Source organism: Sorghum bicolor, chromosome 4 (assembly GCF_000003195.3).
Source record: "Sorghum bicolor cultivar BTx623 chromosome 4, Sorghum_bicolor_NCBIv3, whole genome shotgun sequence".
In the NCBI taxonomy this organism is placed as follows: domain Eukaryota; kingdom Viridiplantae; phylum Streptophyta; class Magnoliopsida; order Poales; family Poaceae; genus Sorghum; species Sorghum bicolor.
In genome coordinates, this window is record NC_012873.2 from 62,216,713 (window position 1) to 62,274,523 (window position 57,811).

Consider the following 57,811-nt stretch of genomic DNA (forward strand, 5'->3'; position numbering starts at 1 on the left):
ATTAATACATGGTCCATATATTTCTCTCACAAAGTTTTTTGGTTCCTGTGTCTAAGCTGGCTGTAAGCTTACGGTCTGCTTCTCCTCTTTCTTCTTTCTTCTCTTCTCCACCTCAGCATTTAGATAACTTACAGCCACCTATATCTTAGCTACGGGGTAGTAACAGCTGTAGGCAAGCAGTTTTGCAGCCAAACGGTAGGAATTCTTCTTCTGGGAGAGCAAATGATGGATGATGGCCTTGACCCAGACCCAGCAGTGGCTGATAATGATAGCAGCAGCCGAGCAGGCGAGGACGCAGCACGTGCGCAGCGCAGGCAGGCGCTGCCCCCGCCCGGGCCTGCACGGTGGTTCCGCTGCCCGCAAACGATGCCAGATGCCGTCTCGGGCGGACGGAGGCTTTGCTGTCCTGATGCGGTTTCGCCGAGTTGTAGAGTGAAGTGTGGCCGCTGGCCCTGGCCGTGAGCCCTCCGTAATTGCACCGAACATCCTTCATGAATCTATGGCCTTGTTTAGATACACCTAAAAACCCAAAATTTTACAAGATTTCCCGTCACATCGAATCTTGTGGCACATGCATGAAGTACTAAATATAGATAAAAAGAATAACTAATTGCACAGTTTACCTGTAAATCACGAGACGAATTTTTTAAGTGTAGATATTCTATAATTAGATAATGTTTGTTAAATAAAAACAAAAATACTACCGTTCTAAAATTCAAAAACTTTTTCATAACAAGGCCATGTACCCCGGTGTGGTACTGCTGCTTTGCTCAGGACGTCTCCATTTACTGCCAGTTCATCAATGTGTCCGTGTGCGTCGCCAACAAAAAAGGACTGAGGGCGACCAAACTGTACAGTAGCCACTAGCCAGCGATCTGGTAAAGCACAGAGATTTTTTACTGGACCACATGTGCTGCTGTATAGTATCGAATTGGATTTTTTTTTTTGACAATTAGTATCGAATTGGATGATGCGTGAATTGGTGATGTTAGCAACTACTAGTCCTATGCTCCCACATTCAATGTGCACGTAAGACAGCAGCAACCCGGCACTATTGATGTGTGTCCTATTCTATTCTACCCTTGATCTGGTGTTATCTAACTGTAGCTTATGATTGCTAGGCTTTGCAGTAATGTCCTAATATGGCCGCGTAAAAGAGGGATTCACAGCTGGCCGGTCTTGTTTAGTTCCAAAATATTTTGCAAAATTGATAGTGTAGCTATTTCGTTTGTATTTGACAAATATTGTCCAATCATGGACTAACTAGACTCAAAAGATTCGTCTCGTCAATTTCGACCAAACTGTGCAATTAGTTTTTATTTTTGTCTATATTTAATACTTCATTATATTTAATACTTCATGCATGTGTCTAAAGATTCGATGTGATGGGGAATCTGAAAAATTTTGTAAAATTTTTTGGAACTAAACAAGGCCAGGGGCCCGGGCATGTGAATCGTACCCATCATCCATCCTAGCCTCTCCTAGGTGAAACAACGTATCACTGACACTGATTCGACTCGGCATTATGGGTGATTTGGTCTAAGGGTCTGTTTAGATTGGGGATGAAAATTTTTTGAGTGTCACATCGGATGTGTCGGAAGGATGTCGGGAGGGGTTTTTAGAAACTAATTAAAAAACAAATTACATAGCTCGTCAGGAAACTGCAAGACAAATTTATTAAGCATAATTAATCTGTCATTAGCATATGTGGGTTACTGTAGCACTTAAGGTTAATCATGGAGTAACTAGGCTTAAAAGATTCGTCTCGCGATTCTTAACTAAACTATGTAATTAGTTTATTTTTTTATCTACATTTAATGGTCTATGCATGTGTCCAAAGATTCGATGGGATGGATGAAAAAAATTTTGGTGGGGAACTAAACAGGGCCTAAATTAACGGCGGTGGTTGATGCTACCTGTAGCTAGGCAGGTCCCTCGGCGGGCCGGGGCTCATGTCTACTGATGATTAGTACTGAAAATACGGAGCACTGGTGTCGTCGCTTCATACTACCACGTCAGGGATTGTGGGGTTGGTAAGATCTGGCGATCTTGCCATGTCGTCCCAGGCTCTTCAGGCAAAGTAACCTGATAAAAGTGAAGCAGCACAAGCCGGAACGCATCATCAGTGGGGCTGCTTTGTTTTGACGTTACTGAAATTTAGGCACCAAAATCTGCCAGCTTCCATCATCAGTTGCTACCGTCCAGGCGAACGTGCATTTGTGCGTCTCTACAGTCCAGAGTTTCTGGGCATATACGTAGGCACACTGTTGTAGACTTGCAGTGCATGCATTTTTCCTTTCGGTTGCTACCGTCCAGACGAAGTCGCCAAGCGCGACGAAAATGTGCATGCAGGCAAGTCTGTTTCACAGTACTCATTACAAGTGACAGAGCTGTCCCCGGGCAGCACAACAATTCGTGCGAGGGCGAGGCGAGCATGCATTTGGCAATTGGCACAGGAGGATCAAAAGGGAGCCATCGATTGCTGCTGCTCCTCTCTGACCTCGCTGCCTCCTCTTTAGGGCACCCAGGCAACATAAAGCTCTTGAAAGCGAGGCACAAGCCCTCTTCCTGTTCTTACCGTCTGCTCTCAAGGAGAAAATAATAAAATTGGTGGGAATATTGGAGGTATTGTATTGAGCCTTATGAGTATGGGACTAACATCTCACATGTAGACTTGTTCGCTTGAGCTTATTTGTCGAGTGATTCAACAATGTTTTTTTTCTTAAAATAAATCAATGAACAATACGTTCACTCATTGCTTATCAAACAAACGAACATGATGATAATGTAGTACTGTTCCTATTTACTTCAAAAAAGGATCCCTCCAAAGCCAAAGAGAAAACAGGCGTCTGAATCTTGCGTGTTTGTCCCCCGTTCTTTGGTCATTGTTCAGCCTTATGAAGCACCAACCCCAAGCCAAGCGTTAATTACATTGTACACTGTAGGAGTAGTAGTGCAGGCTGATGGCTTGTTTTTTTTTTTTTGAATGATAGGCTGATGGCTTGTGATCTGCTAGTCTTTCTTTAGCAAAGCCAGGTTGTTAGCACAGACTGATCTTGGGGTTATCCAAGTCGTTCGTGTCTCCGCGGTGGTCCTTTTTTGCTGCCCATGCCCTACCCATCTTAGGTTCGCATTGATTCGCAGGGCCCCCTTCCAGCTCATGCGTCCTTCTCCTTCGGTGTCAAAAGATGAGCACGCACGAGACGAGCGAGAGCCATCCACCGATTCAAAAACTGTAGGCGCACGCTTTCACAGTGAAGAGCAGCGTGCTTGTGCCCTGTCCAAGTGCCCATGCATTGCCCACCCAGTGTGACATGTCCTTGCCGACGACGCATGCGTCCGTTGGTCCGTGGTGGGGGCGACTCTGTCTCTGTCTCACCCCCAAGCCCAAGGCCCCGAGTGAAAAAAGAAACCCGCTCCATCGAGTAGGAACCGAATCTTTCAACGTACTCTCTCACTGTAGGGGGAGGAGACATGCGGTGAAAAGGTTGGTTAAAGATTAAAGAGAGACATTGAGATTGACCGGTTGAGGCCTGAGGGTGTTCGCGTGCCGGACATGGCGTCAACACAACAAACGGCCATGGCGCGTAGGGGTCGCCATGGTTAGTATAGAGCTGCTAAAGCCGGTGCTTATGCTTTGCGTGCGTGACCACCGCCCATGGCTTCTTTGTATTGGCTCATTAGCTGAGAGTCTGGGCCCCCGCAAACAACCTGCAGTTGCAGGCGGAAGGCCCCCTCACCTCACTCGAGCATCCATCCGTTCTAAAAAGAAAGTTGCATAAGGTTAGATTTAACTATGTTTAGTAGAAATAGTAGCAATATTTATATCTTTAAATAAATTAATTATAAAAAGACATTCAACGATTAGACCAGTAATACTTATTATGCACCATAAAATATTAATAGTCTTTTATGGCCTTGTTTAGTTCACAAAAAATTTTGCAAAATTTTTCAGATTCTCCGTCACATCGAATTTTTAGATACATGCATGAAGTATTAAATATAGACGAAAATAAAAACTAATTATACAGTTTGGTTGGAATTGCGGAGACGAATCTTTTGAGCCTAGTTAGTCTATGATTAGACAATATTTGTCACATACAAACAAAAGAGTTACTGTAGCAATTTTGCAAAAAATTTCCAAAGTAAACAAGGCCTATATACATTTGAGCAAAGTTGGTTTGAAATTTAGAGAAGTGAGAATGACATTTCTAGTAGATGAAGAAAGTATGTGTTTCCATAGACATTTGCTAACCGGAATATTATAAAGATTCTCTCCAGGCATTATAGACCATTTTTTCCTTTTTCGACAAAACCTTTTTATTCCACTAGAAGTACTCGTATAATAATCATTTTGAGTCTAGAAAATTGTTCCACCCCAAATGTGTATAGGTGGAAAATGTTGTAGGTGAAGAGATGTTCACGGAAAAAAAAACACATGTGCAAGTCACCATACACCTAAGCGTAACTCCAACAAAAACCCTCAAATCAGGGTATCTACTTTGATTTGAGGGCTTTTTGAGGAACTAATTTTTTTGCCTATACTCTAGTAGTCCTCAAATCTTTTTAATAGAGACTAACAATCCAGGCCCACTTGTCATTCTCGATGCTCTACCCAGTTGAGTGAGGAGCGCCTCACTTGTTCGAGTGCACGGGGAGAGAGATCAGTCGAGGACTAGATCTCGCCGACATCACAGAGAGGGAGATTCATTGGGGTAGCGAGCGCATAAGGAGGAGATCTACCAAGGTGTAGTTGTGCGGTGCATTGTCGTGTCTGCCAGAGGGAGGGGAAGGGTAGCTAGAGGGACCGCATGGGCCTTGCATTGTCGTGTCTGTTGGAGGGAGACGGAGGAAGTAGGGGCCACCGTGCCAAGTTCCGCATGCAGGCGAAAAGGGAAATGGCCAAAATGGCCTTTTGTCCGAAGCTAAGCCCAAGTAATAGGTTTCTTAGAGAGGATTTGGGTGCCCAACCCAAATTTGAGGACATTAGTAGGGATGACGCTAGAGTTGTGTTTTTAGTTTGGACATCTATATTTGGGGTCTAGAGACTTATAGGACCTGGTGGAGTTGCTGTTGGAGTTTTCTTTATGGGGAGTTACCGTTGGAGTTATTCTTACACCAAAGGCGACATATAGCATACCCATTCACTAAGTGGTGATAGTGTGTGTGTGTGTGTGTGTGTGTGTGTGTGTGTGTGTGTGTGTGTGTGTGTGTGTGTGTGTGTGTGGGTGCATGGAGGCCCAGCTGCCAATTCGTTCGCGCATCTGATAGTATAGAGACCTAGCATGGCCCAAACATGAAACCATAACCTGGAATGGGACAATCAAGAACCTCTTTCATTGCCAATCTTCGCTGCGAAGCTGTCAGACCCGAGTAAAAATCTTCAAAAAGCCCATCAAAGAACCTCTTTCATTGCCAAGCTTGTTTACATCACTATTTGTATGAAACTTTAAAAAACGCTACTTTATAAACCAACCATCGAAATTAATTTTTTATTGCACTATTGTGCTTCTTACAATAAATCTTTTAGGAAAAGGCCACAACTTAGATATATTTAGAGAACGTTCCATTGAAGAATATGTTTCTCATAAAGATAGAATTCTAGCACAATATCATGGTTTAGAATTGTATTCAGCGAAGCACAGTATCTATAATTGAATCGAACTTAGGATAGGAGCCTATAATTGATTGAACTTAGGATATAATTGTATAATTCAGGACGAAATGCTTTTTCTCTCAAAACAAAGATCCAACTCAGAAGCTTATCAGATCCTGATCAAGTAAGTTCTTGCATCATGAATAAGCTTCCGAGTTGGATCTTTGTTTTGAGAGAAAAAGCATTTCGTCCGGGTTCAGCTCACATAGCTGTTTTGGGACGGCAGCATACAGGCCTGTCCTGTAAAAGGGCCTAGGCTTTCGAGAGAATCCAAAGTTCGGAGTGCCTGCAATAATGTGCTGCCCAGGCAAGCCTTGTCCCGCGCCACCATGTTTGGAGCAGAGGAAGACGAGCGTTCACTACGTTAGCATAGGAGAAGAGGCGCACCAGCAGCCGGCTTTGCTATGTAGCTCGCTCAGGCCCTGTTTGGTTCCACCAACTAAATTTTAGCTAGCTAAAATTATTTTAGCTACTCTTAGGTGACTAATGAAACTAAACTATTTTAGCCCCTTTTAGTCAATATGTTTAGAACTTTAGCTACTAAAGTGACTAAAGTTTAGCTTAACAACTTAGCAATTGGTGGAACCAAACAGGGCAGTCGAGAAAGCTAGGCCCGGCTTTGCATACTTCGGCGCCATAGACGGCCACGACCGCCGCTCCGGCCTGCAATCGTCAGGCTGTGATTCTTACCCGTGGGCCGTGGCGCGGAGACGCTGGCGTGCACAACGGCACCCTGCGGACGTCAATAATAAAAAACTAAAAATACAGGCCTTGTTTAGCACCTCAAAACTTTTCACCCATCGCATCGAACCTTTAAACACACATACATGAAGTATTAAATATAAATAAAAATATAATATAATTACACAACTTGTCTGTAAATCGCGAGACAAATCTTTTGAATCTAATTAATTTATAATTGGACACTAATTGCCAAATAAAACAAAATGCTATAGTAACCAAATTCAAAAAAAATTCAAAACTAAACAAGACCACAAATTAAATTCCTTCTGTACAGGAGAATTTCACAATAGCAATAACCCGTTATACAGAAGAACAATCAGCGTCAGAATTCAGAAGTGCGACCGCAGATGCCTCCAGAGTCCAAGCAACTTGTTCTTCTATATCCTCGCTCAGTTTTTACAAGATTTCATAAGTTGTCTGAAGTTCCAGATACACATTGATACCAATTTTATTAGCCGAAACCATTTGTCAACACACATACCATCACATCCAACATGCACCATTCCTGAGCCTGAATTGTGGAGACACATTTCTTGCGTTCACATTCTTCAGTACAGCCACAGCAGCATCAGCACAATCTGAACTCCACAACATCAAATTTAAATGCTGATACATTTCCATACAACTACACACTTCATATACCGATTTTGAAAAGGCTACATTCAGAGTGCCCTGGTGGATATAGGATGACATCAGTAAGTCATCGTCCACCACATACACCCACGAGCAGCTCCATAAGACCATAACCCCATGCTGCTGTATATTTTTACAGGCCCACGAACCTGCAAATAGGCTTGATTTTTACAGGTTACGCGAGAATTCGCAAAAATTAAGCCTAGTTATGGGTTCACGGACAAACCTACTTGCATCCCAAACTCCCACCATGGAAGGGCACTGACCAGTGAACCCTTAGGGCTACTTTGGAAGTTAGTGGAACTTATCCCAGGGAGCAAAACCTCTGACGCGGATTTTTTTTTACATTCATTTCCCTGTGCCCACTTTCCTCCGAGGGTCTTTGTTCCCTGCTGTTGTTTGGGCAGTCTCATTCAAGGCAGAGTCAGCGAGGGACAGATGCGTGACGCAACGGAGAGGGGATGCGCTCCCGGCCACATGACTCGTGGCTTCCTGCCCCGTGAAAAACGACGGGATATGGGCTGCAATCCCGCGTCCAGTGGGCTTCCAAAGGGTGTGGTGGATTAGCTCCGGGAAGCTTGCCTCGAGGTTTTCTTTCTCTGGGAATTTACAGGGAACCCGGAGGGATTCTGTGCTCCCAAACGAGGCCTTAGGTTGTGGTGGCTACTGCAAGCCCTAGGAACAGGAACCGGCAAGGGCAACTCAAGAAAGGCCAAGGAGGAAGGCAGAAGCACTAGTGAATTTACAGAAGGCATAAATACCCACTTGGATGTTGAGCCAGTTTCAGGCTTTCAGCAGATGGGGCGGGCACACATGGTGCAGATGGGGCAGCACATGTGGTTGGCACACTAAAACAGTGTGGCAGATATGATGCTGATATGTTCTTACAGAACTACACATTAATCACAGTAGCACTTGCTTAAATAAAAAGTAAAAAGACACATTTAAGCACTAATAAAACATATTCAGGGTCTAAAAGCTAGTATGTGACACATGTAGAGCTCTGCAATTATGGTTTCAGCAGATTTTGTAAAAGCAAGTGTCCACACGGCAGCCTATTAATAAGTGTCATAGGGTAAGATATGACATGGTAGCAGAATGCTGCATAAGTTTCGGGAATTATCTGCTAACTGCTATGTGAGTATGATGTTTCTCATGTCTCACACCCCGAAGTTTGGGGTTTTGTTCCTCTGCATGTGTTTCTTCATTAATCTTCTTGATTAACAGAAGTGTGGAGCAATGAAGAAAGCCAGATGGTTATGCACCTTTTGCTCGAGAAGGTCCAGCTCCGACCTTCCACCTGTCAAACTCAGTCACACTCATCATAAACGAGCTTGCATTCCGATGTCCCCCACCACCATATTCCTACAAGCAAGCAATATCAAGCATCAACACCATCTATATAGCGTTTTCTTGTTAGTTGAGGTAAAATACAGCCTTATAAACCTCATCATCAGGGAAAAGATGTACCTGAGAGATACAAGTTGTGTCTTCTTGTTCTAAACTTCTTAGACTTATTTTCAGCATCTGTTCATTATTCAACTCAGGGACTTTGTATACAACAGCCCCAATACCCCTGAAACAAAAGGGCACAACTCACATCATTGAAACTATGATGTAGCAAAGTCCAAGTAACGTGCTAGTGAATATTGAATAAGAAGCAATACAAGAAAAGACTTGAGTCTGTATACATATATCAATAGGAGGGGGAAAAAAACTTGCCTTAGATTCAAATCACGGCTCTTGCTAGCTAGTTGATTTCCAAGTTCACTTCTCAAATTTGAAATAGCATCAGCATCAACAGCCTAATGGGCCATGAAAAGGCAAAATTATAAAGTAAACAAGTAGTACCTGTGACTGTGAATACAAAGGTAGTAAAAAAAAAACAGTCTTATATGGGACCACTAAGACACCATATAAAACCAATTGGTACTGTACCTGCTAATAGTGTGAAACTAGTAAGGGCATGAATAAAACAAAAAGGTCACTAAAAGTTGAACTTCGATAATAAACAGTATGAAATATAATGTGTGACATAATTACCAGACAATTCCCAAACTGGCCATATCCCAGGGAAATTTCATAGGATTTCTCCAGACAATCATCTATTAATCTTTGCTTCTCTAATAATGTTGCTTGTCCATGGGAAACGACACACTCAGGATCCAACTCCAGCAACTGTCACAGCCAGGTAAGTTAACATTAGGAGACACTCTGTGTCCAATATCCAAACTAACCGGTCTACTGTTTTTTTAGGAGCACCAGGCATAACACAGTTATCCTGTATTGGATGATAACATTTTCCTGATTTTTTTAATCACTTTGTGGTGAAAATTTAAACATTTTTTTCATTGACTGGAGAACTTTGAGTAGATCAGATGCATATTATTCAACTAAAACCAAAATCATGAAACCTCATGATTATATACATTAAATGGAAATACCGGTTATTTAAAAAACTGTTTCATATACATGAAGCTTGAGATGTTAATATAATAACTCCAACGAATGAATAATTTGTCTATGAAACAAAACACGTGGACTTCCTTTTTGCAAGTAGTCACTGCTGCACCAAAGGACTAACATCAGGCAGGTGTTACCTGATCAAACAATTTACTGTTTGCATTGACATTGAATTCAATGTCCAAATCTTTAAGTCCACTGCTAAAGGCCTTGCTATTTGGAATTTTCCATCTCCATAAGTCCCCATCTTCAATAAACTTGAAAAGCTTGTGCACTGTTTCGACCTTGTTGTCAGGTACATATTTGACCTCGGCTACATCTTTACCACTTTTATTACCCCGTAAGGTGCTAACTTCTGTCAAGAGCTTGTTTCTAAAGAAGTCAAATGCAATTGTCGCACCACTACGCTGCATGTCTAGCACCTTGGTCACATTTTGCCCAAGTGTGGCATTCCCACACAAACTTTCAAAAGCAGTCTTATGATGGTCCAGGATCGTTACTCTGAAAAAGGATAAATATTTAAGTGTCAATAGTGTTCAATTGGACAGGGGTTTGAAAAATAAAAAATATCAACAAAAAGGATTGAATACATATTGAAAGCTTCACACTGTTCCAAATGACTGCATAGTGTTCAAAGAGTTCAACAGAAATCTCTTAGATTTTGATTATGAATTTCATGCAACAGAATATGGCAAGGTAATCACTGTTGAGCTCCAAATGACATCTTGCATGCATACTCTCATATGTATTAAAGTTTTTTTTTCTCAAACACGCAGGAGAGCTGTGTATCATTATATTAATAGAAGAAAAAAGAGTCGTACATACACCTGACAACCCCCCCCCCCCCACACACACACACCACCACCACCCCACACACACACTCACTGTTGATGTGCATTATCTGTGAAGTAGAACAAGGATTTGAAACCAAAAGTATGGGAGGACATCTCAATTTGGAATGGTCTATCAAACCTACTGGTTATTCTGATGGCAACATCGATTTATCGGTGATGGAGCAAAAGCAGGCTTAGTGTCCCCAAAAAGGACAGAAGGAATTTGGATGGGGCAATGATCTAGTTTTGGTGGAATCTGGGGAAAGAAAGGAATCGAAGAACATTCCAGTCGGTCTCCAACTGGTTCAATGAGCTTACATCATTCAGGAGGATATTAGGCAATTTCATTTGGCAAAAAGCTGGGACCCCAAGGCTCATGGATCATTATTCCAATAGCTCCAAGCAGTTTCCTCCAAGTGTCACCCTCTTTGGTTTTGAGCTTTTTAGTTGTACTTTTTACTGCTCTTTTAGTAGTTGCAGGTGAGGTGTTGTTAGTCCCCAAAAGCTGCATGCATTTTTCTTTGGTTGTTGTATGTTTGCAGTCGGTAGGTCAGCACAAAACTGTGTTCTATTCCTGAGCTACATTGGCAGCCCCAGCTCACATTTGTAGTACAAAGGCTAACTTGAACAGGACCTTTTTATCTTAACTGGATTTACATATGTGATTTTATCTAGATTATGATTTTACCTCCCTCTGGTGAGATAGAAATCAAGAATGGAGGTGACTTCACTACATGTTAATATAAAGCAATTCCTGTGTTCAGGGTACGAAAACTGGGTGCAGATGCTTACAGACCTTTCGACTTTAGTGGATATATCTTCAACAAAACCGGGAGGTCCCACAAAGTCAAGAAGGTAGACCTCTTTTATTTCTTCCAACGGAAGTGAATCACTCCTACAAAACAGACAAAAAAAAATGACATAGCAGAAGGAGTATAGCAGAACAAAAGCATCAGCATAACTGCACAAGAGTTTGTTTTACGAAGACGAAAATCCCACAAAGGTACCAAAAGAGGTGCTGTGTGTTTTCTGGTTTAATGAAATACAAAAGAGTTAGTCCCTTCTAGCTCTGATTATGCTAAACCTAGTACAGATTGAATCCTTCCCACAACAAAAAATACAACTAGAAGAGTCCGAAGCAGAACTTTCTATAATGACTACAATCACTTGAGGCTCACACTTTCATCAGGTATTTACTGTTCTATGTGCAAGTGTTTAACACAGCACCGTTGACTTAGATCACCACATCTTTGGAATCAGAGAATTGAAAGTCTGAAGCCACAATCAATAGTTGCAGTATGGTAAAAGCTTAATCTACAGCACTGCAAAAGTAAACAGTAAACACCTGAAACGCAGGTGCTTCCTGCGGTATTGCAGATCTCAGCAGACCCCGTTGCGTGCATTGGAGTTCGCGGTGGATACTGGATAGCAACTTCGGAGCGAAAGAGGGGATCGTGGTACCTGATGGGGTCGTAGACGGTATTGGGGAAGAAGCGGACCGGGTGGGCGGCGGCGGAAAAATAGAGGTGAGCAGCGAGCGCGGCGAACGCGCCGTCCGGGCACGGGTAGTGGTAGAGCACCGCCGAGACCTTCCGCGCGGCGCCGGCGCAGGCCATGCGATCGATGTTCCGGCGGGGCACGGGCACGGGCACGCCGCACAGGTCAAGGAGTGGATTCGAGAACCGAGCGGTGGCAGGTTTGGTTCGATGGTTGCACGGAGGCACGGAGCGGGGAGGACACGGTTGAACTCTGCCGCTAGTGTTTGCGTGGCGCGTGGGCGTGGGCGTGGGCGTGGCAGGCAAACGCGGCGGCGCGAGTTTCTGCAAATTGCTTCAGCTGGCCTTGTTCAGTTCCAAAATATTTTGCAAAATTGACACTGTAACTTTTTCGTTTGTATTTGATAAATATTGTCCAATCATAGACTAACTAGGCTTAAAAGATTCGTCTCGTCAATTTCGACCAAACTGTGCAATTAGTTTTTATTTTTGTCTATATTTAGTACTTCATGCATGTGTTTAAAGATTCGATGTGACGGAGAATCTGAAAATTTTGCAAAATTTTTTGGGAACTAAACAAGGCCTAAAGAACAAAGAGAGCTGTGGAATCCGAAAGAACACAGATACACAGAAAAAGTTATGTATCCAGAAAGATATAAAATGTCTTATAATTCATAATAAACATAGTTATTTTTAGAGTTTTCTTGTTTATCAAGAATATTTTTTTTAGTTATTTCTCACAATAAATCAACATCAACATAAGCCCTTTTTTCAACCAGCCTAACGTTTGCCCAAACATATAGATCTTATGACACCAAATAAGTACACCATATAAAATATACCTCTTACATTTCTAATGATAGTCATTTGATATTCAAGTATTATTTTTATATAGTTAGTTAAATTTTAAATATTTTAGCATGATGTGTGCTGAAAATGTATTATTTTTAGCATGTTCACTGCAGCTTCAGCCGTGGATGTGGCCGCAGTTTTTGAACTGCTAGCTACACTAGCTTGAACAGCTGCCGCCGCAGCCGTAGCCAGGCCCTTTCTTGGACCAATAGCGAGCCGAGCCATCCCCTAACCATTGCCACGTCATCGATCCATTCCGATCCCATTTGACGAGTCCTCCGCCATCAGATCGCATCCAACGCCTGTCCACACACCCACCGACTCCGCCCGCCCACCTCAGCGATCCGCAGCAACAGCGCCAAAACCCATCCCACCCTCCAACCCCGATCTGACGTTTCGAACGCACCTGATCCCCCAAAAATCCCCTACTCCCCTCCCCCAGCTCCCGCCCAAACCCCGACGCAAAATTTCCCCGTCTCCCCGCGCGCCGCCCCTCCCAATTCCCAAATCCTCTCCCCTATAAAATCCCACCCCAAATCCCCCGCTCCACCGCACCAAACTCACCGCGGCGAATTCGAATCCACACCACCACTAGAGTCTTCCTTCCTCTTCGGCGGCGATGTCTGGGCGCGGAAAGGGCGGCAAGGGGCTGGGCAAGGGCGGCGCGAAGCGCCACCGCAAGGTCCTCCGCGACAACATCCAGGGGATCACGAAGCCGGCGATCCGAAGGCTGGCGAGGAGGGGCGGCGTGAAGCGCATCTCCGGGCTCATCTACGAGGAGACCCGCGGCGTGCTAAAGATCTTCCTCGAGAACGTCATCCGCGACGCCGTCACCTACACCGAGCATGCCCGCCGCAAGACCGTCACCGCCATGGACGTCGTTTACGCGCTCAAGCGCCAGGGCCGCACCCTCTACGGATTCGGCGGCTGATCGTGCGCCTCTTCTCCGTTGCCGTCTGCAGCTGCTGCTCGTTCCATCTTACTCCGTCCTTTGGGTTCCTTGTGCCGTGCTTTCCTTGATGTAGAGAGTTCTCAGATTCTTAGGTCTCTGCTGTGTGTCTCGTTATTACGTGGAATCATGTGTCCCTAATAGTGCTGAAAGTTCAACACCCAGTTGTATCTTCCTTTGCAGCAATGAAATGTTAACTCTGAATGGCTATTATTCCTCTTGTGGTTTTGGAATTGGTATAATCTTTGGTTTTACTGCAGATTATCTGGTGGTATTCGTGTCTGAAATGTGGATGTTTAATCAAGGTATTATCATCCTTTGCAGCAGATTATCTGGTTTTGGATGAGTTTGAGTTTCATTTTTGTTTGTATTTGAGACACTTGCATTTTGCACGGCGATTTGGTTTAGTTACTGTTTCCTATATCTTTTTCAGTGCAGTCTGCTGTCAATTCTGGTCCTAGCAATTCCCATATTATGCTTTGCTATTTTGGGCGCTGTTCATTTTTGGGCTCTTAAACGGTTGGTGAGATTCGATTTTTGAAAATCTGAAGCAGTTTGTGCATTGTATAGAGACTTTGAATATGGAACCGTGCCTGAATCTTTACATGCGAACTTGTGCATGATAATTCCTTTGTAAACTGAACGTGCAGTTAACCCGCTGGATACCTTTTTTATTCGGTTTCTTGAAAATCTGCTGGAATCTTTGCTGTTTGTATGATACAGAGTATTAATCTTTGAATTCGACTTCAGCATGTATCTGAAAAGTAGTTCTTTACTCGTAGATCTGCTGTTAACTCACGGTTCTGGGATGTTTATGCCTGAGTTGATATATAATAGCAGGAATCATTTAAACGGGCGTTCAGTTCTCAACTCTAGATTCAGCCCAGCCCAATTCGTTGTGAATGAGCACGGGCCATCCTAAACGCGTCGCGGGCCACGCAGTCGTCCTGGCTGTGCAGGCTAGCAAAAGGAACAGCTGTCGTATGTCAAGCATTACAAACCATCAGTTTCCGATTCCTCTGCCGACAAACAATGGCGAGGGCCTCTGGAGTGCAGGTTCTGGAACACACGAATGAATAATAATAATAATAATAATACTTGCATGCAACTTACAATCCTAGAAGAATTTAAAGCACATAGAAGTTTATATTGTTGCTTTTAGATGCAAGAAAATACAAGATTTTCAAAAGAAAAGACAAGAAATATTCATCTAGCTTCATTCACTCTAAGGCCCTGTTTAGATTGGAGATGAAAATTTTTTGGATGTCACATCGGATGTGTCGGAAAGATGTCGGGAGAGGTTTTTAGAAACTAATAAAAAAATAAATTACATAGCTCGTCAGGAAATTGCAAGACAAATATATTAAGTATAATTAATCTATCATTAGCATATGTGGGTTACTGTAGCACTTAAGGCTAATCATGGAGTAACTAGGCTTAAAAGATTCGTCTCACGATTTTCAACTAAACTGTGTAATTAGTTTATTTTTTATATACATTTAGTGTTCTATGCATATGTCCAAAGATTCGATGGGATGATGAAAATTTTTTGGGTGGGAAACTGAACAGGGCCTAATTTTCCTCCAAAATTGGTACTGTTTTATACATCCCTAGAGAGGCAAAGAAATTTTATAGGGTTCTTTAATCCTTAAAGGCCATCCGTAATGGTTATCAAATGGAAAAAATTCTACATCACTTTCTGAACTATAAGGTGGTGTCTACTTTACCCCTCGAACTATGAAACAGTCTAATTTGCCCCCTGAACTATCCAAAACCGTTCAAATCACTCCCGGACGGTTTTTATGGTGGTTTTGCTACAATACCGTGGTTTTAACTTTTTCTTTTTTCCTATTTGTTTTCATATAATCTTTGAAAAATCATAGTAAATCACAGAAAAATCATAAAATAGAAAATCTAATTTTGTTAGACTCCGCATGAGTAGATCTACGCAATGAATATACAATATGCTATACTTTGATATAAATCTTTTTTGTAGCTTTAAATTAGTTAGAAAAATTAAATTTTATCTGTAATTAATTGGAATAATTCATAGCTGCAGCTTTTGTGGTCCAATTGTGGTGAAATTTTTATGGTGGACTAATTATTCTATGCTTTAACTATAGTAAATATTTCATACTCATAGGATCATGTATAACTAAGTTTATTCAGGTTTATGCTTGTTAAATATAAATAAATCTATAACTAAGTTATACATGATCCGATGAGTATGAAATATTTACTATAGTTCAAGCATAGAATAATTAGTCAACCAAAAAAATTTCACCACAATTGGACCATAGAAGCTGCAGCTATGAATTATTCTAGTTAATTACAGATAAAATTTGATTTTTCTAACTAATTTAAAGCTACAGAAAAAATGTATACTATTGTATATCATATTATATATTCATTGCGTAGATCTACTCATGTGGAGTCCAACAAAATTAACTTTTCTATTTTATGATTTTTCTGTGATTTACTATGATTTTTCAAAGATTATATGAAAACAAATAAGAAAAAAAAGTCAAAACCACAGTTACTGTAGCAAAATCATGGTTACTGTATCAAAACCGCCATAAAAAACCACCCGGGGATGATTTGAACGGTTTTCGATAGTTCAGAGGGTAAATTAGACTGCTTCATAGTTCGGTGAGTAAAGTAGACACCACCCCATAGTTCAGGGGTGATGTAGACTTTTTCCGTTATAAAATAGCTAGTTAGAAGAAATTTTATTGGCTCTCAATAGCACTTTACAAATAGCTAGCGAGATGGCATATAAAAATAATAAAGAAGAAGCACTCTCATTGGCTATCGAGGAGAGAGATCAAATAGCTAACGACTCATAAATAGCTAATCAGCACGGTCTTCTAGAAATAACTCTCTCACAATACTCTCCACAATAGCTAGCGACTTTCTAATAGTTAGCGACTTTCTAAGCTAGCTATTTACAAATTGTCATTGAGAGCCAATAACTAGAGATCAAATAGCTAGCGATTTAAATATCATTGTGGACACCTTTATAATTGCAGAGGAGATTGAGCTCTGTGCCAATGACGGCCACCGACGACGAGAATGGCATGAGTAAGCTTAATAGAAGACGACCCTAGTCGGATCACACGCAACAGGGAGCTCAGGACTCAAGGCTCTTATGGCCTTGTTTAGTTCCCAAATTTTTTTTAATTCTCCGTCACATCAAATCTTGCAACACATGCATGGTGTATTAAATATACAAATAAAACAAAAACCAATTGCACAGTTCATCTGTAAATCGCGAAACGAATCTTTTAAGGCTAGTTACTCTATGATTGGATAATGTTTGTCAAATAAAAACGAAAGTGCTACAGTATAAAAATCCAAATTTTTTTATGAACTGAACAAGGCCTATGATGGTGAGAAATTGGAGAGAGAGATTGGATACATTGCGAATTTGAGAGGGGAAGAGAGTCGACTATGTCTGAATAATAATGATTGAATGTATTGTTCGCTAATTTATTGTGAGAGAAAAACACTGCTGAATGACTCACCAATAGCCACATTTGCACGCAAAGCCAACGCACGGCAGGTAGCCGAAAAGAGGTGCGTCGAGTGTACATGAAGATGGGAACATCCGAACATAGAGGAGGGCATGACTAGGGCGGAGGCGCTCGACGGGGAATGTTGTGGTGTCCAGGCCACACGCGCAGGTGGCCGATGACAGGGGATAATAGTCAATGCTAGCATGGCGTGGTCAAATTGGGTCTAGATTGGACAAACAGCCTTGTCCGTGCCGAGGTGCTAAAAGTGAACTGTTTTCGCCGTTGGGGGTACCTACATTAGATGATTTTATAATTGAGGTCAAAATTAGATGAGTCCAATAGTTAAGGGGCTAAAAGTGAACTTAATTCTAAATTTAATGACAAACTTTTTGCATGCCAAAAACTTTATTATCTCAATTATTTTTTAAAAACCTAAGAAAATTATCCTATCGGGCATCCAATAAATATATATGTGATATTCCTCACTAGGAGCCTAAGTTCCCGCAAAATACGTTCCTAAGTTCTACGATAACTTATATATAAAGAACAATTGAGAAGACTAGAGCAACCTTAATTTTGAATAAGACGAAGTAATTTTTAATTTTTAATTAGCTAAGAAATATATCAAATATATGTATTTTTAACACTATTTTTCTTATAAATTTGTGTGTATCCCTTATGGACTTAACAAGTACTACCTCCGTTAATGCAATTTTTGCATTGAAATGACGTTAAAAAAGAATACAACTGTGGACGAGTTTATGGGTCATCGTAGCTAAGGTTTTGTAAAGAGTGTTATAGATGCATGGTGGCAACAGACTACTGAGTTTATGGATGCAATTATTTGTCTTGATCCAATTAACATATCCGGAGATAAAAGAGGGTAGAGTATATGTAGAAGGCATGAGCAACTTCGAGAGACTCTAAATAGAAGACGAGAATGACTCTCTAGAGTGCGTATAACTGTATAAGAGATAAAAAAACTGTTGGAGAGTAAAAAATATAGAAATTGATTTTTATAAAAATAGTTTTCTAAATAATGATTTAGAGAGTGAGATTTGCGAATATTCTTTGAGATGCTCTCGTTAAGTTTAGACAGCGGGAGGGAATAAAAAAAATCTTGGAGAACCGAATAGAAATGTTACATCAGAATAATTTTTTTTGAAGGCATGCCGACGATGTGTCAATTGGCTCAGAGTATAACACAGCTTGACCTAAATGCACTCGTCACCGTGTTCTCATTTTCTTCCTGGTTGTCACTCACATCTACACGTAAGATCTTGTTTGGATGTTCTCGGATTCACTTCAATCCACATGTGTTGGAGTGGATTAGGATGGAATTTAGTTCAAGTTCCACTCCAATCCACTCCAATACATATAGATTGATGCGAATCCGACTACATCTAAACAAGGCCTAAGGAGCAGCCGGAAAGTTACAGACGTGTCGGCTGTCGCCCCCGAAACACGCTGCTATCTTCTGACTAGGATAATCTGGCCCACAGCTCCATACTAGTACGTTCCTTGTCAGAACTCACAGCCATGTCGATGGCTTGAGATTTCTGTTGACACGAGGGTGTGGATAAGTGTAATCAACCGCACTAGCCCTGGTCTTCAACTTTAACTAACCAAACCAGTCGTAGACTATAGTTTGTCTCCTTAAGCAGATAAGCTCATGCTGTCGGCCAGCCAGAGAGTGGAATGGATATGGTATTCTTCTCTTCGATTTCCTGATCAGAATATTTCAATACTTTTTATTTGACTTGCTACATTTTGATGAACAACTTGAATAGGGGCTGGACAAGAGGCTGATGAATGTCACATTGAGCCTGTTTCTTTAAGTTTATATATCGAATTTGTTAATCATTCAATAGTGTTATAGAAATTGTGAATGACACCACTACCAACTGTCGAAAAAACATTTGAGGTAAATTTTGCCATTTAAGACGTTTGATTTCGCTAGGCACAGTTTGCTAAACGTCGATTAAAGTATAGTCATCTAATTAGTAAGCTAACTTAGTAGTTCATACCTAAACTAACAACTACTTCCCTCCATCCAAAAAAAAAACTGAATATCTCCCTTCTGGAGAAATAAAATAATTTTAAGTTTTATAAAATATATAAAAATAGAATTCATGATACACAATGAATATTATTAGATTAATTATAGAGGAATATTTTGATAATAAATATATTTGAAGATGTATATATATTCATATTTGAGATTAATTGACTTTCGCTTCAGCTTTGATTTCTTTTTTTAGAACGGAGAAGTATAGTTCATTAGTTGGCGAACAGAGACTAAAGTGTACTAATTCTAATAGTTCATGTATTCAAGAGCACAAAACAAAGTTTAGTCACCTACATAAATTTTTAGTCATATAAAACTAGTTTTAGTAACTAGTGAATTAACAACTAGTTATATCCTATCTAATCATAATAGGCTAGTTCTCGCTCAAAATGAATAGGAATGGGGAAGCTCCCCTGTTAAAAAAAGGGTTAGTTCTATTCTAAAGTTAGTTCTATTCTATCTTATCAAAATAGAGCATCTCTACGGTATGTGCTTTCGCCTTTTCCCAAAAAGTTTCTATAGAGGATTAAAAAAAAACAGAATTTTTAGGTTACAGGGGAGTGCTACTACAACAGATTGAGGAAATCCATAATCTTTATTAAGGCCTTGTTCAGTTTTCAAAAAAATTCAGGATTCCTCATCGCATCGAATCTTGCGGCACTTGTATGAAGTATTAAATATAGACGAAAACAAAAATTAATTACACAGTTTATCTGTAATTTACGAGACGAATCTTTTGAGTCTAGTTAGTCTATAATTAGACAATAATTATCAAATACAAATGAAATTACTACAGTATCCAAAATCTAAAATTTTTGCCAACTGAACAAACTCTAAGTAGGATCTACCTAGCAACTCTCTTTTCTTTTTTCTTTTCCTTAGAGCATCTGCAACATATTAGCTAAATCATTTTCTAAAGATAAATTTAGTTACTGTTGGAAGAAAAACATTCCCAACAGACTTTGTAAATGACTCTTCAAATTTAGTAGCTCTTCATCCCATCTTATTCGCTCTCTATTTTTGGATAGCCTACCTCACTAGCCATTCTTTAGAGAGTCTATTGAAGTACTCTAGTATTTTTTATTAAATCTATTTTAGAGAGTAGCTCAATCAGTAAATTTGGCCAGTATTTTTTAGTTAATCTCTTAGAGACGTTCTTACCCTCTGACGGTCTCACCTGTGCGGAGACCAACGTGTGTGGTGTCTTGGCGCAACTACGTGGCCGACCTATGCCCTCACTTGCGTGGTCGATCAGGTGGCCGTTCCCGCCCTCGTCCAGGCAAACCGTCTAAGCACTATAGATGTTGGGGTCTAGTAGTCGTGTCGAGAAAAGACGATTGAAATAAATCTCTAATTCTTTCCTTTTCTTTAGGAATTGAGAGGATATCTCGTGAGATTGAAAACTCATAGAGAAAGAAGAATTAGAAAAGAGATTTACTGGAACCTTTTTTTTTATTTCTACCACTTTTATCACTAGTCGTAGAAAAAGAGGAATGAGTTTTCTCAGTAATGTAGAGATGCTCTTAGGTACACAATTAGACACTGCCAACTCATTTTGTGAAAGGTGTGGCTCAAAAGCGAAGATTGGACCATAGATTAGTGGTCCATGTGGACAGGACTAGGCCAAGCTGAGTCAGCTCTGCACAAGCGGGCATCTGCGTGGAGAGATCGTTAAGACCAAACGGAATCTCCACAATTCTTTGGTGTAAACCTTAAGGGCGCTTTAGTTAAGTCCCCTTTAGGCGAAGACATTATACGTCAAATGATGGCTGCAGCTACTTTCTTGTGTTGTTTCTCACTTTAGTCAAGTTGTTTGTTCCACTCTTAGATTATCTTATGATTCATCAGGGTTAGATCCATATACTCTATAATACTGTACATTATCTATTTCTCCTTTTAGGAAAGTAAAGATATTTTGGTCAAAAAAGGGTGAACATCAACACATGTGTTTTCCCCCTTGTAGAATAGTGCTTTTTAGAATTGCAGCGCCACACACATCAGATCGCAGCTTGCCAGAATGATTTCATAACACATTGTGCTGCTCAAAAGTAGTTTCTATTAGTCGCTTATTAGGGTCTGTTTAGCATAGCTCCTCTCTGGCTCTAGTTTTAGCTCCTCTAGAGGAGCTTTGCCAAACATTTTTTTGTAAAGAAGTCGTTTTTAAGTAAATAGAAAAGAAGCCTCAAGTGAGGAGCCCTGCTAAATATATCTTTAGGCCTTGTTTAGTTCCAAATTTTTTTACAAAACCGACACTGTAGCATTTTCGTTTGTATTTGACAAATATTGTCCAATCATGGACTAATTAGACTCAAAAGATTCGTCTCGTCAATTTTGACCAAACTGTGTAATTAGTTTTTATTTTCGTCTATATTTAATACTCCATGCATGCGCCTAAAAATTCGATGTGACGGGAAATCTGAAAAATTTTGCAAAATTTTTTGGGAACTAAACAAGGCCTTAATGTATATAGCTTCGTTCATTTGTTTTATAAGTTGTATTTTTTCTATCAACGAACAGTGTTTTTTTTAATGTTTTTTTCATAATAAATCAGCGAATTATTTTTTTTTAAAAAAAAAAACTAAACACGGCTTTCATTTCAGCCAGATAAATTCTCCCGGCAGATAAACCCCTGTGTGTGCCTGTTGCAGGCTGCAGGCCTGCAGCAGCCAGCAGTAGCCGATAACCACGCGCAGTGCAATGCGATAGGGATGCCAGCCACGCACCCTCGCCGCCCAGGTCAATTGAAATTCGAAAGGGAGACGCTCTCTCTCTCTTCAAGCAGGAAATAAAAAAAAAGGCAAAAGAAAAAGCGTGTGGCCCTGCTTCCTCCCCAGGCCCCACGCCGTCGTCCCAGTGTTGAGCAAGCACGAGCCGAAACGGACCAAGCGCACGCGGGTTCCAAAGCCGCGCGGAGCCGAAACGGGAAAACCAGAAGAACCCCCATGTGGCGGCCTTATCCTCTTCGGGGAGACCCTCACAAAAATAAAATCATTTTATTTTAATGAGAAAAACCTGCGACAAATAGCTGTGCGGGCAGTCCACGGCAGCGAGATGATGATAATGCCGAATCCATCGCATTACTTGCGCATAAATAAATAAATAAATAAACAAACAAACCGGTCTCCCTCCTTTTTATCTCCTCCTCTCGCGCGCGTCCGCTGACTCCTCGCCTCCCGTCGCGTTCTTATCCTCCTCCTCCTCCCAATCCGGCCGCACCCATTTATATACCTGCCGTCCCTGCCTCCTTCCTCCACACCGTGTCACAGCGCTGCTCTTTTTTCCCCCTCTGCTCTCGTTCTCGACTCGTCTCGTCTGATCGGGGTTTGGACTTCATTCGGGAAGAAGATCAAATCATGGAGGCATACTTCTTGTTCCACAGCGGTCGGGCCTCCGCGTGCGCGGAGCAGGAGGAGGACATCGGCGCGCCGTCGGACTCCGAGTCCCCGTCCACGTCCATGTCCAGGGAGTCCGCGGGCTCCTCCTCCTCGTCGGAGCTCGACGACGACGCCACCAGCACCTCCTCGGGCTCGGACCCGGACCGCTTCGAGATGTCCGCGCTCATGACGCAGCTCCCCTTGAAGCGGGGCCTGTCCAGGTTCTTCGACGGCAAGTCGCAGTCCTTCGCCTCGCTCGCCGCCGTGGGCTCCCTGGAGGACTTGCCCAAGCCGGCGGCCCGGAAGCGCATCAAGCCGTCGCGGAGCTGCGGCGGCGCCCTCGACGCGCACAACCGCGGCCGCTTCCTCTCGCCGCGCAGGCATTGCACCAAGCCCAAGCCCGCCGCCGCCAGGAAGCAGGCGGCCGCGAGGAGCGGCGCGCTGTCGGTTTTCGCGGTCGCCGCCGTCGCGCCCAGGATGCCGCCGTCGGTGACGAGGCCTGAGGGCGTGGCCGCCAAGGTTCTCATCGTTAATTGAGACACGGATCGGCGGACGCTGCCTGAGCTCAACGTTGACGCACACGACACGCGCGCCTTGATGGGGTTCGCTGTCGCAGGCACAGCTACGCACCGCCGCATCACACCCCTGCCTGAACTAACAGCCAAATCAGTGGCATTCTGTTCCGTTTTTTGTTCTTGTTTCCCGATGCGTTTGTGGTCTTTGTAGACTGACCACTTTGTAATGAAAATCCACAGTTCAATTAGAATGGACTTTTAGTTGGAAACTCACTTGTCTTTTACTCCTGTGCATGCATTTCAGCATCAATCGCATTCCCTAGATCACTGGAAGAGCTAAATTTCTTAAAACAGAACTGTGATTACTGGCTCCTATCACGCGTTCGATTTGGAATGAAAACTTAGCAACGATCGCATAGATTTCATTCACGAACAACGGTCTCAAATATCTGGAAAAAAGAAGTTTCAACTTTCAAGTCTACGCGGATATTGCTACTGGTTAACTGGGAAAAAAACTGGAACCTATTCAAACCTTTTGAGCATACAAACCAGAAACCTGGCAATACTAATCCCACCAAATAAAGGAAAACCTTGAATGTGCCTCTCGTTTGAAGTTGCAGCTAAAACCTGAGTACTAACAGTTCGTGTCATAAATCTGATAAGTCGATATAAAAAATCGCATGTCTTTCAGATTTCCTCTTCATGATACAACATACAGGTGGCTCTATTCAACTTTCAGGCTACAATTTCAGAATAGAAACAAGGCCTGAGTGGATAACCAGAATAGAAGCAAGGCCTGAGTGGATAATGGTTATCCACTCCGAGAGCGGCGGTGCCTTCAGCAGTGCAGCAGTCCACAGGAATACATAAGTCAAAGTTCATCTTGAGAAACTGTTAATTTAGGATCCATCTTCATAGGTTCTGGTGGAAAGCAACGGTCCTTGAACCAAGTTCTAAAAACCAAACACTTCCATCCAAGTATGATCTGATGGGTAAGGATCTGAGAGACATGGAGCCAAGTTCATACAGCACGGTACTCAATAAACAGAATCAACTTCTGAACCAACACGGCTTGTGAACCATACACAGGCTTTCTCCCTTCACTGATCCAGTTCTTCTCCAAGCTGGATGGTTTTGCATTAGCTCGCAGGTCATCAATGAATGCTGAAACTATCTGATAAACAGAAGTCCGAAGAACATCTGCCATGGTATAAGCTTTCTTGTGCAGGCCACCTTTTTGTGTGCTTGCAATTGAAACTCCAGTGCCTTTTCGTCCTGTGGACAAGCTAGCCCACCTAATGTTTTCAGGACCCAGTGAGTGCACAGGCTGTGGGTTTGTTTTCTTTCCTAAACATGTCTCAATTGCTACTAGGGCAGACAGCAACGTTGTCATCACAGCAGCATTGCAGCCAGTGAGTTGAGCAACACCATATCGATCCTCCTGGCGTGAGCGTGCAGTTAATACTGCCAATGTCCGAGCACACCATGTGCATATCTACATCAAAGACGCACAACAATAATTTTCAGTTAGGCATTAGTACACAAAAGCAGCCTCAGGTATATGGGAAACAATCAACTATCAAACACATCCCATAGCCTCAAACAAAAAAGGCATGTTGAACACTAATGCTAACAGCTGCAATGCTGCATTCATCACCAGTATAAATAAAGTGCATTTTCAAAATTACCATATCATGAGTTTTATACTGGTATAAATTATTTTCTAATACAAAACAAAGGATTCTAACTATATGAGTGCCTGCTATCAACAGATAATGTTCTACGAGGATTCACTCAGTCATGGGAACATAATACTGCTTGTATGAATTTTAACCTTTATTACAACCAAAAACAGAAATGTGAATCCACCATACTTATTTACAATTGTTAAATAAACACAGATTTTCTTCAGTCATGCAATAGAATAGAAGTCTACAAAGGTCCTTTTGTTTGCCAGAATTCAACTGATGATTCAGGTATTGGTCATTTGGTCTTGACATGATAAAAAGCAATATCATAATATGACAAAATAATTGATTTGATCAGGTTAGGTACTTAAGGAGAAAAATATACACTATTGGTAATTAGTCATCCATGTACATTGTACTAAATCTTTATGCATACCTCGAGGTTCAAATAAGTTGGACTTATAAACCAGCATCAAGTTACATTATACACAAATGCAAGGTTCATTAAAGACACCCTCTTAATTATAAATATTTTATCATGAATGAAGAATTGCATCTACAATTAATTTACCAGCAAGTTATCAAAGTTGGTCCTATAAGGGACTTCATACACAAACATGAATAACAGTAGAAAGCTCACAGCCGAAATGCAACAGCAGAGGTTGTAGCTTTACCTGGGAATCATCAAATGCACTAAAGAGTTTGGACTGTTGGAGCATCAGTTCTGGCTTATCACTAGATAAACCTTCAAGGGCTTCAGCAATTTTTGAAGTAAACTCCTCAAGTGGCTTCAGACAAGCTGTCACAATTCTTTTATAAGTTTCACCAGATTCCTCGAAGAAAGCAGCTCTGCGCCACGGTTCCACATTACACTCAGATACCACACACAAATCTTGGTAAGCAAGATATTGTATCAATGATCGTGAATCACTTTGTTCCAAAGTTTCCAGGATAAATTCAGTGGGGTTAGTCTCTGCAGCGGCAGTGCTCTGAGGTGGAGCAAAACTGCACCTCCTTGTATGTACGACCTGAAATTTGTTGGAAGGGGATTGGTTACATACCAACATATTCAAGTTAGTCAAGCTCCAAAGACTGAAGACGAAGAATACGAAGAACAGACCTGGACAAACTGATAGTTTATTTCCAAACAGAAGGAAACAGCAGCAGTCACCATTAAAATGCTGATCTCAGTAAGTATAACAGAACCTCCCTTTCTGAATTGCCAAGGAAGAAAGAAAACTAGGAAATGGGAAATGAGGAAGGCCTGGATTGATAACTTTAGAGCCCTATTTCCAGATGGTAGGAGACCCATCTTCAATCCATAGAATAGAGGTCGCTGCACACAAAGGAAGTGAAAATTAAGACAAATGGAGAACTACTTAATCGATCGGAGGGGAAAATCTAAGGTTACAAGTTACTACTCGCTCAAACAAATGCGAACAATTAGATGACATTTTTGCGTTAAAAATTACCAAACAGACTTATCAAAGAATTACTAATTTTGTAAGTTTGTCAAGCCACGAATCACGTATCAGTTATAAATTCACTGCATTAGAGCAGATGTAAGTGGGGAAATGCATCCAGGCAACATAAAGATAAGGAATATCAACTGTATGGATGCAAATTTGATCATAGCAACTCCTGGAAGAAGTGGAAGCCTATGCTAGACTACCAGAACAAGTTCAATAAATCCTGGCTCAAAATTTCTAATCTTATATAAACAACACACTGTTTATCTCTCGGCCGCCTTTGTGACAGCTTCTTCACCAGTGTTATAAGACAGAGTAGGCACGCCCACACCCATCTGATCCATTTTCAGTTCATAACCCAACTGATCAGTTTTCAGTTCATACCCTCATCTTATCAGCTTCCAGTTCACACGTGAATCGAAAATAAATTGTAGAGGAAGCTGTAGAGCACAACAGCAACTAGGAGGCACACAAGAGCAAAATAATAACAGCCAATGCTTGTGTTCATTCAACAACAGAAGTCACTAGTATCAACCTAAGTGAGTAATCCAAAAGCACACCGGTTAAGCAATAATTCCAACCTCTATTACTGCAATAGTGTTGTGTGGACATTTACAGATCATCTGGAATTTCAGAACACTCAAACCTGTTCTCTGTATGAGAAACCACAGTTTTCCCCAATCTACTCACCTGCAAGACGGGGAACTGGAGCAACCACCTCCGACGGCCAAAATAGTGCCCGGCGAAGATGGACCCAAGCACGGCGCCTCGGAACCCGAGCCAAGCGACGGCCTCCCACCCGGCGTCCTCGGGTAGCATCGCCGCCGCGGCGCCCACGCAGAGCGTGCCTGCCGCGGCGAGGAGGGCGGTCGCGAGAGCGCTCCGGGGCAGCGGGGGAGGCCGCGGGTGCGGGGACTCGGTGAGGAGGAGCGCGAGCGCGAGGAGCCCCGTGGCGGCGCAAGAGAGGAACGGGTCGAGCGCGAGGAGGAGGCCGGTGGGGACGCCGAGGAGTGGGTGGCTGCGGCCGCGCGGGAACACCGCGAGGCGGAGCGCGGAAGCGGCGGCCGAGAGCGCGGCCTGGAAGGCGAAGACGGCGAGCCACCGCTGGCCGACAGCGTCGCGGGGCGCGCCGCGCGGCGGGGCACGGTCCATGGCGGCGACGGCGGCGAGTGGCGAGGGTTTTGGAAGGTTTTGAATCTCTCGAGTTTTTTCCCCCGTTCCCCTCACGGACTGGGGTCTTGGCCTATGACGGGTGTTCTGCGCGTTTGAACGGGAAGAAACCTGGGGGCAAGCCGCAAGCGTGTCCGTGACGGCGTGACTCCGTGTGCGTGTGGGGTGAGGACGTGAGGTCCTGGTGTCGTGTCTGGTAGTTTGAGCGGCGACCACAATGTGATACTAGCTTCCATCGTAGCTTAATTGCTAAGCTACATAGTGATGGTCTTTATATTTTTTCTATACTATAAAAAATTTAACTAGTCGTAATACTCGAATCCAAAATCTGAAGCACAAGAATTTGACAAATCTTTTTGCCAGGGATGAATCGTGAATGAAAACTAGCTTAATAGGACGCCCAGACCTATTTGTGACATGCTTGGACACGCTCAATAGGATGACTTAGGGGGTGTTTGCCTGATGTTGTTAAAGTTTAATAGCTACTATAGTATTTTTGTTTATTTGACAATTAGTGTCCAATCATAGACTAATTAGGCTCAAAATATTCGTCTCGCAAATTACTCTCTAACTATGTTTTTAGTTTTATAAATAATCTATATTTAGTATTTCATGGATGTGTCCAAATATTTGATGTGACAAGCGATAAACTTTAACAGGTGCAAACAAACAGAGCCTTATGCACAAAGCTCATAAAGAGCATAACAATTATTTATGTTATTACAAATTTGGTGAAAAAATAATCTATCTATCAAAAACTAAAGTTATGACTTCAATTCTCTGTTTTTATTCATGTTATAAAAATTTCGATTTCGCCTTTATTATTCCCACATCTACGGCTCTACTTTAGGGGACGAAGAGAAAAAGGTAACGGAAAGAAAGGGAGATGGAACGGTATCAAAAACGGTAAATCTGTATGTTGCCTGGGTAATTTTTTCTTTTTTGTCACCCAGATTTATGGCCATCAGATCCATCTCTTATTTGATTCGGTCCTTCCTTTCTTCTTTGCTTCTATGTTAGAAATCCGTTTTGTTCATTGTCTAGATTTCAAGTAAAATGCAGATTCGTGTCCATGCTCGGTGTCAGCATGTTTTTCTTGTTCATGTGTTATTTTAATTCATGTCTTTCTCTTACAGTCTCATATTGTAAACTTTACATTGATTATGTTGGTGTAAACTTATTTTATTATTGGTGTAAATTTGTTTTTTATCTGCTCTCTGAATTTTGTGTTTTTGATATGTTTTCAATTTGAATTTATTCCGATTTGCCTTCCATAGAATTAATTTGTCTCTGTAATGTGTGTTTTTTATATGTTTTCAATTTAAATTTCTTTTAATTTGCCTTCCATATAATTAATTTGTCTTCGCGATTTGTGTTTTTATTTTTTCAATTTGAATTTGTTCAAATTTGCCTAGATGTAGGTCTTGTGGTTTTCAAATTTGGGTGTTTGATTTCCATGTGTCACCTGTTTTGTAATTGATACGGAAACTGAGTTTTTTTAATTGTTTCCGTCACCCCAGTGACAAGAGCCTTTAAATCACCCATGTTTCCAATAGACAGATTCATAAAAAAAAAGGAACGAAATGGATAAACAGACGGATAAAAAATGAAAATACAGTAAATAAGAGAAATTAAGTACTCAATATGTCCTGTAATATAAATTATTTTAGCATTTAAAAAATGTTCTCGAATATAATGTATTCTGGAGGACAAACCTAATTTTATATTAAATATTTTTTTATTTATCAACCAATCACTGTTAATCTCGTTGATGATAGCGTCTGATTAAAAAATAAAATAAAGATACATACATCTTTTATATCCTCTTTTAATTTGTCATAAATTTCCTAAAATACACTATACAAGACAGAGGGAGTAGATAGGTCGAGGGGGGGAAGAAACAGAGAAAAGAACTCGTCACTCTCTAGTATTTCTTTTGACACGAGTAACTCTCATTTCCATTAAAGCTTAACGGAAATGCAAGCATTCAAAGTTTAACAGCTAGATAGAACTAAAAGCATCTCCAAGAGTCTTTGCAAATACCATTCTCTAAATCATCATTTAGACAATCATTTCCATAAAAAATCGCTGTCTATATTTCTTCACTCTTCAATATCTTTTCTATCTCTCATACACACTCTAGAGAGCCATTCTCATCTTCTATTTTTAGCTAGCGAAAATCTAAAATAAAAAATAGCTATATTTGCATAACCATTAGATAAGTTGTTGGAGGGTAATTTTTCACCAAAATCTCTATTCCTTTAAGAATTTAGAGGGTCTCTTCCTTTCCAAGTCGCTCTCTAGTACTGTATTAGAGAAAGATAAGAAACGGACAACTACTATAGTCCAAAATTCAAAAGAACTACTCGTCACTCTCTAGTTTTTCCTCCAGGCTGGTAAAACTCAAAATGGAGGTGGGTGATCCACGTAGCAAACCGCCATCGATCCAGCTGATTTCCGGAAGAGCACTGGTTGCTCCATCTGTATTCCGCTGACCCAATGGGCCTCAATGGGTATTACGGATACCTCCAAAATTACAGGAAGGCGAGGGTGTGTGAGAAAAAAAAGGAGAAGCCACACTTTGGGAACTACTCGTCATATGTGCTGCGGAGTAATCGATGAGCTGGTGGAGTGCGTGCGAGTGCTCCGGCTGCAGTAGCTCTGCTGCTGCCACCGCCACCCACACGGCTTCCCCGGCCGCTCCTGTGCCCGCGGCACCCGTTGTGGAGCCGTGTGCGGAGGTGTTGGCTTCTACGAAGCAGGTTTAGGTGCGACAACATACTCATTCGAGCTCCGCGACGGAGGCGCCGACAACGGCGGCGTGGTGAGGCCCTATTGGTTCGCGACGAAGCTGATGGACAAGGTAGCCCTAAGAGAGCCGGTGGAAGCCGAGTGATGCGCAGACGGAGTGGGACATCCTCCAGCTGCACCCAAGCCAATTAGCATAGGCGACTTGTGTCCTAGCGTCGCGCCATGCGCGTCCTGGTCGAGGTAGACCACTTACGAAGTTACGATGGTAGCTCACCAACAGCAACTACAAGTGAGAGCGAACAGAGGAGAACGACGAGGACGGTCTCTAGTGAAGTAGCGAGAGGAAAGTTGTTGTACCAGCCGCAACGCCTCATTGGCGGTTGGCCAAGGTTCGAGCTCAGCGGTATGTATTGAGCCAGAACTCTCGCCGTATGTATTGCCAGACGGGGAGGATCAAACCGCTGGATCCTTTGGTTCTTTGGTTTTCGATCCATCAATCTAAATTCTTTGATATATCAGAATTGAGCCCATTTGGTTCCATTTTATGGACCGGTTCAATAAACCGCTCCACTGATCCGAACCACAACCATTTTAAGGTAAAACAAGTCCTTTTGAAAAAGTTTTGATCAAATATTAAAAATATAAATCATGAGTAACTTTTAATTTGTTGAGTTTAAAAATATGAAAACCACGTAAACAAATTTGTCTTGAAAATGTTTTTATAACAATATGCATATACCACTGATCAATTTTTTTTTTATAAAGTAGTAGATGAATCCATAGTATTATTATGTGCATGTCTAGTGCATCTCGTAAAGTTGATCCGGTAAACACCAGGAAAGTAGGAAACGCAGGTACGCGTCGGTCAATTCACGCGCATGGCACTATGCCAGCGGCAGCAGTTCCTGCGTGACGACCGCTCGATTGTTTCCGATGGATCAGCTGCTCCTCGCTTCTATCACAGCGATGAATGAATTAATGGTCATCCGCACGATACATGCTAACCACTGAGAAACGGAACGGCGAGTTGCATTGGTTAATCGCTTGGCCTTTGGCATCCAACTCAAATTAACTCGGCACTACGGCAGGCATTACCCTATAAATAAATCGCCAACTCCGTTGCGTTCCTGCGTATACCATACTGCAAACTACGACCACGAACAGCTGTGTAGTCTGCAATCGGTCAACCGCTTCTTCTTCTTTTTCACTCGCCGGAGTTCGGCACGATGAGCGACTACTTCGACAGCGACTACGACGACGTCGTGCTGGTGCGGCCGGAATCGCCTGACGGCCACGTCTTCCGAACCAAGTCTGTGACTGTGAGGGGGAGGGCGAGTAGCAGTAGCAGGTACGGGGCGCGGCAGCAGAGCGAGCTGGAGAGGCACATGTTCTCGTGGACGCTACAGGATGTGCTCAACAAGAATCTACTAAAGAAAAAGGTGAGCATCTGCTTTTTTTTTGCTTTTCCTTTTAGCCTGTTTATCAAGCAGAAGAGAAATGCGTATACCAGTTTTTTATTCTGATTAATTAACCTAGCTACATTTGTCAGTGTTTTCGTTTATATTCACATGTTCTTCGAACATCACACATGCATGCGTATCAATTTTCTTTTGGGTTGTTGATGAATACTCCACTTCTGAACCTGAATTTGTCACTGGAGTGTGGACAAATTACGTATGACAGCTTCGCCAAAGAAAAAGAAAAAGAAAAAGAAAATAAAACGTAACGACCGGTAACAAGAAATCCATGATGACAAATATAATGCAGGTGAAGAAAATACCCAGGACTTTCATTTCACTGGAGAATTACATGCAATCCTTTACCGCACCGTTGATCGAAGAGACCCGTGCCGATCTATGCTCGGCGCTGGAAGGCATCAAGCACGCGCCAGCAACCGATGTGGTCAGGATGGAGCAGCTTGACACGGACCAGGCCATCTTCGGCATCGCGGTCAGGAAGGCCAAGGTCGATTCTGAGTCGACACAGTCACAGCGAGAGCGAGATGTCTACGCCCCAAGGGACGCCGACGTGCTGTTGCTGACGGATCGGAAGCCCAGGCACATGTCGGACCTGGGACGAACCCGGAAGTCCTACGTACTAGGCTCGGTGCTGAGAGCCAATAGTGGCAACGGCACGGTGGTGCGGCTGTCGCGAGCGCCCGAGGAAGGATTGCCCCTTGTTGCGGTGTTTCTCATCAATATGACCACGTACAATCGCATACTGAATGCTCTGGATGTTCATGCTGCAGCGTGTAGGAACACTAGCATCATCCAGAAGGTTCTCAATCCAAAGGTATATATAATACATTTCTCTAGCTGTGTATATTGAACATGCTGTGATGCTCATATGGGAAACGGTTTGGCCAGGAGTACAATTCATCTACCTCAGGACCACCTCTGCATTTGCTCGATGAAGCGCTCAGTGGCCTCGAGAATTTCGAGCTCAACGCGTCGCAACTGATGGCCGTGCACGACTGCGTCTCAGCAGTGCAGCAACCGACCTGCTCCGTGCGACTCATCTGGGGGCCTCCTGGGACCGGGAAGACGAAGACCATCAGCACCCTCCTGTGGTCCATGCTGGTCAAGAACCACCGGACAGTGACCTGCGCCCCGACGAACACCGCGGTGGTGGAGGTCGCATCTCGGGTCCTTGATCTCGTCGACGAGTCGTCCTCCGGTGGTGGCAGACATGGCAGGAAGTGCTTCCTGAGCGACGTCGTGCTCTTCGGCAACGAGGGCAGGATGGGTGTGGAAGAAGGGAACCTACAAAAGATTTTCATGGAATCCCGTGTTCGACGTCTGCGTCAGTGCTTGATGCCTGGCACAGGTTGGGCACAGTCCCTGAGTTCCATGCTGCGGCTTCTACAGCATCCGTCGGTTGAGTACCATAGGTACGTTCAGGGCTTAGAGTCTGAGATAAGGGAATTGGTTTCAGATGAAAATGATTTGAGAGACGAACTTGGTCGCTATCTGAAAAACAGAGAGGAACTTACTAACCGAACTAAGGTCGAGAAGGTTCAGGAGATACAGAAAAAATTAGAGAAAATACAGAAAGAGATACGAGAATTGAAGGAGGAAATGCCGTTCAAGATATACTTCCAGAGTAACTACACAATGCTTGTGAATCATCTGCACACTTGTGTTAAAACTTTTGGCGATGATCTTCCCAGATCTGTAACGTCAGAAGAAAATTTTCGCTGCATGGCAGAGTTGCCGGCCTTGCTCACTGCGTTTGGGGAACTTGTGCAGTCTGAACCAGAGCAACAGCTGCAAGCACTCTTCAGAAATGCTGAAGATGACGGAGGGATCCGTTCATTGTTCCGGAGTCTGGTGTCACAGGTGCAGACAGATGTGAGTTTCGAGCTCAAGGAAGCGAGATCCTCGTGTGTTCAGAAGTTACAGCACCTGTCTGATCACTTTGAGCTTCCCGACATGTTTGAGAGCAGAACGATCGAGGACTTCTTGCTTCAGAGGGCCAAGAGCGTGCTCTGCACGGCTTCTAGCTCGTACCGTCTGCACTGCCTGCAAAACGCCCAGCCGTTCGAGGTACTCGTCGTGGACGAGGCAGCGCAGCTCAAGGAGTGCGAGTCATTGATTCCTATGCAGCTGCCTGGCGTCCGTCATGCCGTTCTCATCGGTGATGAGTACCAGCTACCAGCTCTTGTCAAAAGCAAGGTGTCTCCTTTTTTTGTTTATGGCTATTTCCTCAGCCGTTATTTTAAATTTGTTTACAATTCAGCTTAGATGAAAACGATCTAAAACTCTCCGTACAGGTTTGTGAGGACGCCGAATTTGGAAGAAGCCTGTTCGTGAGGCTGACATCCTTGGGGCAGCCGAAGCACCTCCTCGACGTTCAGTACAGGATGCACCCATGGATCAGCAAGTTCCCCGTCGAGAGCTTCTACGACGGCCGGATAACCGACGGCCCCAACGTGCTCAAGAGAAACTACGAGAGGCGGCACCTGAGCGGCCCAATGTACGGCTCCTACTCCTTCATCAACATCGACAGCGGGAACGAGAGCACGGGCAAGCATGACCGGAGCCTCATCAACTCCATCGAGGCCGCCGCCGTGGTCCGCATCCTTCAGAGGCTCTTCAAAGGTTAGTGTTCCCCGCTCCGTGAGATATTCTCTCTTTTTTTTTTGTACTCGTGACTTTAATTTTACACGTAGCGTCTGCTGTATGCAGAGTCCGTCGACACGAAGAGGGGCGTTCGCGTGGGCGTGGTGTCGCCGTACAAAGGCCAGGTCCGCGCCATCCAGGAGAAGATCACCGGGGCGGCGTTGGCGGCGCACGAGGGGGGTTTGTTCTCGGTGAAGGTGCGGTCCGTGGACGGCTTCCAGGGCGCGGAGGAGGACGTGATCATCTTCTCCACCGTGCGCAGCAACAAAGCCGGCAAAATCGGCTTCCTCGCCGACATCAACCGCACCAACGTCGCGCTGACGCGGGCAAAGTGAGTGGGAGCGCTTGTAATTTTTCTCCGGCAACGCATGGTTGTCTGATCTCTGGGTTTCACCGTGTTGCCGCCTTTTGTGTTCGTCGGCAGGCATTGCCTGTGGATTCTGGGCAACGCCAAGACGCTGGCGAGCGCCAAGACAATTTGGCGGGGGATCGTCGCCGACGCCAAGGACCGGGGCTGCTATTTCGACGCCACGGACGACAAGGACCTCAACAATGTGATAATCAAGGCCGCCATCGAGCTGGACCAAGTGGACAGTCTGCTCAAGTTGGATGGCCTGCGTATCAGCGGCGGGTCGAGGTCCGGGTTTCGACCCTAACAAGTTTGGCCGTAGTAGCCACCCATTATTAGCCATCGCTATGTACTTTACTTGCTTCTTTATGAGGTGATGGATCTGGAACCCTTAAATAAACAACGCCAGGAGGACGGTACTACTGAAATTAGTTTACGCACACGAGGTCAACTATACTAGTCGCTAACGTCATGAAAAGAAACGTTTGAACAACCATTATTATTCCCACGAACATTGACGTCCTAGTGTAACAATAATTTGTTTCCACTAATAAGTGCAAGTTTGTTAACTACGTTGGGTGACAACTCCATATAGGCTTATGGAAATATACGGAGTAGTAGATAGCATGTGGACAATGCATAGCAACTAAGCAACACACAACATGTTGATTTTCTGATGCTTCAAACGACTATTATGGAGTGTAGAAGAATCAAAGGCCAATTAGCGTGTGATGATGAGAGTCTCCTAACATTAAAAAATACGAATCAGGATAAGGTGCTCTATTTAAAGGCAATCACGAGTTCTGCACGCAGCATTTTTTAACGGGTACGACCAATGGAACGGAGCGAGTTATGCAAGACACTGACTAATGGAGGCGAGGAGAGTTGATGAGTGCCTATATGTATAGCAGTAGAGCAACAAGAAGCCACAGACGACACACGGCGTCCGCGGCAAGATGGTCGCCGGCGAGAATGGATGCGCAAACGCCTTCTCCAAGTATGAGGAATTGGCGTCGTCCCTCCCTGCATCCCAGAAGGGTATCGGGAGCTCCCCGTACCGGAAGCACGAAGGCTTCTGGTACCCGGAGCACCAGCTGGCGCCGACGCTGGCGATGCGGGACACGTTCGTCGCCCGCCCGACCGACATCATCCTCGCCACCATTCCCAAGTCCGGCACGACGTGGCTTAAGGCCCTCGTCTACTGTGTCGTCCACCGCGGCCACCACGCGCCGGCCGACGAGCGCCACCCACTCCTCGTCTCCAGCCCGCACGACGTGGTCCCGTTCCTGCACTCCATCTACGAGAACCACCGCTCCGCGTCGCCCGTCCCGGTCCTCGAAGAGATGCCGTCGCCGCGTGTCCTGGCCGTGCACGCGCCGTTCACGGCCCTGCCGCCATCGGTGCGGGAGTCCGCGTGCCGCGTCGTCTATCTGTGCCGAGACCCCAAGGACACTTTTGTCTCGCTCCGTCACTACGTCGACAAGATCAAGCCCGAGGGATCCGCCATGACGCCGTTCGCCGAGGCGTTCGACCTGTTCTGCGACGGCGTGTCACCGTTTGGGCCGGTCTGGGACAACATGGCCGAGTACTGGAAGAAGAGCATGGCGCGGCCGGAGGAGGTGGTGTTCCTCCGGTACGAGGACCTGAAGGAGGACACTGTGGGGAACGTGAGGCGCCTAGCGGCGTTCCTCGGCTGCCCATTCACCGACGAGGAGGCAGAGAGAGGCGTCCCTGAGGCGATTGTGACGCTGTGCAGTATGGACAAGATGAGGAGCGTCAAGGCCAACCGGGATGGGATGCACTGGAACGGCCGTTCACGATTCAAGAACTCGGCCTTCTTTCGAAAGGGGGAGGTCGGTGACTGGAAGGCGCACATGACGCTGGATATGGCGAGGAGACTGGATGACATCGTGGAGGAAAAACTGCGAGGAATAGGATCTGGGCTCTCCATGATCGGCCAGCCATGATCGATCATCAATGTGTGGGTCAGGTGTGGATCGCCTGTCCTGCATCTATTGCTGGGCTTCGGCTCCGATTGTCTTAGCCCAAACCGCCCTTTTCAACACTACTTCGGCACTACTGTAAACAATATTTTCCTTTCATAACAAATAAGCATTAGACAAATTTCAGCGAAAGCAGTCGTTCCTGATTCTTCAGGCAGAATAAAAGTCCCACATCATTGTAACAAACACACGGTGTGTGAGATAAGTTCATGCACATTGCTCACCATCTGAACACAAACATGCTACAGATTGCTTGGTTAGTATTTGTTTCAATTATAAGTTCATCATGACACTGAAATAAGTAAACAACCATCAGCTGGATGAGGAATTTAAGGTACAAATATAAAGCTTCAATGGATCTGAATATGAATCAAATCGAAGTGCTCATCATCATCGAGATGAAAGCCACTGCCTTCTCAATTTATTAGTAAGGCCATGTGAAACGGACATCTTCACATCCTAAAGAATCAGTAACTTCGTTTCAAATTTTCCTCTAGCTAATTCATATCACCGGAACATGTTCTGAATTTTCCCTCTCCTCATTCGTATCCCTCTATGGTTACAAAAATGCGTGTTACCTTATTCTGAGATCATCCGGTACAGAGTTACCAGTCACACCTCCGCTGGCTCTGGCTCTGCCTTCTCCTCACCGGATTCCGCGCCCACGGTCGGCGTTACCATCATTGCCGGATCTACAATTAGCGCGTCGCCGCCGACCTCACGGCATCGCTCGAGCATGGACTCGGACTCCGCCTCCTTGCCAAGGACGAGGTACAGCACGCCCTGGCAGAAGAGCGGGCGGTAGTCGGCGGGGTCCTCCCGCGCAAGCTCCTCGAAGGCAGCGATCGCCTCGTCCACCATCCCGTCCACGAACAGAGCCTGAGCGGCTAGGAGGCGGGCGTAGCTCTCTCCGCATCCGGCCGCGGCCAGGCGCGAGCGCGCCTCGTCCGCGCCGCCGATGCGAACGAGGCAGGCGGTCTCGATGATGAGCTTCTCGAAGGGGTGGGACTCGGTCTCGGAGGCGTCTGGGATGGCGTCGTCGGCCTCGGGGGACACCGTGACCGTGAGGGGAGTGGGCGGGGGTGGGAGCGCGGAGGGGGTGCACGCGAGTGCCGGGGAGGTCACGGCGAGGAGGACGGCGGCGGAGGCGGCCATGCGGAGTGAGGAGAGGATGGGGTGTGCAGAACTGGCGGTGGCTTTCGCGGCGGCAGGGAGAAAGGAGCGGCGCCGGGAAGAGGTGGCTAGGTAGATGGGGGTACGGAGGGAAGAGGCGGCGGCCGCGGGAGCGAGAAAGGCCATGGTAGCGGCTAGGGTTTGTGGGGCGGCGATTGCCAAGGTCTTTGAGACTGGAAGCAGCGGGGCGGCGGCGGAGTTGGGTGAGGCGAGAGCAGGTCTGGTAGTACTGGTACTCTTCTCTGGTGAAGAAAAGATCTGAAACTTCGGTTGGTTTGGTGAATTAGGGGTGGGTGGCATTTGCGTCTCTGACTCGTGGGGCCCACCGATCTGCCTAATGAGCAAGTGGCGGCGACTTGCGTGGATCCTCTAGTCCCAAATACTGCTCACTAATTTTGTGAGAGTAAAACATTGTTAGCTGGCTGAAAAATATGATTTATATAAAACAAATAAACAAGCTTATATGAATAGGGACTGAGGGAGTACACTTATACATTTATCAATGACGGACTATGTTGACTTAAAGCAAAACTTGATCTATAATTTAGAACTACAGTTACGCTTCACATTCACACGATCCTTTTGTCTCCGTAACAAGAAAATGTTGTTCAATTGACTCAAACAGCACCAATTTTCAGTCATTTCTTTCAGGCCTTTTCGGATTATTAAAAAAACTCCCAAACCATAACGTCCACACGATGAGGATCACTAGTGTTGAAGCCCTTGTGTCTTCGGCGTTCATCGTGCTGCACGTCGGCACCACTCTGAAAACCCTCGTCCACTCGTCTCGACCCAAGCTCCCGCAGCCCGACTAACCTATAGGGCGAACACGCATGTGGTGAGGATATGCTAGACCGTCTCATCATCCTGGTCACACATGAGGTATCTCTGCATGCTAGCCAGTCGGGCATCCATCACCGGTTATACGTGCCAGGAAAAACTTGCAGCCAAGTGGTGCCCAAGATGTTCACAAACGCTTGCAAGGTTCGAAACTGATAGCCCATGTGAAGAAGCGTTTTGTAAGCTGACAGCCCATCTAAAGCCTTACAGGTCACCAGAGGAAGAATATCAAAACAAGTTCAATGATTCCAAAGAGTAACTCGCTGTTAAACTCATCTCCAGAAAACCTTGTTCAACTTCCATGTAGTTAAAATTTTACAGCAGTGCTTTCCTTCAATATGCTCAATTTCAATAACACTAAGGAACACTAAATTTCATAAATTAGTAAACTGAACTAACAGGGTTAGATATAGCTAAGCTACAGAAAATTTTTGGATGGCCACCTATACAAATGTTATACAAAGGGTCTTGCGGTTGATTTTGCATAACTTGACAGCAGTCACCATTTTCAGCTCAGAAGATAGCAATGCCTCGTCTCTAGCTGCTGCTGAGGGGGTGATACTGAGATAGCCGAAGTTTTGCAGGAATCCTCCTCAGAATGTACAGGACAAGAGATGAAGGGATAATTTCGACAAGCTGCAGAAAAGAAGGTGATAAGAACAGTGGAATTCCCAAACTGGAGCAGAACACATAACCTCATGCTTTGCAGAATTCATACGTACCAGGTAATAGAAGAAATTTAGAATTGGATGGTCAAGAACATCGAGGTCAGCTTCTTCGTTAAATGCATTGAAGCACATCTGCAAAGCAAATACAGTGTGAATTTCGTAAATGAATCATGAGAGCTAAACCTGCACAACTTCCAGTGGACAGAAATCCTTACCATTATGCATCGTGCCAAGAAACAGCAGAAACATATGCTGGCAACTCTGCCGACCTCTCTCAGCTTTTGTTGCTTCCCTTTTGACTCAATAGGAAAATATTTCAGCATGATGAAGAGCCTGCCCAACAAATCAGAATCGTATAAGTGCATATACTGGATACAGTGCAGTACATGTTTTGCAGCCAATCTGGGCAGTCCAATTGACTAACAAAAAAGTAAAATAAAAAAAATCATGCATTGCTGTTCAGAACTTTAAATAAACAGAGTAGTCATGATCTTGCCTTCCTCCATACAGCAGAAAACCCAAGGCAGTGAAAAAGGAAAGACCTGCAATGAATAACTTAGAAATGACTAGCACAGAATGATTTGGATTCCACCAGAGACACAGCCATAGAAAACCCTGAAGAAAAAAAAAAAATACTTTCATCAGAATGCCGTGAATAGCATAACAGGCTGCTGAATATAAACATCTGAAATTGAAATAAGAACAGTCATGTTGAAGACAAACATGAGCAACTCTTTAATACAAAACTTAGAAGTCATCCATAAAAAAAAAACCTGCTGCTAACTGCTTCATGTTTGTGTTAGTAAGCATCTCTATTTTGCCATTTGAGTTTTAAACATCAGAGATCTTCTTTCACATTATGCCATGAATTCTACAGTTTTAGTTGGCTTGTAATAATTTGGAATAACACCATATACAATGTGAATGCAAATGTTATTTTATCATTGATTGTGCAATGTTATTCAGCACAGAGCCACACAAATTCAAGCAAAATTTATACAAATTGAATTAGCAATAGACTCAGAAAGATGTTGCTTTACCTGCAATGCATAAACAACACAATTAATGATGTAGAAACCTGATCGAAGTCGATCAGTCATTAGTCCACGTGCTTGGTAAAGTATCTCAGCCCAGAAAAGTGCTAACAGCGCATAGGTAGTGAAGAATGCAAGCCCAGGAAGGTCAAGAATAACATGCTGAAAGATCTGGAGTAGAAATGAACATGAGCAATCCAAGTCAGGTCGGCCAAATCAAAATTATCATTTACATTACAAGACTAAGTTAAGGCATCCAGACCGGAGGGTTCACTTGTTGCACTTGGCGACGGAAAGCAAAGATAGAGCACCTGGCTGCAGATTTGCAATACAGCAAGATTAGCAGTAAACAACAGACAGCTGAGCATGAAGGAGAGCATGTAATGTTTTTCTCCAACATAGATTGAACTGCATACCCCCATTGACCACGAAATTCAGGAACTGGAAGACCTTTTGGGTTGTCCATCCATATTCAGGAACTCTGCGCTGTATCCTGGCAACTTGGATCTGCATGGCACATTATAATCATTTTTTTCTTCTATTTTTCAAATAATTTATTATTTAAACAGCAAGCATTGCATGTCAACCACAGGCATAAAGAAAGATACTAATGCTCTTACTTAATACAAATATTCAGATGCTATGCACACATTCTTATCCAGCACTATCTATCAGGTGAGATTTTGATGTATCAGAAAGATGCAAGCAACCTCAACTCCTCAAGTCCTTGTCCAACTATCTATCTCTATTCCAAATTGTGGTTTTCATCTTGATTGACCCAAACGCGTATATATATTCGTCCTGGTTATCATCTTTCACAAGGTTCGGACGCAATACATTATTGATAATTTGTTATCCTCATTCCTCAAGGCACAAAGCAAACAAGCATCTCTTTTATTCCCAACTAAAAGTTGCAGGTCGTGATACGGCAAATTCATGGTACTCATGTCAAATAGGTACTAAAAAAACAAGTATTTATTCTCCAGCAATGACATCAACACACCAACGGCACAGGCTTATTCCTTCGACGGTATCACGCCAGAGTAAATAATTCAGCAGAACCATCAACCATGAAAGCACGCATCTTTCCCTAGTGGCGTCCATATAGTATAGCTGCATTAACAGAAGGAGACGGGACGCTTACGAATGAGGCGGCGGCGATGACGCCGTAGAGCACGGCGAGGGCGCAGAAGATCCCGTCCTGCCACGCCGGCGAGCCGTTCACGCGCTCCCACCAATCTGCGACGGCCGCCGGCAGGGGCGCCGGCGCCGCCGCCATCGCCGCTCGGCGCGCAGCAGAGGGACCCTTTCGAAAAGAAAAGGACAGGACGACGCCAAAAGGCGTCGTCCTCTCTTCGACAGGAAACTCGTGGGGTGTGCTGTGCTCGCGGGATCCGGCGGCGACGGACGGCGTGGATTTATACGGCCGGGTCGTGTCGCTTTCGTCGCTCTAACAGAGGAGCACAGGTTGGTGTCCGGCTGTGTTGGGTACGGCCGCTCGCGCTATGTTTATACTCGTGCCTGGATTGATTATAATCCGATAAATAATCAATCGAGTAATTAGTTGGCCTCAAACTGCAACTCTGGAGCCGATTCGAGTTTGGAAAACGTCGTTTTCGCGGTGTGATTGCTGGCTCGCGGCTGCTATAGTCGGCCACGTTTGGGATTCGTCGAGCTGGGCAGCCGGATGAGATCAGCACACTCGGTTTGGGTTTTCGGTCTTGATTAATGATTAATCGCACGCGTTCTGGATTAGCTGCTGGATTTGTCACGCGAGGCATGTTTCCCACGCGAGCAAATTGGACGCCGTCCGGGCTGGAGAGTTGACATCTGTGGTGGTGAGTGGTGTCGCATGTTACCGGAGCTTGTCCATTAGCCAGCACCGTGATTGCTGTTCCTCTGAACAATCCAAACCTACAGCAAATCTGAAGCCTGACAAACGAAAATTTGCATGCATCATAGTGTGTATCTGATCAGATGCATATACTATGCTATTGTTTGGTCATGGGATTACTGAGGAGGGACATTTTCTACAGAGCGAGTTCTGAAAGTTGAAGAGGGAGCAATTCGTTGGCAGGTTTGGAGCACTTCCTACTAGATAAAGCAGAACATTCCTCCCAAATGGATGGTGTAAGGCGGATCCACGTGCCTGTTTGGCTAGCTATTTGCTCCTATCATGTAGTACTCCTTCAGCACAAATTCCCTGACAAAACGAACAGACATAAATATAGAGGACCAATGAATTCCGATTCCGATGCTACTATTTTCTTTGTCGTCTTTGGTGTTCATATATCTTCAGACTGTTGCCCATATTTCTCAGCGTTTCGCTGATCCTGAACATACCACGTTTTCTGAAGACAGGCAAATGCCGTCGGCCGATTAGTACAATTTTGCTATCGGATGCGTGAACATAGCTACTAATCCATCATACCATGTTTAGCGATATTACACCCCTTGCTTGCTGTCACACCAGCTTGCTAGTATTTACATTAGCTCAAGTGTTGCAGGATAAGGCATATTCGGACATTATCAATTAGTCCCTGCACGCATGACTTAAGATCTTTTTTCCCCGCACCAGAATTAAGAATATATCCATGCCTCGAGTTCATCATCACTCTTGTCTTGGCTGAGCCATTGGAAAACTAGAAGAGCAGCTACTGCCGTGTCGTCCATCGATGTCCATTCCTCTATAGATTCCTTGCTGAATGGTACCGGACACACATACAACCTTTGCACAAGTAATAAAAAAAAATCACACAGTACCAATTTTTTTTGTGCGGTGTTTAGAGCAGGACTTTTATTTGAGCTGCTTGTTCACATCAGCGATTTGTTAACGTACGGCCTCTTGAGCTGATAATATAATGTTTAAGATGGTCTCTCTCTTTTGCGAGAAGAAGACCAGTTAGCTCCGGGGCATGCATCACATTACGGCGCAGGCGTGGACGTTGTCGACGTGGAAGACGGCGAGCGCGTCGTCGTCGATGACATGCGTGAAGGCGTGGCACGGGTAGGACCCGATCATGGGGTCGTTGTAGCCGTGGCGGTAGTACCTGTCGGTGGCCATGTACGTGTTGTCCTCCAGGTACTGGATCGCGAACGGGTAGTACTCGCCGTCGTACGGCCACGGCCAGAACTCCGCCGCCCTGCCGGTCCGCCGCGCCGCGCGCAGCACCTCCCGCCGGTCCACGTACCCCGTCACCGTCACCTTCTGCCGGTCCATGTCGATCTCCACCGAGCTCACTCCTGCACTGCACAAACATATATCTGTTATATATACTACTGATGATGAAAATTGCATTCTTTTTTTTTGTTATATACAATACAAGTATTTCTGATGAACAAGGAATTATTCGTTCGTGCGTGCCTTGGAGCCGGGACATGGCCTTCCTGACTCGCTTCTCGCAGCCGTCGCAGTCCATGTGCACGTTCATCTCCACGACCTACCTTGGCCACAGAAAACACAAGCAAAACGTACGCCAACTGATCAAGCAACAGAAACTATATATATATATATATATATATGCATGTACCGTACCGTCGTCTTTCTCATTGACGTACGATCAGGAATCGGTTCACTCACGGATAACGCGTTCGACGAGGTGGTGCTCCTCTGCGTCCTCCAAAAGCGCAGCATTATTTTTCAGGCACCGTGCGAAGCCGGCTTCGATGGCCGCCGGAGTAGTGCAGGACGAAGCTTATAAATACTGCCGCGATAGCCCGATAGGAGGCCAATGTTTCACGGTAAGTTGCAAGAGAGCGACACCGATTGCATGCAGTTGGCGGATGCCAAAAGCACGCCGTCTCCCAACACACGAGGGCCGCCGGCCGGGGGAATATATGCGCCAGGAACAAATATTGTTCCGGGGAAGGATATCTGTTGGCCGGGAAGGCCTTGACATGTTGGGGGAAGAACATTTGTCATATCACCGGCAGGTTCCAGATAATGGATGAGATTTTTAGCCCGCGTCCGAGTCCGGCCGATCGTTTTCGGTCGCCCAGGCCACTTGCCAGTTGCCATATTGTGTTTCATGTCGTTTTATGGACAATCGGTCGGGAGTGACCTGGTATTAGTTCCACTCGTTTGTCGCTGGGTCAACCTAAATCTTGCTTGTTGAAAAAAAAACCTAAATCTTGCTAAAAAGTGTTTAACTAAAATAACATACCACGCATTTCGTTAAGAGAAAAATGAAATTGAGGAGCTGCTGGAGAACTATTTGAAGAAGCATTGAAAATGTATTGGAGTGCTGTTAGAACAATAAAATTGCCTTATGTCCCTGGTATGATAGGTTTATGACGATGGGATATGGTATTGAAGAGCTGCTCCTCTTTAGAATCTGAATCTAGATAACCAGCCAAATGGTTTCCACCATGTGATTCTGTTTCTAAGAGAAAATTTTCTCTAGAAAATTTGAATCTAAAACGTTTCACTTTGAGTAACTACAGTAGGACCCCCTACTTGAATCCCCTAGCTAAATATAGATGACAAACTAAAAATTGTGCTCCGGAAGGAACCCTATTTGAAACCTCAAATTTGGCTAGACACTCAAATCCTTCCCAGGGAGCTTATCTTTTGCCGTCATCACGTGCACATAGGCGTGACCATCCAGCCTCGTCGTCGCCACATGGGTGCAGGTCCGGCCATCCGTCTCTTCTTGGCTTCGTCGCATAGGAGTGCTCGTCCACCTCTTTTTGGCTCCATGCTTTCCGCGTGTTGGACAAAGGGATAGGAAGGAGAGCTTGACGCCCTCAATGATATATGGACCCCATTTGTAAGTGATTGTTGTCGTATTTTTTCGAGCTTTAGTTTCAAGGCTTTTATTGGAGTATATGCAAAATAGGGGGTCAAGAAAAGTAGAGACGAACACCTAAATAGGCCCTGATTTCAGTGCTCCTACTGGAATTGCTCTTAGAATCTTTGGATCCCTCCTTAATACACCCAAAGTCCTAGGAAGCAATCAATTTGTTGAAGAAATGTATTTCCTGGCCTGCAGATTGTTTTAATCGGAAAGAGTATTGAGGTACTCCTAAACTCATTTATATGGTAATTTGGATAACCAACAGGTTTTGATTTCCTCCCCACAGTATGAAACAACTAGGAATTGTAGTTGAGGCCCAGTGCTAATGTGTTAGACTTAATGGACTGGGCCGATTTGACGGGTTTTCTGCTGGCCCAGTAAAAGTGAGGCTTATTTGATTACTTCTATGCGTTGGATTTATTTAATGAACTAGGCTGATTTCATGGGCTTTCCGCTGGCCCGACGCAACAATATGCTCGTCAGGTTTTCTCTCCCTTTAATGCGCAGTCCAAAAGGTGGTCAAACTTTGCTTTGCGCCTTGCCCGTCGAACGCACGGGCCGTGACCGTGATGGATAGTTTGTCAATGCCATGTGTTAATCTTTTTCTGTCTATACTACTAGGTTTCATCGAAAAAACAAGTCGTATAGAGTCTATTTGCTTAGCTGATAAAACACAACTAAAAATACTATTTACTAATTTATTATAAAAGAAAAATACAAATAAATAATGATAGATTTAGCAGATAAATTTAAACGAACAGTCTAATAACCTTCGGTGAGATTAATGGGACTATGGGAGCAGGAAGCTGGAAACATATAGAAGCATGCAAGCAGGACATAAAAAAGAGGGTATGTATATCATTTGACTTTGAGGACCTGACCTAACCCATTCAATTGCTTTTCATTTATCTATAGTTTCTTGTTTTTTTAGTCGGAAGAAATGGCTTGCCGTTCGTTGCATTGTACTAAATACTAATAAGGACGAACGCTAATGAAGAAACGGGCAAACAGACTTTGGGACGTGTTTGCTTGGCTAAAAAACCGTATTGTTCGCTGGTTTATTGTAAGAGAAAAATATTACTGAATTGCTATTAGATTTAGCTAAGAGATTTGATAGATAAACTTAAGTGAATGAGTTCTTGTTTACTTAAGATTTGTGTTGGGATCAACACTTCAACCGCCATGGAGGATGTGGCGATGATCTTTTGGCTAGACAGCGGCATGCACTCCGCGCACGCGTCGCTGCCGCAGTCCTTACCGTAGAGAGCCGTCAGGCGCGAGACACGCATCAAAAAGGTCTACGTCATCTGGACCACCTCGTACGTCACCAAAAGGATCGGCAGTCCCACCCGCAGTCCTTTTTGTTTCGCCAGCGACGGCAACTCTGCGGCCCGGGCGTCAGATCGTGATCCGACGCCGGGAAGCTATAGCATGCTCCGCCACGTGGCCGTCCAAAATATCCAGACGCCTCGCTTCTCCTGACCGTGACGGCACCGGAAAAGAGTAAACTCTCGTCACATCCCGAACCAGCTAGGAGTAGGCAGCTACCACTGGAAGCAATGAGTTATCCAAACTGGAAAACACTTTAGGCCAAAAATTTTTAAAATTCTTCGTCACATTAAATCTTTAGTCGCATGCATAAAACATTAAATTTAGATAAAAATAAAAACTAATTACATAATTTACCTGTAATTTGTGAGATGAATCTTTTGAGTCTAGTTACTCCGTGATTGGATAATGTTTGTCAAATAAAAACGAAAGTGCTACGGTGGTGAGAAACGAAAATTTTTGCAAAAGCACAACTCCGAATCTGCTGTTCATCAATCACTACAATTACTTGGACAAATTAAGTAGAGAATTTACATAGCAGATCCGTGGACTGGAACTGCTGCTCTAGCTGAAGCTTCTGAACGGGACATTCAGACAACGAGGAGGAGCCGCGGAGCCACTGCAGATTTACTACGACCCTTTCTTTCCATGACTGAGAATTACAGCAAGTAAACACACGGCGAAGGACACAGACGAACAGTGCTCCTGTATACCAGAAGAGCGACGTCAGGGCGCGGGCTCAGTCAGGCGCGGGTGGCGACGTGGAGCGCGTGCGGTGGCGGCGGCGGCGGCGCGGCGAAGGGGAGGCTCCGGAGCATGAGGAAGCGCATGCGGCGCGGGAAGGGCGCGCCGTGGAGCAGCTGCTCCAGCACCCGCGCCACCAGCGCCGTGTACTCCTCCAGCAGCTCCGCCACGATCGCCACCAGAATCATCTCGCTCCCCGGCTGTGTGTCGGCTGATGATTAATCGGTGCGCTGGGGGAGATTTTTGCGGCGCGGCGGGGCTGGGGGGAAAAACCGGGAAAGGAACTCTCCGGTGGTGCGGTGGGAGCGAAATCGATGATTGGCCGCGCCGCGGGGGCCCTTAAAAACGGTCCGTGGATTGGGTTTGGGTTGGATTCCTGGATACGGCCGGGACCGGGATAAACCATAATTTTGGTCGCTTTGGCGTCCGGTGGGCGGCGTGGCTGGTGGTTTGCAGTGCAGGCCATTGCCGCTGGGGCCCTGGTGAGCCAGCGGCGCCCGCGCGCGGCGTGGCGGGCGCTCCTCTCGGCGGAGGGAATATTGCTAGGTTCGCTGCACCGCGGCCCGCGGGACGCCGGGACGTGGGCACTCGAGCCAGCGATGGCAGGGTGGGCACGGGGAAGGATTATTGAAAAATGTATTATGGCACCTTATCGGCTTATCCAACCGGCAAACGATTCACGTGTCCGCGTGTCCTCGCTCTGTGCTGAATCCAACGGGCAAACGCCACATCCTCGGTCCTCGCCGCCGCACGCATCCAACCTCGGGTCTCAGCTCGCAGGCCAAGCTGCTGGTCCTGGTCCCGGTCCCGGTCCTCTGCCTTGTTGCTTCTTGCACTAGTTCTTACGACTGCTGCAGGCGCCTGAAGGCTGAAGGCAAAGGAGATATGCCCGTCCACCTGACCTGAGCCACAGTTTTCTGCCCTTCGGAGAAGGGAACCATGGGCCATGGTATCTTCTCCAACCGTACCGGGCCACAACCGAATGGGGTGGGGGGTGGGGGGGGGGGGGGATGGATCAAAATCTGTCCATTGGACGATTGCCAATTGCCAGCGACACGGAAGGGGCCTATGGGCCGCACATTGTATTTAAGCTATCTGGGCCAATATCAGGTCTGTCTTTGTTGCTGGGCCGTGTCTGCTCAACACACAACAGCCCATCGTAACGTGCTACCAACCTCTTTTTCCTTGTTATATTCTACATACTCACTAGTCACTAATCACTACCACTCGATAATATCGGTAGGAACCTCAAAGCAAGAAAAGCTGTTATATATACGATCATTTGCTTCATTACATATGGACCTTATTAAGAATTCAAATGGACTCTGAACTTGGCACTGCCTGTCATTTGGCCGTTAACTCATTGATTGGATCACGGCCCTGGAGTATAAGAACTGAATACAATAACTTTGATTTCATGGGGCGATCGTGTCAGCGTTTTGGATCGAAGTGTGTCCAGGACTGCTACACCTTCGGTTTTGCAGGACTCCAGCCATATGCAGACAGCTGCGATCTATAGTTGGATTAATTGCCTTGCACATATATGACAAAAATAGTGTTGCGCCCGCCCAAGGGAAAGGCTGTGTATTAACGTACTACGTGGCGAAACTATTACCTGCTGGCAGCAAACAGAACCCGCGCGTGGTACGGTACATCCAACCGTTTTGCAAATAAGCTTTGCATTCATGTATTTGCAAAAAAGTCTTAAAAACACTTATCCAACGGTTTGGCATTTAGACTTTGCAATTTTGTTAACTTGGCAAAAAGAGAGGAAGGATTGGCATATATGCCAAACCTGTTCACACTTGGCATTGGGAAATTGGCGCGAAGTGATTAATGCCAAAACATTGGAGATTGTCTCTTTTCACCTTTGTCATACTTTTTTGAGACTTGGCAATCTCCCTCATTTGCCAAACCAATTATGCAAAACGGTTGGGAATGCTCTAATATATATGACAAATAGTAATTATTAGCTGCTGCAGTGGACCGTCGATTCGGTAATCAGCTGATTTTCCTAGCCCCCTCCTAATGAAAAATGTGTCAAAGCACGGTCGTGAGATCTCATCGTTAATAGTGGATTCAGCAGATTTGCTTCAGGTTAAGTTATTCGCGCATTCCATGTACTGTAGAGAGATTGTAAGCCACAAACGTCAGGAAAATCCTATCCCAGCAGAGATATATAGAAATTTAAGAGAGCACCATTATATATATGCAGGGCAATACTACAATGCAATTTCCAAAATTCTTCTCAGTCCACATCACGGTACAATACAAACATTGCCAAAACGGAAAAGAAAAAAGGGGCACGCATGCAGAAGCAACACACAAAAGCAAGCAAGCGTATGCTCCCATGCCTATTTATACGTCGCCGCCACAGGAGAGATACTCCAGTCTCCAGCTACGTACTCTCCACCCTCTGCGCGGGACCGTCTACTAGACTGTATGTGGATAATCTGCTTCCACGACTAGCGGGTGGTGGGGCACGCCGGCCGGCCAGCCGGAGCGAGGGGCATGCATCATCTGTCTGCTGGCGAGAAGATTAGGGCGTCGTTGTCAAGGACGGGGATATCCTCCGCGAGCGCACGCGCCGCCCACCCACGGGCCGGAGCACATGCGTACGTCGAGGTGGCCGCCGCGACAGAGATGGGGGCCGGGTGAGGAGAGAGATAAGGCAATGGGACGGAAGGGGGCATCGCCTCGCGGCAGGCCTGGAAAGCGACGTGACGATGGGGGGGAGCTCAACGGTTTGTTCAGATCTCGGCATCAGAGGTCAGCTGCCTGGGCGTGCAGCTAGCGGCGAAGGAGCTAGTTTTTAGGGGATCGATCGGCCGGTCCGGGCGGGACCGACCCCGGCTTGCCGGCACCCGCGGCAGGCAGGCATGCATGCGGCGCGGAGGATTTTGTTCGGGCTCGGCGCTAGCTCTCGCCTCCGATCCATGCCTCCCGTCGTCATCCCACGCGTCTCATGCAATAATACAGGCGGGCCGACCGGCCGGCCGGCGAGCGGGAGGGAGGGGAGGACGGAGCCCCTTAGCTTGCCGGCACCAGATCGATCGATTCGATTCGTTTGCTTTATGCTTCTCTCTCTTTCTCTCCCACACCTGTTGTAATGCTACACAAAGCCAGGACCATATGAATCTCCCTTTGCTCTTGTCTCTCAGTGACAGAGACCCCCGCCGGCCTCCCCCTCTCCCTCCCTCCTCGCCGCAGGAGGAGGAGTTGCACTATCTGAGAGTGCCTTAATGCACTTATTCGGTTCTGCTTGGATGCATATGCTTCCATCTCATATGCATGCGCGCACCACCAATTAATCTCCCAGGTGGTACAATCTAGGATAGGAAACCAGTGAATTCATTGGTGCAGCCGTTCTGTCCATGGTGACGGTGACTACCTAATATAAGCACCATTCGAAATATGTCTAGATCGAGGTCAGCGAGATGGAGCCCGAGATCCGATCCGGGACTTATTTGATAGGATAGGAAATTGTGGATCAGAGTAGCCGGTTATTGTGGGATTTACATCAGGATATTCTATGTGAACAATGTAGATATATATGCAACAAATAATATAGGAATATAGGATCATAAAGCAAGTCTATAGCAAGAAGGATTTGGTGTGGATGTGGAAGCTGTTTTCTGTGCCTATTGTAGCTTTCTTTCATAATGCAAAAAGAAGGTATGCTAACACCTAAATTTGTGCGTATTCTAACGAGCGAGTACCTAGCTAGGTGGTGTCTGAGTTTTCATGCCTCTCCAATTATCTTCATTTCCCTCTACTCAAAGCACCTTGATACAAGTAAAAATAAAATGATATCATACATGTCAGTTATTAGAAAGAAAGTTACTTCATCTCTTATAAAAAAAAGTCATATACCCATCTTCATTTTACTTATTAAGGCGCGTTTGGTAGAATTCCATCTCCATCCAAAATGGCTCTAGTTCCATCTTCTCTCGCGGAACAACTTTTGGCTTCAATTTCACCTAATGGAGGAACAATTGGTAAGGCAACTTATCATTGGGCCCACTTTATACATGGCACGATATGTCATTGGACTAACTCTTTTGTTCCTTTCCCTCCCGTCCTCTCAGAGATATCTCTCACATCCCCGCATCTCTCACTGTTAACTCCCTATTTTCCAAACCTCTCTTGTCCACTGGCCCAATCCTAGCTAGGCTCTAGCCCTTCACCACAACGCCTACAATGGCCCTCCTCCACCAACGCAACACTCCACTAGCACCGCCCCTCACGGCCGGGCTCCCATTTGGCACTGCAACAAAGCACGACCACGATGGAGCTGGTTGAAGCGGTGCATGGGAAACTAGGGCCGCAACAGTTCTTCCTCAGCTCCTCCAGTGCGCAAGTACACAGTGGGACCAACGAGAGCAAGATGGAGCTGGTTGAAGCTTGGTTTATCAGCTCCTCCTCTCCACTGCTTTTAGCTCAAGTCAATGGGTTTTACAGGACACTACTTCAGGCATTGAGCTGTTTCGTGGGATGCAATTGGTTGGTGGCATGATGAAGTAGCTCTTGGACAGTCAGAGAAGTGCCACCAAACGCCTACTCTGATTTTTATATGTATGTTAATTTTTGGATATTAGTTATTTAAACTTCTTAAATTTGACACTTAAGTGTATGAAATTTATGTAAACTGAGAATAAATACTACAGGTCAAGTTGTCATGTTTGAGAGGGACAGTCAATGTCTCGTTACTTGGAATTTTGTTTGGTGGGCTTCGACGAAGGTTAAACTTGATGGTGAACACAAAAATAATGATTTGTACTAGTTCAGATTCAGGGCGCTAGAATAGCGTAATACCCTACATGCAGTTTGGTGTGTTGCCTTGCGCTGGAATATTATGTATGAGATTATATATTAAGGGATGCTTCTGTCTCTCTTTATATAGTCTAGATGGTAGCTGCATCGATCTAGCCCTAGTTGGCAAGAGTAAAAGAGTTATAGTTCTTTACAGAAACTAATTTTTCTAGAGTCTAACTAGGCCGGTCATTAATATTTTGGAGTAGTACAAGTCACGATGTCTTTGTCCTCAAGTTGACCGTGAGCCAGCCAATCCTTATGACATCCTCAATACGAGTTTCATGACACAGTTTTCAACACATCCATATTTTGGAAACAGTGCATAGGAGTTTAATGGGGATGAAACTCTCTCTACTCCCATGAAACTCTTATCATCTCTCTCTTCATTAATATAGCGCCACATCAGCATATTTAATGTGCATGAAACTCTAATGAAACCCTCATTGAGACTGGCCTTAGGATCTTGATTCATCGATGTTCTAAACGGCATTTTGGAACTAAAGAGTAGATATTTTTACCACTATTTTCCTGTTTCACCTTCTTAATTGTACATAGACTACAGGTGAGCTCTATCTCTTGTCTCTAGAGTATAAATGCCGGCGATATTTATGATCAAAGGAAGTAAATACAAACAACACACAGGTCTGGAATAATAGAAAACAAATAACAATTCTAAGGTGTTCAAAAATAAAAATATCAATTAAAACATACTCACCTATTAAATCTTGGCCAAGATTTGAGTTCTATTCCAATCCTCACATCTGCCTTTCGCTCAAAAAACCAAAGGGATCGAAAAAGATCAACTGTCAGCTAATTAACTACTGGGATCGGTAGCTATAAACATTCCGAGTCACTGTTGTTGTGCTGCAAAGTACAGAGTGATCATTGATTCGATAGTTGGGTTTGAATAATGGAAAGCCAAATTTTGAGAGAGGAGGGGGCCGGGGGGGGGGGGGGGGGGGGGGCGATGTTGATGATGGTGACGAGGCTGGACCACGTACGGGTTCCAATTATGGGCTGACAAAGGTCCTGATGAGCCCTCGCACCAATATGGCTCGGGAGCAAGGCCTTTCTAAAAATTTTTATTTTTCCTATCACATTAAATCTTTTATCGTATGCATGTAGAATTAAATATAAATAAAAACAAAATTAATAATTGTATAGTTTATATATAATTTGTGAGATAAAATTTTTAAACTTAGTTTGTCTGTAATTGGATATTAATTATTAAATATAAAAAAATACTATAATAGTTAAAACCAAATATTTTCGTAAAATAAACAAGGCACAAGCCCCAGCACCCAATCAGGCCTGCCGGCCTGACCTGGTCTCTGGTCCGGGCATGCCCATGGGCGCAGGACCATGCATGCATGGCCTCAAGCAAGACGGTGCGTCGTAGCTGCTAGCTAGGGCCTTGTTTAGATGTGATTTTTTTTAGATTTAGCTACTGTAGCACTTTCGTTTGTTTGTGATAAATATTGTCTAATCATAGACTAATTAGAATCAAAAGATTTATCTCGTGATTTACAGACAAACTGTGTAATTAGTTTTTGTTTTTATCTATGTTTAATACTTTATGTATGTGCCGTAAGATTTTATGTGATAAAGAATCTTGAAAACTTTTTAATTTTCAGGTTGAACTAAACAAGCCCGCCCCGGTAGAGAATTCAGGCACAGTGAGACCGGCAGCCAGCATGTCATGTGCGTGTCTTACTCGGTGTGATGCGTGGTTAGCTAGCTAGCACGGAGACGTGGGCCTCCCACACCCGCATGCAGCTCAGACGCCATGCGCGACCCCTGCCGCCTACACTGCATGCCAGCGGCGGCCATGCATGCATGCATGCATTCCGCCCGTGTACGACTCCTTTTCTGCAGGCTGCATCTGCATGCATCCGACGGCCACGCGCCGCACTTCTAACCTCCGCTCTGTCTGACGCGCGCGAGAGCCTGACGCTGAGGCCTATCATGGTCATGGATCGGAGCTCCGATCCTCCGGCCGCTGCGGCTCGCGCGCCCAGCGGCCCAGGGGCTAGTTCAGCAACGGCACCCTAGCTCGCATGCATGCATGCAGGCCTGCCGCCGGCGTATGTCCCTCAGAGCCGGCCGCATAGCATGCATGCCGTGGGCTCATGGCCGGCGCGGCGCAAGCCGGACAATTCAACTCTCGCAGGCCGCGACGATCAGTGCAGATGGTTGGTTGTTCATAGATTAATTTTGCAATTTTAACCACAGAACCCTAGAGGTACGACGTGGGTACGAACGCATGCTGCATATATATATATATATATATATATATATATATACAATACGTTTTGCGTTGCTACTTAATTATTAAGCTCTGCCAGTGTACGTTCGATCATTAGCGAACATATTAGTATACACTACGTTTTGCTTCCTGCTGGTAGCTAGGTTCATTTACTCGCGTGCAGCATTGTCTCATTAATCTGCGCAGGACGACGGACTGTGTGCTTGTCGCCGAGCCAATTAACAATCACATTATATTATGGTGTGCGTCCATCTTTTGCTGGTACTACATTCTCTCTCTGCATCTGATGAGGAATATGTATAGCAGTAATAATCAGGCTGTTGTACAAGCTGTTTCTTCCAGTGATCTCGTTTCCACATGCCTTTGCCAATGCTAAGGGGTCAGTGAACAGCCAGCAAACTGTGTCCGGCAGTGATTAATTTTTTTGTCGTCGCTGCAATTTGCAGAAGATCAGCAGCGCACAATTAATAGGAGTATTACCAAGCAGTGATTGCCCTAGCTAGCTATGACATCCTTACCTGCATGGGTTTATGATGTGATGCTTACAGCATGTTTGACACACAGGTCAGATCAGATCTGTACGTCGTTCCAACTTCCAAGCAAAGGGTGGACCGGATCGGTGCCGGTCGACAGATCAGAAAGTGTAGGGCCATCAGCATGCGGCATGCATGCGATGTGAAAGAAGCGATCGATCGGAGACGATGAGGGATCGATCGAGGGAAAGAAAGAGCCTGCCTGTCGCTCTGAGAAAAGAAAGCAGCAGCACCTTTTGTTTGCATGCATGTTCTATGACAACAAAAGGCTGCTACCCATCTCTTTGGCCGCCATCAGATTTTGCTTCCGCTCCTCCCTCCACAGTCGCCAATGCCCATACGTCCTTCCATTTACATACATCCCTGAAAGGTACTTCCTTGTTTCCAAATTCACCCCATAGAAAACATCACCAAGGGTTTTTAAAACTCACCCCCTATCTTGATTTTTGGCAAGATAGAAAAAAATGCTCTCCAATAACTTCCTATCTCAACTCCCAATCTTTTTGGATAGGAAACTCCACCTTACCGCATAGAAATATACACGCACGTAGGTGTCTGCTAATCTGGAGATAAAAGGACATGGGGTGAAATGAGGAGAAGAACAGGTCCCAGTGCAAGTATACAAGAGAGGAAAAAATATAAGTGGATGATGTGATTTAAAAGCATTCATAATTTCAAATGTAAAATTGCCTTTTATATTTTAGGAACGATTATAAAAACTTTTAGAGAAACCGAACAAATATTCTCACAACTTTTTTAGCCACTTGAAAACTAGTTGATTTACCAGTTGAACTAAGCATCTCCAAGAATTCCCAATAAAGCCTCTCAATCTAGTATTTTTTGAGAATAGAAAAAACTCACGTCCAAGAGTTCCTTATCCCACGCCTCCCAATTTTTTGGCACTCAGAAAGAATCACCTGTGGATCTTTGCACGCATGCAAGACACGCTTGTCGGTCTTCCAATCTAAAGTGGAAGAGCGTGAAAAAGAATAAAGAGCAGAAAAAGATTCCTAATGTAAATGTCAGAAAAGATATCTAAAAGTGGTTAGAATAATTCAAAAATAGTATGGGATTTCCAGTGAAAAATTATCTTCTATATTTTAGGAGTGAATTATTGGAAATTGATAGAGATAGTCTATTGGAAAGTGATCGAAAATTATCTTCAAAGAGAGGAAATATTTTTTCTAATATTTGTTTGGTAAGTCGGAAAACTCTATGATTTTGGGAAGAGTTTATTGGGAAGTCTCGGAGATGGTCGAAAATGCTCTTCTCCTTAGTCTCCTACGGAGTATAATTTTTAATAAATCGTGAGGCTTGTCTTTAGTAGTCTGTACACCGTCCAACGTACAGTTCCGGAAGGAAAAGATTAAACACCAATGATGCATGTGTCAGGTGTGGAATTAGAAGCCTCTGCAGGTCTGGACGACGATGCCAAGAGCATCGATCCTGCACCTGCTCATAACTGCCATTACTGCAGCTGCTGTCCATGGCGCCAATAAAGTGCGAACAGCATGCATGCATCGACATACGTATTACTGATCACGTACAGTACCACTACGTACGTAGTGCCACCATGTGCCCAGATAAACTATCGTGTCTTCGTCTCCGGCCGGCAGGTATATATAAATGGCAAGTGATCGATCGTATTGAATATATATTATATTGATAACATCTACTATCGTCTGTATACGCCTGTACCCGTGCCCTGTACGCAAGTCTTCGGAGTACATATATACATGTTGTTGTGCGGCCCCGGCCGGCGTGCTTCCAATTGATGGTGTGCCCAGGTGGTACAGGAATCAGTGTACCCCGCCCCGGCCTAGCTACTACCATGCACCGCCGCTAGGTACCTGTGCTAGCATGCATGCATGGGTCTGTGTGACGGCATGAATGTGAGCAGTGCCATGCCAATGCCATGCACCAGCTGCTCTGCTCACTCACTGTCGCATCCCATGCAGCGGACACCTCTTTCTCCCATGGACCACGCCCCGCCCCGGCCGGCCGGCCGGAACCAGCAAACGAGCGAGCTGTAGCTATATGGGCCTGTACGTACTTGCAAATAAGGAGCCGGCCCCCGGCGCCCCGGCCGGCCAGCCATGATTTTGGCCTTTAAAGTCATGTGTTCCCTGCTGAAAAAGACGTGAAAAACTTGAGAGATCTTCCCCATGCAAAAAGTTCAAATGATACTGGAGTACAAGCAGTACTCCATACAGCGTGCAGTGTGTGTGTGCATGCAGCTGCGTGCATGCATGTATGTGCGCGCGTCTGCACAAAGGCGTCCAGTTTGTCCCGTCTAAGAGTGCGTGCTTGCACGCCGGTCTTCTCGATTGCTTTCTTGACGATCAGCAGCAGTACCATGGACAAGCTTTTAAGCTGCAGCAAAAGTTGCATTGCATTGCATTGCGTTGCCCCTTGGGTGTACGTATACATCTAAGGCCTTGTTTGGATACTGTCGAATTCACTTTAATCCATGTGTGTTGGTGTGGATTGGGGTGGAATTTAATTCAAATTCCACTCCAATCCACATCAACACATATGGATTGATGTGAATCCGACTACGTCCAAACAAGATCTAATGCATGGCCGGATACATGGGGTCTGTTCTGTACGTGGAGGTTGCATTTGTTTCGTGGTGCGTGGTGGCATTCGTGCTGCTAGCTAGATGTTATATACGTACCACACACCTTGGTTTACTATATACTATACCCCGTATTAATCTTAATTTTACTAGCTACAGGCTTCTAGTGAAATCTGTTATAACAATAAAAGAGACCTGACCTTTAACTTAGTACACTTCGAGATAAAAATTATACTAATATGAGCATATAGCAAAAAATTTAATAACCATAAAAGTTGCTATATATGTTCTAAATTACACACTTCTACATAAAAAGTAAACATAAATACTAGGTGGCACCGTGTATAACAACTAACCATGTATACATTAGGATAAAAAATGTTTTC

The 57,811-nt window shown here is 44.6% G+C and overlaps 9 protein-coding genes across 11 annotated transcripts; 4 read left to right on the plus strand and 5 right to left on the minus strand.

Moving 5' to 3' along the window:
- Positions 6,541-12,130, minus strand: LOC110434303. 2 transcript variants are annotated; one of them, XM_021458139.1, is made up of 9 exons: positions 11,791-12,130; positions 11,126-11,224; positions 9,634-9,997; positions 9,077-9,211; positions 8,756-8,838; positions 8,504-8,609; positions 8,299-8,398; positions 6,882-6,978; positions 6,541-6,777 (listed from the first exon to the last, which is right to left on the minus strand). In XM_021458139.1, the coding sequence occupies exons 1-8, from the start codon at positions 11,943-11,945 to the stop codon at positions 6,884-6,886; spliced, it is 1,137 nt and encodes a 378-aa protein (XP_021313814.1). In that variant the 5' UTR covers positions 11,946-12,130; the 3' UTR covers positions 6,541-6,777; positions 6,882-6,883. The 2 variants fall into 2 exon arrangements, with proteins under 2 accessions (XP_021313814.1, XP_021313813.1); XM_021458138.1 differs by having other exon boundaries at positions 6,758-6,978.
- On the plus strand, positions 13,162-13,859 carry LOC8073205 (histone H4). Its single transcript, XM_002452698.2, has one exon. The coding sequence runs from the start codon at positions 13,297-13,299 to the stop codon at positions 13,606-13,608; it is 312 nt and encodes a 103-aa protein (XP_002452743.1). The 5' UTR covers positions 13,162-13,296; the 3' UTR covers positions 13,609-13,859.
- Positions 22,417-23,371, plus strand: LOC8076022. Its single transcript, XM_002452699.2, has one exon. It carries the CDS (start codon positions 22,563-22,565, stop codon positions 23,118-23,120), a length of 558 nt encoding a protein of 185 aa, XP_002452744.1. The 5' UTR covers positions 22,417-22,562; the 3' UTR covers positions 23,121-23,371.
- Positions 23,547-27,602, minus strand: LOC8076023. Its single transcript, XM_002454422.2, has 4 exons — positions 26,946-27,602; positions 25,907-26,122; positions 25,461-25,814; positions 23,547-24,593 (listed from the first exon to the last, which is right to left on the minus strand). Exons 1-4 carry the CDS (start codon positions 27,405-27,407, stop codon positions 24,120-24,122), a joined length of 1,506 nt encoding a protein of 501 aa, XP_002454467.1. The 5' UTR covers positions 27,408-27,602; the 3' UTR covers positions 23,547-24,119.
- Positions 32,587-35,165, plus strand: LOC8073206 (uncharacterized ATP-dependent helicase C29A10.10c). The gene is made up of 5 exons (XM_021459598.1): positions 32,587-33,463; positions 33,521-33,850; positions 33,949-34,276; positions 34,364-34,628; positions 34,722-35,165. Exons 1-5 carry the CDS (start codon positions 32,636-32,638, stop codon positions 34,951-34,953), a joined length of 1,983 nt encoding a protein of 660 aa, XP_021315273.1. The 5' UTR covers positions 32,587-32,635; the 3' UTR covers positions 34,954-35,165.
- On the plus strand, positions 35,603-36,613 carry LOC8076024 (cytosolic sulfotransferase 15). The gene has a single exon (XM_002452701.1). It carries the CDS (start codon positions 35,603-35,605, stop codon positions 36,611-36,613), a length of 1,011 nt encoding a protein of 336 aa, XP_002452746.1.
- On the minus strand, positions 36,948-38,074 carry LOC8076025. Its single transcript, XM_002454423.2, has one exon. It carries the CDS (start codon positions 37,946-37,948, stop codon positions 37,262-37,264), a length of 687 nt encoding a protein of 228 aa, XP_002454468.1. The 5' UTR covers positions 37,949-38,074; the 3' UTR covers positions 36,948-37,261.
- On the minus strand, positions 38,906-41,825 carry LOC8073207 (tobamovirus multiplication protein 3). The gene is made up of 8 exons (XM_021459724.1): positions 41,509-41,825; positions 40,781-40,871; positions 40,627-40,679; positions 40,371-40,535; positions 39,827-39,945; positions 39,546-39,663; positions 39,385-39,462; positions 38,906-39,298 (listed from the first exon to the last, which is right to left on the minus strand). Exons 1-8 carry the CDS (start codon positions 41,641-41,643, stop codon positions 39,200-39,202), a joined length of 858 nt encoding a protein of 285 aa, XP_021315399.1. The 5' UTR covers positions 41,644-41,825; the 3' UTR covers positions 38,906-39,199.
- LOC8073208 (heavy metal-associated isoprenylated plant protein 45) lies at positions 43,201-44,025 on the minus strand. Of its 2 annotated transcripts, none has more exons than XM_021460538.1 (3): positions 43,945-44,025; positions 43,729-43,804; positions 43,201-43,607 (listed from the first exon to the last, which is right to left on the minus strand). In XM_021460538.1, exons 1-3 carry the CDS (start codon positions 43,996-43,998, stop codon positions 43,285-43,287), a joined length of 453 nt encoding a protein of 150 aa, XP_021316213.1. In that variant the 5' UTR covers positions 43,999-44,025; the 3' UTR covers positions 43,201-43,284. The 2 variants fall into 2 exon arrangements, with proteins under 2 accessions (XP_021316213.1, XP_021316212.1); XM_021460537.1 differs by having other exon boundaries at positions 43,900-44,010.

Bases quoted from the DNA above. Each gene is read 5' to 3' on its own strand.
- LOC110434303 (XM_021458139.1), bottom strand. From the start codon at position 11,945: ATGGCCTGCGCCGGCGCCGCGCGGAAGGTCTCGGCGGTGCTCTACCAC. The intron at 9,998-11,125 runs GTCTGTAAGCAT...ATCCTTTTTCAG, and splicing joins ATATCCACTAAAGTCGAAAG to AGTAACGATCCTGGACCATC. The intron at 6,979-8,298 runs GTGCATAACCAT...TGTGGAGTTCAG, and splicing joins TGGACCTTCTCGAGCAAAAG to ATTGTGCTGATGCTGCTGTG.
- LOC8073205 (XM_002452698.2), top strand. From the start codon at position 13,297: ATGTCTGGGCGCGGAAAGGGCGGCAAGGGGCTGGGCAAGGGCGGCGCG.
- LOC8076022 (XM_002452699.2), top strand. From the start codon at position 22,563: ATGGAGGCATACTTCTTGTTCCACAGCGGTCGGGCCTCCGCGTGCGCG.
- LOC8076023 (XM_002454422.2), bottom strand. From the start codon at position 27,407: ATGGACCGTGCCCCGCCGCGCGGCGCGCCCCGCGACGCTGTCGGCCAG. The intron at 25,815-25,906 runs GTCTGTTCTTCG...AACAAATTTCAG, and splicing joins TAAACTATCAGTTTGTCCAG to GTCGTACATACAAGGAGGTG. The intron at 24,594-25,460 runs GTAAAGCTACAA...TCTTTGATGTAG, and splicing joins GTGCATTTGATGATTCCCAG to ATATGCACATGGTGTGCTCG.
- LOC8073206 (XM_021459598.1), top strand. From the start codon at position 32,636: ATGGCCGTGCACGACTGCGTCTCAGCAGTGCAGCAACCGACCTGCTCC. The intron at 34,277-34,363 runs GTTAGTGTTCCC...TGCTGTATGCAG, and splicing joins CCTTCAGAGGCTCTTCAAAG to AGTCCGTCGACACGAAGAGG. The intron at 34,629-34,721 runs GTGAGTGGGAGC...GTTCGTCGGCAG, and splicing joins GTCGCGCTGACGCGGGCAAA to GCATTGCCTGTGGATTCTGG.
- LOC8076024 (XM_002452701.1), top strand. From the start codon at position 35,603: ATGGTCGCCGGCGAGAATGGATGCGCAAACGCCTTCTCCAAGTATGAG.
- LOC8076025 (XM_002454423.2), bottom strand. From the start codon at position 37,948: ATGGCCTTTCTCGCTCCCGCGGCCGCCGCCTCTTCCCTCCGTACCCCC.
- LOC8073207 (XM_021459724.1), bottom strand. From the start codon at position 41,643: ATGGCGGCGGCGCCGGCGCCCCTGCCGGCGGCCGTCGCAGATTGGTGG. The intron at 40,536-40,626 runs GTCTGGATGCCT...TTTCTACTCCAG, and splicing joins TGCAACAAGTGAACCCTCCG to ATCTTTCAGCATGTTATTCT. The intron at 39,946-40,370 runs GTAAAGCAACAT...TTTTTTCTTCAG, and splicing joins GTGTTGTTTATGCATTGCAG to GGTTTTCTATGGCTGTGTCT.
- LOC8073208 (XM_021460537.1), bottom strand. From the start codon at position 43,998: ATGCTGCGCTTTTGGAGGACGCAGAGGAGCACCACCTCGTCGAACGCG. The intron at 43,805-43,899 runs GTACGGTACATG...TGGCCAAGGTAG, and splicing joins CGTCAATGAGAAAGACGACG to GTCGTGGAGATGAACGTGCA. The intron at 43,608-43,728 runs GCACGCACGAAC...TGTGCAGTGCAG, and splicing joins GGCCATGTCCCGGCTCCAAG to GAGTGAGCTCGGTGGAGATC.